The sequence below is a fragment of the Pan troglodytes genome, chromosome 6 (genome assembly GCF_028858775.2).
Source record: "Pan troglodytes isolate AG18354 chromosome 6, NHGRI_mPanTro3-v2.0_pri, whole genome shotgun sequence".
NCBI classification, from domain to species: Eukaryota; Metazoa; Chordata; class Mammalia; order Primates; family Hominidae; genus Pan; species Pan troglodytes.
The window spans coordinates 32317084-32383670 of record NC_072404.2 but is presented as its reverse complement, the minus strand read 5'-3'; the positions used below and the strand labels follow the sequence as shown (position 1 = coordinate 32383670).

At 42.5% G+C, this 66587-nt stretch overlaps 1 protein-coding gene and 2 long non-coding RNA genes across 3 annotated transcripts; 1 reads left to right on the top strand and 2 right to left on the bottom strand.

The window, feature by feature from the left end:
- Positions 1-11333: 11333 nt before the first annotated feature.
- Positions 11334-18170, bottom strand: LOC129144533 (uncharacterized). The gene is made up of 3 exons (XR_008548954.2): positions 17974-18170; positions 12677-12872; positions 11334-12555 (listed from the first exon to the last, which is right to left on the bottom strand). It is a non-coding gene; the product is annotated as an uncharacterized LOC129144533 (long non-coding RNA).
- A 3627-nt stretch (positions 18171-21797) lies between these two features.
- LOC129144532 (uncharacterized) lies at positions 21798-65400 on the bottom strand. Its single transcript, XR_010158820.1, has 5 exons — positions 52840-65400; positions 48975-49131; positions 39440-39510; positions 26892-27111; positions 21798-24333 (listed from the first exon to the last, which is right to left on the bottom strand). It is a non-coding gene; the product is annotated as an uncharacterized LOC129144532 (long non-coding RNA).
- LOC100613943 (uncharacterized protein KIAA0087) lies at positions 40485-42431 on the top strand (the record flags this gene model as incomplete). The annotated part of the gene is made up of 2 exons (XM_003318364.5): positions 40485-40711; positions 42081-42431. Coding segments are annotated over 2 exons (495 nt in total), but the record flags the coding sequence as incomplete, so codon positions are not given.
- Positions 65401-66587: the final 1187 nt, after the last annotated feature.

The following is a 66587-nucleotide window of genomic DNA, read 5'->3' as shown; positions in this document are numbered from 1 at the left end:
TAAGTGGAATCATGATAAAGTTCTTCCAATATTCCCAACACTTTTTGAAAAAATTTATGGCCTCCAGAATAAATCCAATTTATCTGCTGATGAAGCTCCTGGGCCAAACGGCTGCAAATGTTGACCCTCGGCTTGATTCCACTGGTAGCTAACTAGAGGGCTGGCTAACTAGAGGGCTGGCTTACTAGAGGGCTGGCTAACTAGAGGGCTGGCTTACTAGAGGGCTGGCTAACTAGAGGGCTGGCTAACTAGAGGGCTGGCTAACTAGAGGGCTGGCTTACTAGAGGGCTGGCTAACTAGAGGGCTGGCTAACTAGAGGGCTGGCTTACTAGAGGGCTGGCAGGCCAGGTGCAAGGTCTTGTCACAGGTGAGGAGCATTCTCACGTATATTGTCCCTATTATTTTCCTCTGCCTTTTGCAGAAGATCTGGGGGTTCTTTTCTCTTCTCTCCTCTCCTCTTCTCTTCTCTTCTCTTGTTGCTCATCTGGAAGATGAAAGCAGGCAGCCAGGCCCAGTTTTCCATTTGCCCTCAGATCCCTTGTGAGTCTTCCTCCATCAACATCAGAAACTTGAGCCCTGTCCAGCTTCTCCTTCCAGCTGACTTGCTCCACGTGCCACTGGTACCTCTGACCCAAACCCATCTCCAAATTCATCCAGATTCATTCTGGTCACTATAGTTATTCTGGAAACTTTCTTCCCTGCACCGCCCCCACACACCAGCAGATTTTGGCAGCACTTACCCACTCCATCCCTCCCTGAGTTCTCATTTATCTCACCAGCTCCTCCTAGACACATGACATCATTGAACATGTCTTGAACCTCTTAGTACCCTGTGAGGTAGGGAGAAAAGACTCCCTAGCTGATCAACACAGTAAGTTCTTCCTCCTTCAGGAAGCCTTCTTTGATCACCCCTCTCAGACTTTTGTCTGAACTCACAACATCTACTTTCTGGCTTCCGCTTTCTGTGATTCCCTTCTGCTTGTGGTATTTCTTGAATCACTGTCATGCATTGCTATTAGTGTTTTATATACCTATGCTTTTGTCTCCTCAACTGAATTTTTAGTTTCTTAAAGGAGTTTATCCTTCTAATATTCTTCATACTGCCTTGATTTGAATAAATTTGCCATTTGATTAAAACTCTGGCTGGATAGCAAAATAAATCTTATTGAATGCTCAAAGAGGGTTAGGTGAGCCATTTTGAAGTTCCTTGAATTCCAGTTAATCATTTTCCCTTTGCCAATCAGGGTGTTATTTCTAAATTAGTGAACAAACAAAGCAGCCCACACTGAGATGTCATCCTTCAGCTGGAACAAGAAAGGTTTTTCCAACGTGACTCTGCATGGCTTGAAAATAAAATTTTTAAAAGTTATAAAACAAGTTCTTTATGGGTAGCAGAATTATTTACTGATTAAGAAGATAGATAAATGTAATTGGCTACATTATGTCTCCACCCCCACCACCCCTGCTCAAAATTCATCTGTTGAAGTCCTAACCCCCAGTATGTCATGGTGTCTGCGTTTGGATATAAGGTCTTGAAAGAGGTAAGCAAGTTAAAATGGGATCTTTAGGGTGGGCCCTAATTCATTATGAATGGTGTTCTTATGAGAAGAGAAAATTTGGACACACACAGAGACACCAGACATGTCCACAGATCGAGGGGCCACCATGTGCAGCCATCTGCAAGTCCGGAAGAGAGCTTTTAGAGGAAACCAACCCTGCCAGCACTTGGATATTGGACTTCCAGCCTCCAGAACTCTGAGAAAATAAATTCCTGTTGTTTAAACCACCCACTTTGTGATATTTTGTTACGACAACCCTAGCAAGTAATACAACATAATTTGTACTAAGACAAACTTAGGATTCCTTCTCTGTCATTTAGTCACAGGCCACCTTGGGCAAGGTACTTAGTTTGTCTGTCAGTTTCCTCATCTGCAAAATGGCAGTAGTGATACCTCTGTGTGTTGGGAGGATTAAATGAGACCATGCAAAGCAAGAACACAGTGCCTGGCATAAAATAAACACCATTAGTTAGCCACCAATTGTAGAAAATCAGGAAGAAAAAAGCATGCATTGTTCTATCACCAAAGTGAGCCACTGTAAACATTTTGGTGATTCTCTAACCATCTTATTATTAAACATAACTACGGTCCTGCTGTATACACAATTTTAGATCCTGCTTTGTTTTATTCTACATTGTATCACAAGCATTCCCTGAATTACTAAAACTAAAGGATAATAACTGGCTGCCATTTCAGTATTAGAGAATTACAATGAGGCAATTTATCCAAGAACTTATAGATTATGAAAATAGGCTCACCCTAAGAGTAAAACTTTACAATCAAACATAATGGATCACATACATACATACATACATACATACATACATACATACAATATATATGGAATAGGTTGGAGCCAGGAGATGTGGAGTCGCTGAGAGATAAAATGGCTCTCAGCCAATGCAGCTATAATTTGACAGACTGGGCTCCTCTGTCTCAAGAGGGTACATGGTCACGAGGAGAGACGCCTGGAGAACAGAGAGCCAGTGCTGCTGGCTGCTCCCTGGGGCTGCTCTTCCTTCCCAGGAGAGGCCTTGGAGCTTCAAGGTGGACAGGGCTTTGGAGTTGAACTGTCCAGCATTTGAATCCAGCCTCTGCAGCTCATTTCACTGCAGAATCTTGGGGAATGATCCTTAACCTTATCGTGCCTTTCCTTATCTTTAAAATGGCTTGGAGGGGAGGTCACTACCTACCTCATTATGTTGTACTGAAGATTAAATGTGGGTTTGTCATGCAAGTTCCCAGTAAGTATTAGCTTCTCTTTCTTATTCTGGGGATAGGGAGTCTTGGACAATGGGTCTCAAATTCAAGATCATCCTAATAGGAGATGAGCATATCAAATTGCTTGGGCCTGATGCTGTTCAATGCTCAATTCCTCGCACTCCCTTTGCTGAGACTCCACACTTAAGAAGCAGCCTTCTGATTATGCTTCCCCAGGGGCCTGCCAAGCAGGAGAAGACTTTGGTGATGTGCACTGAGTTTTCCAGTTCCTCTGACGATTGTATTTCTCCTTGTGAATCTGCCACTTCCTGACTTGCTTGGGCAGTAACTGAACTGCTCTGTCTTATTTTTCTCATTTGCAGAGAAGGGATAATGTCATTTAGAAACCACAATGAGATGAGGAGGATAAGTAGGAGGAGTAATAATGTCAGTTAACAAATATGGAGTACTTACTATGGGTTGGACATGTACTAAATGCTTTGCAAATGTGATCTCATTAAATGAGATATAGATAATTGCTTGGTGCAGTACCTGGTACACAAGACCCAATGAATAGTAGCAGGTAAATGGATGTGTTCAATAGGAGGTTGCATCCCATATAGTTTATTTCTAGGGAAAGAATGTGCTGATTATGCCAGTCTAAGTATTCCAGAGCTTGAAACAGATTTCTGGATATAAAATGACACGTCGAATTCTGCTTCAAAGTATCCATCTCACAACCTTGGTTAATGTGTGTCCATTCCTGAGAAACAGATCCCCATCTCAGTATGCCCACAGCCAGGTTTCTGATCTTAAGAGAAAAAGATCAGGCCGAGGCAGGCGGATCACCTGAGGTCAGGAGTTCGAGACCAGCCTGACCAATATGAAGAAACCCCATATCTGCTAAAAATACAAAAATTAGCTGGGCATGGTGGCATGCACCTGTAATCCCAGCTACTTGGGAGGCTGAGACAGGAGAATCACTTGAACCTGGGAGGCAGAGGTTGCAGTGAGCTGAGATCATGTCATTGCACGGCAGCCTGAGCAACAAGAGGGAAACTCCATCTCAAAAAAAAAAAAAAAAGAAAGAAGAAAGAAAGAGAAAGAAAGAAAGGAAAGAAGGAGAGAAAGAAGGAAAGAATGAAAGAAAAAGCAAGAAAGAAAGAAAGAAAGAGAGAGAGAAAGGAAGGAAGGAAGGAAGAAAGAAGCCACACTTTGACCATGGAAGATCACCAAAGTAGGGGATGTATAAGGAGCTTTTGCTTTTTTTGCACTTCTGATTCTGGTGAACTTTATTTTTAACAGGTATGTTATAGATTGATGTTTAGCATAATTTATGTAGCCATTTCCCTATTCTAAGATACCTAGACTTAATCCTTTTCTTCCCGTTTTTATAAATCACACTACAAAGAAGACCTTGTATATAAAATTGGCTTTTTCCCTGCTTTGGGCTATGGAACTGTTTCCGAAGATGCTAAATGATGGTAGGTGATGTCGATTAAGTTCACCAGGCTCCCCTCAAAAGACTCCAAAAGATTGAGGTTGGTTTCCTTTTTTTTCTTGCACCTGATTCCCATGGCAGTTTGCCATAGGCTCTTCAAAGATGGAGGCATTCAGTCCCATTTGGAGGGAGTGGATGGGGTTGAGATGGGTAATGAGGTAATAGAGGCAGAAGAGTCAGGAATGTTCCCCTGGGGCATGCAGTGAGTCACTGCTGAAGCCATTTATGGAGAGCACGCCTCCAAACTCATCATCTTTGACTCTAATCGCCCAGGCTGGCATTGCATAGCAGCACTTGGGAGACGTTGCCTTCAACAGCCATGTCTTAAGGGGCTGCACATGGGGCAATCAAGACTATTGAGAATGTAAGTTAAGGTTATTGCTTCCCGCACGCACATTCCACTCGCAGGCTGATTAGTGCACTGAAGAGCTCTCATTGACATTTCGTGGTTTAACATAAAGATTTCTTGTGCATAGCTCAGGAAAGAGAGACAGATTTTCAAACAGCTGTCTAATATCTCTGTCAACATAGAAATTAAATAGATTTAGGAACTTCAGGAAAACATACGCACATTTAATGCCCAGTAATGATCAATTCAAATTTCCAGTTGCAGAGATAGGAATTGTTTTCAATGTGTTCTATGGGTTATTCCAAATAAACATCTGGCATCATTTTATTTCTTTTTAATCATTTGAATGGTGATATTATAGGTCTATCTATTTATTTGTCCAGCTATAAAGCTGATGATACTATGAAGATATTGAAATGAATCCAATGTCTCAATCAACTTTCAAATGAAAACATTCCATTGTTTTAAAGCAACCATTTTCGCTTTTAGCATGTATCAACTTTGGATTACAAACTTCCTCCAAACTTGTTAGCAGTATTTTTGTTTCTTCTTGTACTAGTGATAATGAAAGACAAAAACATCACCTTGCCTTCAGTGTCAGAGATGTGCTTCTGTTTGAAGGAGATCAACCCCTCAGAGTCCGTGTTGTAGAGAGAGGGTGCATGGGAGAACAACCTAACTCCTGACCCTGGTGTGACGTTCTGTCCATTGATTTGTTACTCTCAACCAAGCAGAACGACTCTTCTCATGTAGGTGCCATGCACAGTAGGAGGAGGAGAGGGTCTGGCTGATTAGGGTTCAAATCCTAGCTCTGCCCTTTTTTAATTTTGTGACATTGTTCAGTGTGATTCACTTCTCTGAGTCTCAGGTTCTTTCTCTTTCATACAAATTAGTAATAACACGTCATTCAATGAGATGATATATATGGGGCATCTCAACTGTACAGTAGGTCTCAGGTGATAGCGATTTCTACTGTGAGGTAGATTCCAAGCCACAGAGCCCCTCTCCCCACAGTAAGCCTCCTCTGAACTGAGCTTGGGAACATGGGTGGGAGTGGGCCAGGCTGCATACCTGGAGACACAATCCAGAGTAGCAATAATGAGAGCAAAGTCAAATTGACTTGGGTCTAGAGGGCCAACCCCTTCCTCTCTGAGGACCACCTCAAACACATGAGCAGTCCAGCCTCTATTCAGGAAGAATATGTGTGAATCATAGCCATCAGGCCCAGGCCTCTGCTGAGAGCAATAGAAATTAATCAAAATTATGGATCATTTTAATAAGAAGTCGTTTTGGAACCCCAAGGACAGTTATAGTTAGAGTTGATTTAGGCTGGCCTGAGGATTGTAAAGAAAGTATGCCTGTGGTCTTTAAGTCCTAGAGCTTCCTTTGGGTAATTATAAAGAAATACAGCAGCACATAGTTGCAGCTCTTCTTGATGCAGAGCACTAGGCTGTGTACCTGCAGACGCACATCTGGGTCAATCCCTGGATGCAGACACACATCTGGGCCAGTTGAAGCCAGCAACTACACTCAGTGAAAGCTTGGTATAATGTGGCTTTCCTACTATATTAGATATTCTGTCCCCACACAAGGGCAATAAATGCATTCCTCAGCACAGATGCTATTTCAAATGCCATTTTGCTTTATCCAAATCAAATTCCTCAAAGCACCAGTTTTATTTTCTGACAATACAGCATGTGGACAAACAGCATTGCATCCAAATCTCAGCTCTTCCACATCCTAGTCATGTGACCAGTTTCCTTATCTGAGAAATGAGGACAATTATGGCAGGTACCTCAGGAGGGAGAAGGAAAATGAGCCAATGACTGACATATTTAGTCTAGCTCCTGGCACATAGTAAGTGTCCAAGAAAATGATAGAATGAATAGTAGCTGCTCATGTATGGCATACACAGATTATAATAGAAAGTATAAAGGGTAATTAAATCTCAGCTAAGCTAGATTTGCTTTAGGCTGAGGCATAACAAAGTTGATAAGAAGCCTATTGAAAGAACCATGGAAACAATGCTGGCCCACACAGTTGAGACCCCAGAGAAGTGGGAGAAGCCTAAGGAGTGTCACTTGTTCTTCCACTCACTTCTCTTTTGGTTTGAGTTTCTAAAGAATCAGTATTGATGGTGGAAAAGGTGAATGATTGACTTGGTGAAGCTATAAGAATGCAGGGAATGCCAAGGAAAAGTTTTATTTTTCTTTTCTTTTTTTTTGAGATGGAGTCTTGCTCTGAGGCCCAGGCTGAAGTGCAATGGCATGATCTCGGCTCACTGCAACCTCTGACTCTCAGGTTCAAGCGATTCTCCTGCCTCAGCCTCCTGAGTAACTAGATATACAGGCACCTGCCACCACACCTGGCTAATTTTTGTATTTTTAGTAGAGATGGGGTTTCACCATGTTGGCCAGGCTGGTCTCGAACTCCTGACCTCAGGTGATCCACCCGCCTCAGCCTCCCAAAGTGCTGGGATTACAGGCATGAGCCACCGTGCCTGGACCATTTTTCTTTTTTTTAGTGATAAAAGTTATCACGCATATAAAAGGGTATATATTAAATTTTTGCTGGTTTAAAGGATAATAATCAAATGAGCACCCATGTACCTACCACCCACTCAATAAAATATTGCCCACAACTCAGCCCTCCTGAGGGCCACCCTCATGTATTCTTTTCCCCCACTGCCCTGAGGAAATGCCGTTGCGTATTTTGTGTTAATCACTACCCTGCTTTACCTAAAGTTTTCTGCCTGTCCCTAAAAGATATGTCTGTAGATGTGCTGCTGTCATGCTCTTTTTGCCCAACATTGTGAAATTCATCCACGTCGTTGTCTGTGGCCATATTCCTTGGTACAAATATAAAACAATTTATTCATGCAATCTACTGTTCATGGACACCTGTGTTGCTTCCAGTTCTTTGCTCCTACAAACATTCATACACATTCATGTATTGCATTTAGCTTGCAATAATTTTTCTAGGGTCCTTATGATGAACGGTTTTAGAATTTTACTGAATTCTTCACCTATTGAGATGATCATGAGGTTTTTCTCCTTTAATCTCTTAATGTGGCAAACTAAAGTAATAAATTTTTTAAATATTGAACCAACAGTGCATTTCTGGGATAAACCCTACTTGATCTCTTATTTGTTGGTAATTTTGGTTTACTTTTATTTTATTCAGTATTTTCGGATCTTGATCTGTTGTTGTCTAGGTTTGGTATCACGAAATGAGTTTGAAAGGATTTTCTTCCTTCTTTCTTTTCCTTCCTTCCCCCGACCCCTTTCTTCCTGCCGTCCTCTCTTCTCTTAGTGTTTACTACACCTACAGTTATATCCTTTGTTAGGCCATTTTTGCATTGCCATAAAGAAATATCTGAGACTGGGTAATTTATTTAAAAAAGGTTTAATTGGCTCACAGTTCTGCAGGCAGTACAGAGAGCATGGTGCTGGCATCTGCTCAGCTTCCGGTGAGGCCTCAGGAAACTTACAGTCATGACAGGCGAGAACTAGAGCAAGAGAGAGCAAGGGAAAATATGCCACACGATTTTAAACAGCCAGATCTCATGATAACTTCACTATTGTAAGGACAGTACCAAAAGGATGGTGCTAAACCACTCCTGAGAAATTCACCCTCATGATCCAGTCACCTCCCATTAGGCCTCACCTCCAACACTAAAGATCACAATTCAACTCGAGATTTAGAGAGAACGACATCCAAACTAAGTCATATCCTTTTTCTCATTCCCAAAATTGTTAATTTGAGTCTTCTCTCTCTTTTTCAAGATCAGTCTTGCCAAGGGTTTGCCCATGTTATTGATCTTTACGGAGAACCACTTTTTAGCTGGGTCAATCTTCTGTACAGTACTTCTGTTGTTCTGATTTTATTAATTTCTGCTCTTTACTATTTTCTTCCATTTTATTTGAGCTTATTGTGCTATTATTTTCCTAATTTCTTATATTGCCAATTTAAGCCTTTTCTTTTTAACATAAATGTTTAACTCTGTGAATGTACTACTTTCACTGCAAACCATAATATTTTTTAATTGAATCTTTTATTTTGAGGTGATTGCAAGTTCACATGCAGTTGTAAGAAATAATACAGAGAGATTCCCTGTACCCTTGACCCTGTTTCCCCAAATGATAGCATCTTACAAAATTATAGTATGGTATCTTGGCCGGGATATTGACATTGACACAGCCAAGATACAGAACATTTCCATCACCACAAGCATCCCTCACACCGACCTGTGACAGCCACTCTCTCTTCCTCCTACTTCCACCCTCTGCTTAACTCCTAGCAATATCTAATCTATTTCTAAAATTTTTTCCTTCCAAGAATGTTATATAAATGGAATCATACATTATATCACCTGTCAGATTGGCTTTTGTCACTTACCATAACTCTCTGAAGATTTGTCTAGGTTGTTGTATCAATCATTTTTTCCTTTTTATTGCTGAATACTATTCCATGGTGTGAATGTACCATAATTTGTTTAACCATTCACCCATTGAAGGGCATCTGGTTGTTTCCATATTGGGTATTGCCAATAGAGCTGCAATGAAGATTCATGTACAAGTTTGGTATTAATAGTTACATGCTTAGTTTTTTCAGAAGTTTCCAGAGTGGCTGTACCATTCTACATTCCCACCAGCAATGTGTGACTGATCCAGTTTCTCCACATCCTTGCCACCATACGGCTGTCATTATTTTTTATTTTAACCATTCTGTTAGGCTTGTAGTGATATCTCATTGTGGTTTTAATTTGCAGTTCCCTGGTGGCTAATGATGTTGAACATCTTTTCCTGTGTTTATTTGCCATCTGTACATATATATACATAAATTTTTTGGTGAAATGTCTCCTCATATCTTTTGCCCATGTTATAGTTGACTTGTTTGGTTTTTTATAGTCAAGCTTTGAGAGTTCTTTATATGTTCCAAATATTAGTTCTTCATCCACCAAGTTTTAATTAATATCATTTCCCCTCCATTTTTTTTTCATTTTAAGCATCTTCTCATTTCTATCAGGATTTCTTCTTTGACCATGTTCTTTAAATGTTCAAAACAAATGGCTTAATATCTTTTTATAATTTATTTATAACTTAATTTCACCATTTATCAGTCAGTGAATATGGCTTAACTCATATCAAATATTTGTAATTTGTCAATACTTACTTTTGGTTTATAATGTAGTCAATTTCCATAAATATTTTCTGTGTGTATTAAAATAACATCTATTCTATGGTTATTGGAGATAGTACTTATATATGTTCATTAAATTAACCTTGTGTTTCTGAAGTCTTTGATATTCTTACTGACTTTTTTCTCTGCTTGATTTATCAACCATTGAATGTCTCTCTTGATAGTGGTCTATTTTTCAGTTTCTTCTTGTATTCTGTCAATTCTTGTATTATATATTTTGAAGCTTTGTTACTAAGTATATACATACTTCTGGTGAATTAAATCTTTTCTAAAAATATGTACTCATGCTCATTACCTATAGTAATGCCTTTTGCCTAAGGTCTGCTTCATCTGCTATTATACCAGCCCTCTTTGGTTATTTGCTTGTGTGACGAAGTTGTTCCTAAAATTTGTTCTCTGCGTCTTCTGTGATAACAGAATCTCCCTCCAATTTTTAGCTGGAGACTTGACCTCCTGGAGTAAAGATTACATTTCTTAGCTTCCTTTGCAGCTAGATGTGGCCATACGACTAATGTCTGGTCAGTGAGATGAAAATAGATGGGTTAACAGCTTCTGAGGACCTTCCTTAAAATGCAGTGCAGGATATGCCATTTCTTCTTCTTCCTCCTTCCTTCCCTCATTATCCCGGACTGTCCAGGTGCTGCCATCTTGGACCTTGAGGTCAAGGGCTCCCAAGGTAGAGTCATAGAATAGAAAGAGTCTGGGTCCTTGATACAAGGCAGTATCATGGACACTGACCTACAACAGAGAAAAAGTACATTCTATCTTGTTTAAGCCTCTGTCGTTTGGAGTTTTCTGTCACTTGTAGTGAAATCTAGTCCCACTGAATACATCTGTTATATCCTTTTACTTTCTTTTACTATGAAGTTTCCATATCCTTATATTTTATGGATATTAATTATGAACATAATTCGGCTGAAGTTTTTTTTCCTGTTACTGCAGTGAATTCTCTTTTATTTTGAATCAGATCTGATGGCCTTAGTCTTTTAACTAGAAAACCTAGTCCATTTCCATTGAGTGTGATTATTAATATATTGGGATTCATTAAGTTACTCTATCTTATTTTATCATTTCTATTTGTTCCATTTCTATACTTTGTCTTTCCTCTTTTCGGATTTAGTTTTCCCCTTCCTTCCATTTTTTCCCCCTCTGCTAGTTTGAACAATCTTTTTTATTCTTTTATGGTTTAACTGATAAATTTTATTATGCCTATTTAATTAACATCTAAACAGTGTCACTGAGAACGCTGCAAATTCTGTGTGAAATTCTGAATTTGTCGATCCTGATAATGTTGGAGGATTCTTCCATGAAGGCATATTATAATATCCTCTTCCTTCATGGGGGAATGGCACAGGTTCTGGCCCATTGATAAAAACACTAAGCTTCACAGCTGGGCATTTATCCCAGAGTCAGCCCTGAGTTTCTCAACCTTGTCAAGGTAAAGAGCCTGTTGATCACTGTTCCCCTGGTGACCCCCATGTTTTGGAAGAAATGTAACATAGAATAAGAATTTTTATGCATGTGTTTATTTATGTCATGCCTGTGTCCATTGAGGCTTTTAGGACCACTTACAGGTATACAAACCTTACAGTAAGACAAAATAAAATAGTTGAATTTGAGGACAGAAATTGAGGAAAGGAAATTGCATTTATTAAGTAATTAATTACCACCCCTATTTTTATTAATCAAAGACATGGAACTGCCAGTTGGAACTTCTGATTAGCACAAGATAAGAAGCTTTGGCCCAGGGCATATGAAATTCCACCAGAACCCTGAGACATAGGCAGTTTCTTTGTCCTGCTTGCCTTATGCAGGTTCCATCCCACTTTTGGAAATGTGACGAGTCATCTCAGGGGCCTGTCCTTACTGTCACAAACTGTCAGGGGGCGGGGAACCTCCTGTAGGAATCCGTATTCTGATTTCCACTTGAAAGCTGGAAAAGATCATCCTTCTCTCACAGCCCCCACACTGCACAGGCCAATCTCCTCAGGCCTCCTTCTCCCTTCCTAGTGAACCCTTTCTTCTGCTCAGGTCTCAGCCTAGATATTATTATATTATTACCTCCTCTTGGAAGCCTTCCTTGACCAGCCTCCCAAACTTGAGTAGACAGTTGTACAGTGGGCTGCCATCCCACCCTGCCTGGGCTTGTCATTGTGTTGGAAGTCACCCATTTCCTTATCTCCACTTGATTCTTACCCCCCGTAAAGGTGGGCTCTGTGCCTGGATTTTTCATGGTTGTATCCCCAGTGTCCAGTGCAGTAACTGGCATAGAGGGGAGTGAACAATGTGATTACTAGGTGAATAGATAGATTGATAGGTGAATGAATTAACGAAGCTAAAGCCACTATAACTGAGGTACAGGGGATGCACTCAAGATACCTAGAGAAGGATTTTGTTATTTGCCACCAGAAAAGTTGTGACCAATACAGGCACTGATGTTCCAGGTGGATTCAGATGCCATCACAAAATTTTCTCCACTGATCAAAGACCCAGCCACAGAATGCACAAAACAGCTCTCAAGATCTCTGCATGCAATATCAGCACCCATGGGTCCTTGTGGCCATTTCTCAGTCCTGCCCATGAGCCACCATCATCTCTGCCTCATCTTCTGCGAGAGCCTCCCACCTGGTTGTCTCATGAGCTCCTCAACCCATTCTTCATACTGCAGCCAAAGCCATCTTTTCGGAATGTAAACCTGATGGTGCCACTCCTCTCTGATGAAATCATTCAGGGGCTTCCCATTTCTGTGAAAGACCAAAATCCTAATTTTTTTTTGACCTTTACTCACAATAAGAAATACAGTTTATATTGAAACTCAGTACACTTAATGTATATTCTATAAAAGTGTCACAAGACAATACTTACCCTTTATTAACAAATACTTGCATGGCAGTTACTGATTGCAGATACTGTTCTTGGTATGCTGCGAATAGCAACTCAAAACTTCTCCAAACTGAAGACAAAGCTTTGGTGGGTAGGTTGTAAGATGACCTCCAACGGTCCTTGCCTTCTGGCATTCATGGCCTCATCCTCGTGTAATACCTTTAGTGTGGGATCTCTTCTAAAAAACAGAATATGACAGAATTGATTGAATGTTACTTTGGAGATTAGAAAGTCTGTGGATTCTGTCTTGGGTTCTCTCTCTGTCTCTCATCACTTGCCCTAGTGGAAGCAAGCTGCCATGTTGTGGGCAACCCTGTGGAGACGCCATGTGGTGTGGTGGACCCTGAAGCCCTGAGTGCAACAGCCTGCAAGGAGCTGAGGCCCGCCAGCAACTATGTAAGTGAGCGTGGAGGTAAAACTTTTGGCAGTAGTTGAGCCTTATAAGGTGACTGCTGTCGTCGCCAACTGTAGCCCTTGAGAGTACTTCACGGAGACCTGGAGCCAGAGGCACTCAACTACGTCACTCCTGGTCCCCTGTCCCATGGAAAATGTGATATAATACATGTTTATTGTTTTCAGTAGCCAAGTTTGGGGTAATTTTTTATACAGCAATAGACTACACTCTAGTGTAGCAATAGACTACACTCGAGTGGCACCTCCAAGGTGCCAAGCTCTGTGCTAAGCACATTCATTCAGCTGAATCCTCATAGCCCTGCAAGGTGGGTAGCATTATGTCCACTGTACAGACAAAGGAAATGCACTATACCGGGAGTGACGCCAGTATGTAACTCACTCTCTCCTCTCCTCCAACGCTGTTTCCTTTGATCGTGGTTGCAGGAAAGTCAGGAACACTGACTCTATTTAAAGTTAAGATGACTGACCCACGCTTCTCTCCCATCAGAGCTTCTCCCTGCCCATCTGCTAGTTGCTCTCAGGTACTAGACAGCCATCAACAATTCCTGCTGGGCGTCCTCAATAGCAAATATTGCCACCATCCTCAGTGTGCAGGTCAAGCCACAGCTGGTCAGTCTCCATGCACCAAGGGTCAGCTTTCCACACTCTTAAGCCCATCACCTAGAGAGAAAGCCCTGGGCCCAAAATCCTCCGTGGAGCACATCATCCCCAGGTTGGCATCGGGGTCATAATGCCTGTGAGGTCAGGGACCTCAACAACGAATGCTTCTGGTCTTCCTCAAATCCAGTCCAAACACAGGTTTAATTTTTCAGTGTTTGAAAGCCTGCATCCTTAACTAAAGCAGAAAATAGCCAAGCAAAAGGCCCACTAAGAGGTTTGGGTTTTTTGGTTTTTGTTTTTAGTTGTTTTTTTTTTTTTTTTTTTTGGCAAAAAGATTTCTTTATCAGAGATTATTTAGAAGAAAATACAGGATAATTAAGTCACACTGGGTTGCAAGTCACAAAGCAGAATATATTTCATTTCCAATAGGTTTTTTAATGTCATAATTAGTATTTATTTATTTATTTATTTTACTTTAAGTTCCAGGATACATGTGCAGAACGTGCAGGTTTGTTACATAGGTATACACGTGCCATGGTAGTTTGCTGTACCTATTGATCCATCCTCTAGTTTTCCTCCCCTCACCCCCAACTCCCCAGCAGGCCCTGGTGTGTGATGTTCCCCTTCTTGTGTTCATGTGTTCTCATTGCTCAACTCCCACTTATGAATGAGAAAATGCAGTGTTTGGTTTTCTGTTCCTGTGTTAGTTTGCTGAGGATGATAGCTTCCAGCTTCATCCATGTCCCTGCAAAGGACATGATCTCATTCCTTTTTATGGCTGTGTAGTATTCCATGGTGTATACTTACCACATTTTCTTTATCCAGTCTATCTTCAATGGGCATTTGGGTTGGTTTCATGACTTTGCTGTTGCAAACAGTGCTGCAATAAACACAAGTGTCCATGTGCCTTTATAGTAGAAAGATTTATATTCCTTTGGGTATATACCCAGTAATGGGATTGCTGGGCTAAATGGTATTTCTGGTTCTAGATCCTTGAGGAATCACCATACTGTCTTCCACAATGCTTGAACTAATTTACATTCCTACCAACAGGAACTAATTTACATTACTACCAAAGCATTCCTATTTCTCCAAAGCCTCACCAGCATCTATTGTTTCTTGACTTTTTAATAATTGCCATTCTGACTGACGTGAAATGGTATCTCATTGTGGTTTTGATTTGCATTTCTCTAATGGTCAGTGATGTTGAGCTTTTTTTCATGTTTTTTGGCTGCATAAATGTCTTCTTTTGAGAAGTGTCTGTCCATATCCTTTGCCCACTTTTTGATGGTTTTTTTTTTCTTGTAAATTTGTTTAACTTCCTTGCATACTCTGGATGTTAGACCTTTTTCAGATGAGTAGATTGCAAAAAATTCCTCCCTAACTCATTTTATGAAGCCAGCATCATCCTGTTACCAAAACTGGGAAGAGACAAAACAAAAAAAAGAAAACTTCAGGCCAGTATCACTGAAGAACATCGAGGTGAACATCCTCAATAAAATACTGGCAAACTGAATCCAGCAGCACATCAAAAAACTTATCCACTGCAATCAAGTTGGCTTCATCCCTTGGATGCAAGGTTGGTTCAACATATGCAAATCAATAAATGTAATCCATTACATAAAGAGTTTTAAAATGTGTTTCCTTGGCTTCCTATTAAATTCTTTTTCAGGTACATCTTATCATTGACATTTTGGCTTTTAAAATTAGCTATATGGGTCCAATATATGTCCCACTAACATTTGAGCTGAATTGGACTCAGAGCTGGGTAATGGAGAAGCACTGAGTCTGTGAAATCTTTCATCCTCAGTTTCTTGGACAGCTCCTCAGAACTTTAGGGCTGGTCTCCAACAGTTCCCTAATGCATACAGATTTTTTTTCTAAATAGGGAAATACAATTTTCTTTTACTAAATGCTAAAAGGGTACAATCCCTATGATTTTGCTCATGTTTGAAGTCTGTGTGGTGACACCTTGCAAGATTAATAATCTTCTGAAATAATTAGCAAATTAGCTATTTCCTTTTGTCTTTCTATTGAGGTTTAAAAAAGGTTCAACCTGATGAAATTTCTTATTCCAGTGTAGGAAGGTGTGTGCTTGCCAATAGCACCCTCTTACTGCACCAGTGCTTCTTAGGTTTTGGTGTGCTTTCTCTTCAGCTGGGGAACAGACTGAAACACACTTCTATAGATCCAGGAGGTTTAGAGAAGGGTTCAGGTATCTATTTTTTAATCAAATCCCCAGAAGATTATAATGTACCCCATTTAAGAACCAGGACATCTTCTTCTCAAATTACCCATGCCTTCCTCCTCGGTGAGGTAAGGAGGGGCAGGAGGACCAGGGGCTGGCACACCAGGTGGGCTCTCCAGGGCTAGGCGGGTGGGTGATGATCATCCATGCCTACAGGGGGCGCTATACTAGAGGAGGGGGCAGAACAGCAAGTTGAGTCTGCAGCTCAAGTTCATCAAACTGAAAAGAAACTGCCCAACATATTGTCAACACCAAAGAGCCCATGACTGGAAAGCCAGGAACCCAACAGGAAGCTGAAAAGCAAATGCAGAGGAAGGGCCAGGGCCATTGGGAAGATCAATATTGTCTTTACTTGCAGATGGAGGTTGGAGCACGGGCGGGGAAGTTGCACCTTAAGCACCAGCATTGTCTAACAATTGGAACAGATGCAATGAATCTGCAGTTTTGCCAGTGATATTCCAGGAACGTTTGACTGAGAGAGAGGTCTTTGGCATATTAGATAAAGGTCTAATATCCACACCTGGCTGTGGAAACATAACCACTAGATGTGCCATTAGGCTGGCCAGCTCCTAAAGAGATAAGTGCCGTGTGGTGGCAAGACCTCAGAGCCAGAAAACAGAAGACCGAAGTTGGAATCCTGACTCTGCCATCACCACTGTGTGACTTGGACAGATCAAAGTCATCTGGAAAAAGTAGTCTTCTCGAGATGCCATTTCCTCAAGTATAGATGGGAATAGTGCCTACTTCACAGGTTTGTTGTGAGAATGAGGAAAATGACTAACACTACGTTGGCATTTGGTCACTTTCGTTAAGCTTGAGAATAGAGTTTTTGTGCTTTTATTTTTTTTATCTTTGAGATCCATACAGCAGAGTGCTTTACACATGGTGAGTACTCAAAAAATATCTGTCGAATGAACAGATTCCTAAAAATAATAAAAACAATGTAGTCCAAGTGATGTGATCCATTGATAGATAAACCAGAGGCTTACTCTGTCTGAAACTTAGCCATGCTTAGCCCTGGTGAGATTTTCAAAGCAAATGGAAAAGTAAGGGTGATGAGGGCATAAAGACTATTTAATGAACAAATGAATGAATAAATAAATACATGAATGAATAATTGGGACTAAACTAGTGCATGGCTATTTGAGCACAAGATACTAAATATCCACATGAAAAATGGTGCCAAGTATTTGATATGTGCTATTAAAAATTCAAGTATTTTAGTTATGTTCAAATGCATATCTGGATATCTGGGTTAGGTAAGCCAAATAACTGATAATTGACTGCATTTTTCGCTTTTAATTGAGTCTGTTGGAGGGTCATGCAGACTGAGCCACTCTTGAAAGCACAACGGAAGGGAAATGCAAGGGGAAGCCACGCCCTTAGGTGGCCCTGGACTCATGAGCCCAGGTTGCCAACAGAACTTCAAAGTCACAGTAGCCATTGCAGATTCACAGAGAAGGAATTACTTTTTGATTCCATCATAATAAAATAGGGTTCGAAGTTTTCCAAGACCTTTATCTCATAGTTTTTCATTAATGAGAATTGCATTATCTCTTAGGTTAAGTATATAATCTTCTCCGAGCTATAAAGTCCAGCTGGCAGCCAGTTATGTTTGAATCTGTTCAATGAAATTTCCTAATAAAATAACTGATCAATAAATATTTGTATTGTATATGCTCTGCACTAACACGTGGTGACATAAATGCCTAGTGAGAGGTGCGTGTATGTTTATGTACATTAAACTGACAGGTTTATAAACTATCAGTTTTCAATATTTTCTGAACCTTTGAAGGAAAATCCCTTGTTCAGCTTAGGTTTCTGTTATTCAAATTTACATCCAGATTTTAGTTGCCAAATGTAAGTTAGTTACCTACCACTAAGCATTTTACAGGCAGATTTTATGGAGTTGCACTAAACTGAGCATTGCAAATCTATGGTTTGCCAATTTCCTGCTTTTTTATAATATAGTAACTGCAGAATAGTAAAATAAAAGAGGCAAGAATTTCTCACTCACCTCAATCCGTGGACTGAATGCAGCAATTCAATAAGTGCAAGAGTTCTACAAGCGTCTCGACTCAGTCTTAACATTTCTCCCCACACTATGCTACTTTTGTGCAATGTTTTTCTCTAACCCCAGGAAGGGAGGATTAAGTAAATAATGAATAAGCATGTCTCATTGAAGCGATTTTGACATTTCATCTAAGTTTACATGTTAATTAAGATAAGATTGTTCTAGTCCCCCAAAAGGATTTTCTGTTTTCCTTTGAGCAACTAGACTGAAATATAGTATAAAAGTGTATGAACACTCTCTTAAATGCACAGATTTAACCCTGCTGTTTTGCTCCTAATCATTATTAATTGCCTCCAGTGGTGGACATTAATTTCCCTATTGCAGCAACATGCATCTTGAGCTTGGGCATATCCTAATACATCAAATGGGACAGGTGATATAATTCAGCTGGTCACAGCTGGAAAGGAGACAGCCACCCACATGCAGGCAGTCTGTCAACCTTAGTTACACTGCAGACACCACCACAGCCTCTGAAACAACATTGTACATTTATCTCTGGGGATAACTTTACAAGAAGTATGGCTGCTTGGTTCATCCTATTTAATCTGTTATTGTCTTAGTAGCTACAAGAACGAAACAGTGGAAACTCAAAATTCTGAATTTGTTTGAAGCCATTGAAGAGGCAAAAAGTGGAGACATATGGTTGGGCTCATGGTGCAGATAAACTGATAAGTACTGGGTTCAGAGTGGATTGTATTTTAATATAGATGTCACTGAAAGATTTAGAGTGAGCTGCTGATAATGTTAGCTGGGATGTGACTTCAGGGTCCTGCCTTGTTCTGTGGGTGTTTAGGTAGATCCTTGACAAGTTGCCCAGAGTGCCTCATGTTTACATATGGCTCTGGCTCTTGGGAACAAAGTTATTAGCTTTGTTTTCCTTGGAAATTAGTGCAATGCTGCTTAGTAGTGATACAGAAAACAGAGGTAGGATGGTGTTAGCATCCTTGATTGCATGGTTGAGAAAAGTGAGACGTTGATGGGGTTGTGTCAGGTTAGGAGTCAACCTCAAAGCTATGACTTGAACTCAATTCCTTCATCTTGGCCTCTGGGCCTGGCTCTACCTTGCAGAGGTACTTCCACTTCCTCTACAGGACTGGTTCTAGGTTAGGAAAATTCATATCAAAACCACAGTGAGATATCACCTCACACCCATTAGGATGACTATGACCCAAAAACCAAAAAATTGCTAGTGTCAGCAAGGATGTGGGGAAATTGGAGCCCTTGAGCACTGTTGGTGGGAATGTAAAATGGTGTAGCTATTATGGAAAACAGTGGGTGGTTACTCAGAAATTAAAAATTAAAATTACTTTAAATTCATTTACCAAATGATTCTATAGATTCTATGATTCTATTACCATATGATTCAGCAATTTCACTTCATGAGTATGCATCCAAAAGAATTGAAACCAGGGTCTCAAGGAGATATTTGTACACACACATGTTCATACCAGCACTCTTCACTGTAACCAAAAGGTGGAAGCCCAACCCAAATCCATCGATGGATGAATGAATAAACAAAATGTGGTATCTCCATTTAATATGGTTTCGCTGTGTCCCCACTCAAATCTCATCTTGAATTGTAGCTACCATAATTCTCAAGTGTCATGGGAGGGACCTGGTGGGAGGTAATTGAATCATGGGAGCAGGTCTTTCCCATACTGGTCTCATAATAGTAAATAAGTCTCACAAAATCTGATGGTTTTATAAAGGGGAGATCCCCTGCACACGCTCTCTTGCCTGCTGCCATGTAAGACGTGACTTTGCTCCTCATTTGCCTTCTGCCACGATGGTGAGGCCTCTGGAACTGTGAGTCCATTTAACCTCTTTCCTTTATAAATTACCCAGTCTTGGGTATGTCTTTATTAGCAGCATGAGAATGGACTAATATGCCATTCAATGGAATATATTCAGCCTTAAAAAGGAAAGAAATTCTGAGACATGCTTCAACATGAATGAAACTTGAGGACATTATGCTAAGTGAAATAAGCTAGACAAGAAAGACAAATACAGTATGATTCCACTTATATGAGGTATCTAGAGTAATCGAACTCATTAAAAACAGAAAGCAGAGTGGTGGTTGCCAGAAACGAGGGGAATGGGAATAGGGAGTTGTTTAATGGGTACTATTCAGAGTTTTAGTTTTGCAAGATGATATGTTTTGGAGATTGGTTGCACCAGAATGTGAATATACAATGCTACTGAACTGTATACTCAAAAATGGTCAAGATAGTACATTTTATGTTATGTTTATTTTATCACAATTAAAACATTCAAGCAAACATCAAAAACCCTCATTCTAGGGGGTGGCTGTGCTCATCTCCCCTGAGTGTGTCTGTGGCCTCCCTTGGCTGCTGGTCACCCTGACAAACAGAGTAATGTCACCACCTCCCCTACTTTGCCCAGTGAGTGAGATTACCATCCTCTCTGTCAATCTAAAAGCACTCTGTGCCTGATAATGCTGGTCTGTGCTTTTCCCAGGACTCAGAGATCCAGTATCCTCAGGTCAGGTCATTGTCCACCCAGGTGACCCCACTCACAGCTCATGGTATCTCACTTGTGGCTTCTACAGGGCCTTCTCCCCACACCGTGGGCCTACTTCGGCTCTACACACAGAGGAGCACAGCTGAAAGGGCAGCGCAGTCCACAGACCACAACACAGGGGCCACCTCCTGCAGAGGACCTTCCAGATGCCAGCAGAAGCCTGGCTAAGAAGCACATATCAAAATATGTACCCATCAGTATAGAAAGATACTTGGAATATAAATGGTAAAACCGTATTATAAAACCACATGTGTAATATATAATTTTAATTAAAAAAATAGATTGATAAATAGAAAAGTCTAATGGATTATCTCACACAATGTTCAGTGAATGGTAGAATTATGGGTGATATTTTCTTAATTTTTTCTTCATGCACCTATATTTGTACTTTTTTTGCTCTAATTATATATATTAAAATTCTGTTTAGAAGTTAGTTTGTCATAGTAACAACATTTTAAAAAATAGCCTAAAGTGGCTGGGCGCGGTGGCTTACGCCTGTAATCCCAGCACTTTGGGAGGCTGAGTTGGGCGGATCTTTTGAGGCCAGGAGTTCGAGGTCAGCCTGGCCAACATGGTGAAACCTTGTCTCTACTAAAAATACAAAAAATTAGCTGGGCATGGTGGTGCGTGCCTTAATCCCAGCTACTAGGGAAGCTGAGGCAGGAGAATTGCTTGAACCCGGGAGGCAGAGGTTGCAGTGAGCTGAGATCACGCCACTGCACTCCAGGCGGTGTGACAGAGCCAGACTCTGTCTCAAAAATTAAAAAAAAAAAAAAAAGCCTGAAGCCCATAGGTGTCTTGCCAGAGAACACAGAAAGAGGCAGTTGGAAAAACCAGGGGTGCCAGGTCAGTTGCTCTTGCAGACAGGTACTCAAGTGCTCCACTTCTGCTTCAACTTCATGGACACAGACAACAAACCAGGCAGGGATTGCTGGACCTTCTACACCAAAGCATTCTTGGGATTTTCCTTACCACCCGCCACCCCCCCCCCCGCCCACCACTTCCACTCTCCAAATTCTGCCCATCCATTAGAAGATAGCTCAAATAAAACCTCCCCCTAGTGAGGTGCAATCCCTCACGGCATTTTCTTTCATGTCCCTTTTTGCAGTTATTACATCCTGCCTCGTACTATAGTTACATGTGGACTTGCCTTCTCTTTCTTATTAGATTATAAGCTTATTGAGGGCAGACTCCACATCTGATGCATTTGTATGTCCCCAGCACAGTGTCTGCCTCACAGCGAGCTCCGGTTGGATAGCTGCTGAATGAGTGAGTCAGTGAGTGAGTGAGTGAATGAATGAATAAATGACACGATTGCTGAACTCTCCATGAGCAAAGCAACAAAGCAAGTCAGACAGGGCAGATTTTTTTCATCATTTCTGGGTTGGTTTGTATTTTATCCAAAACATCAATTCTTACGTTCAGAACTTCTTTTTCATCATCCCAGTTTTTATTCCTTGAGCTTAGTAAGAATTATAATAAGAACAAGTATAATGTTTGTAACTGTCATCTATCTCAGTTCATATTTTAAATAATATGGATCTATTTTCACCTCAGGAAAGGCAGATTTATATTACTTACATTTACTTTAACATGGAGCTCAGACATTTTATACCAAGAGTGAAGCAAACTGCCACACAGTATCAGATTTTAATAAGACAAATCCCACACTTGCGGTGACCCTGCTTCCTTCCTTGCTTTTCTCTCCCCTGCTTTTCCAGAGGAGACTCTTGCAGGATCCAGGCCCTGGCGTTGTTCTCTTCCAAGTCCTCCACTGCAGCTGCATATCTCTCTCTCATTCTGCTTTTTCTCGGAAGAATCTTAGCTCCCCTGCAAAGCTGGCATCACATGTCTTTGAGCTTGAACTCAAAGGGCTGGCTTAGCTTCAGCACTAGGCCCTCCCTGCAAGGTTTGCTGTCCCTTACCTGCCTGCCAGTTCTGTTCGGCCTGTTTTCCACTACAGAGGAGGTGAGATTCACAGCCAGGCGGGCAATGAAGGGCTTCAGATGGCAGATAGACCACGTCCTGCCAGCGTTGCCTCAAACCTGGAGCTCCTCTGGGGTTGCTGTCAGGGACTCAGGCGTGACATTTTTGTTATCTAGGCAGAAAGTGTGTTTGGGTTAAACTGCCAGGGCCATCATGTCACTGAGTTCTCTGCCGAGCCCCAGACAGGCATTCCCTATCAGTGATAGCTACAGCAGGCTGGGATCAGCTGCCTTGGCCCCCTGGGCAGCCTGCTTTCTGCTAGCCGTAGTGTTTACAGGGCATCTCGGGCAGCTGCCAGGGCTGGAATCAACATTCTCCCTGAGCTTGCAAGGAACAAAGACTGCTACTAAAGATGCACTTGAAGGGAAAAGCATGACAAAATGTCCTGTGACTTCAGAGATGCCTTTTGCAGCATCGTACAGTCATGCTGTTCATTAAAAGAGTTAAACTTGGAAACTAGACTTTGATGCAATATGTTGTTTCCATTCTTGGAAATACGTTCACGAGGAGCTAATAAATAATCCATGAATGCTAATCTTTTTAAGTCATTTCAAAGGCATGAAGTCAGCCTAGATAATTGTAAATGCAACGGCTCAACCTCTACTCCATTAAAATGTAAAGGTGAGAACTGATTACAGACACTCAACTGCTTTTGATAGAAGTCTTAAATTCAAATGCCACATCATTTGTTTTTAGCAAATGGAGTAATTACAATAATATTTTCTTCATTTCTAAGGTCAGATCTCTTAAATCCTATATGCTTGTGCCCGATTTAACTACAACCGGAATCATTTTCCTTGCGTTCATTAATTAAATGTGTATGTTGCTTAAAGGTAACATCCACTCTTATTTTCTCTGAAGGAGAAATAAATAAATATTCCAAGTTGTCTAGCAACGAGGTTAGAGGGGCGAGTTGTAACATTATTTCATTTCAGATATTATTAATAAAACTGAAATTAACCTTATTTCCCACTCTAGTAACTGTTCTTGCTGAGAAAAGGTAGTTTTGTTTAAAGCAAAGGTGTTTTCCTACTGCTGTAGCTTGTCAAGTATACTGTGATTTAAATTTTAAAAAATTAAGAAATAATTCACTTGACGATAAAGTCAACGCCTTTTAATATTCTTGCAGCATCACTGCCCAAAGTAGATTTTGTAAATATTTACCTCTTGTGGGAATTGTGGTATATTGACCAATATATATTTTTCCAGGATTTTGGTAAATATCTGAGAAGTTTCTTATAGGAGAAAACTATATACAAGGTTTTATTGTTTCAAGTGCACCTGGATTCTAACTAAGACCCAAAAAAGGAACTGATCACTTCTTACTATAAATTAAAAGGTTTCCTTTGCCCCCTACCTCCCGGCTGTCAGGTAATTAAGCTCCGGATGTTGGTCACCGTGCAGAAGTAAAGTGAGGATGCCGGAAGCAGTCAATCCATTTGTTTAGGACAGGCAAGTCTGGTTATAGCTGGACCCAGAACCCTCCAGATGCAGCAGTCTTCTGCGCTGTCAAAATATTTAACTTTCCTGCAAACATGCGGCTGTCAGTCTACTTGCAGGAATCTACCAAAACCAAAGGATTAAGTGTGATTCAACAAAGCAATGAACACTGGCCAGATATGAGCCATGGGCTCAACTTGTCCAGTCCCTGGGCAGGGTTCTAACCAGAGGTGCCAATCTAGGGAGTGCCTTCCAAAATATCTATCTGCAGAGGTTCTGATTCCCGGGTCCGACAGCACCCCGATGTCTGTCATCTGCTGATTCTGGTATGCCATCCTAGGGAAGAAGCACTCATGCTTTATTTTTCATCTGCTTATGTTTTAGAAAGAAAGCATAGGGGTGAGGGTAGGCTGGAGGATCAACCTGGAAACATTTAATACAGGCTAACAGAAGCTGGGGGAAGCAGCACTCTTCTGACACCCAGAGTGGGACTGCAGTGTCATGTGGGTCTGTGTTTCAGTCTTGCTCATCTTGGCTGGGTAGCCTTGGAGCCACAATTTATCTTCCCCAAGACTCAGCTTTTCTATCTGTAAAACAGGATAGTAATACTACCTCCTTCATCAAACTATTATGAGAATTAAGGGAGCTAATGTGCATAAAACAAAGGCAATTAACATAATGTTTAGCACATAGTAAGTGCGGTGACTATTTGTAGTTTTGTAGAATGTCTGCAAATGATCTACAGGGCTCAGAAGGCTTTAAAGATGTTCTCATCTAACTCCCTCTTGTGTATCAATTACATTCCATGGGAAACTTGAATTGGTTGGCTCAGAGCAGGGATTCTGGGAGACATGTTTAGAGCACAGGGAGAGGCTAGTTTGAAAGGAGGGTTTGAAGATAACCTTGATGAAGGATTTTGAATGTCATTGTGATCAGCAAGGGAGGCAATTAAGACAAACCTTCCTTAGTGGATGTTACATGCTCCAAGCGTCAGTTTAGGACCCAAACAGATGGCCAGGCATAGACCCTGTGGATAGGAGGGAAGATGGCAGAGGTGGGAGTAGTTCTGTCGTTTTGTGGGAGGGGTGTGAAATATGTGGTCTTGGCCTGGTGAGGACGAAGAGAATAGAAGAGCTGGGAAGGAAGAGAACAGCTGAAATCTAAAGAATGCATGGATGGAGTGGAAGATGAGACAAAGGTGGGGCTGGGGGTCACTTCTCTGTTTTGAGTCTGAGCAGAATTATTTCTGTGTTTGTGTGCGCCCTGGTGGTGAAAATTTCTGCAAGGAGCTCTAGGGTCATGCTGTCTTGTTAGCTTAATAATGGTTTGATTGCACCCATCTGTGTTCCCTGGGGCAGGGTCTTTATCACCTGCATGTAGACTTACATCGCTGTGAATTCTGTACACATAGGAGGGTAATAAAAAGCAACCGAGGCTTATTTAACACTCACTGTGTGTGTGCCAGGCATTGAGGTAACTTTTTAGCTTTCATTACAACCTTAAGAGGGAGATATTATTGTTATCCCCATTTCACAGGTGAGGGAACTAAGGCACTGAGAGGTCAAGTGGTTTTTGAAAGCTTTCCACTGAGTCAAGGGGGAAGTAGCATTTGAACCCAGGCAGCAGTGTGGCTGCAGGGTCCTGGCCCTTGATTCCTGGGAAGAAATGAACACAATTTACCCAGTCTATGAGACTAAACAGGGATCTTACTGGGATTCAAACCAAGTTAGACTCCAAAGCCCAGGCTCTTTCCTTTGTGGCACACCTGACCCATTAGCAATTCAAAAACCACATTCAACCAATAAGGCAAAGGGGAAATGGGGTAAAAGTTGTCTAACGGCTCAGAGAAGCAACTTGGCAGTACTATAGGGAAGTAACATTTAGCAGATTTTCTCTTCATAGAATATAAAACTTGTATGAAAAGAGGCACTTTCAAAAATATTTTGAGATTTTTTTGCACACTAAGCTCACACTACATAGGAAAAGGACCGTCAGCATAAATATGAAGTTATTCTATTGTTAGAGGGTTGGTAGGTGGGAATGAGAGTGTTTTGAAGTATCAGTTGTATAAAGGGGATTTTTTCACATTTTCCCATACGTCCCTTCTGTATCGTTTGAGTCTTTTTAAATGATATTGTATTTGAGGATTATTTTTCTAATTTAAAAATAATTTTGAAAAATAGAGAAATAGAAACTTCAGGTACTTAGGCAGAAATAAGAAAGTCCTAGTGACCCAGTGATATAAACACATATTTACAGTTAGTGTTCTGAAAACAAGTAAATAATTCCAATGTAACTAAACTTTACACCTGTGTGTGTGTGTATGTGTGTGTGCATGGATGTCTGGATGCACATGTGTGTGCATGCCTGTGTGTGCGTGGGCGTGTGTGTGCACAGCCACACGTAGACATCTCACAGGAAGGCAGGCCGAGGTTGGATGCAGCAGGCTACTTAATTATCCCTCATTTCATTGAAGGAGGAATCTCACAGAAGCATCATAGATTCCAGGAGGCAAATCTACAAAACTTGGTAGTTACAGAAGAAATGATCCAGTATCAAGATGAGGCATTGCACCTTCAACGAGTGAGAGGAAAAAGCCAAGAAAAAGCCAGCCAACAGTTAAGCACCTGCTGCCTGTTACTGCTTCTACTCAGTGCACCTCTCAGTTCCACACATTCAGTAATGGGGCCAGCCTCACAGGCCAAGGGATGGCGAAGATGTATTCTCACATCCGTTTGTAAGAAGGGAGCTAAGCAGAGTGACACAAATCTAGTTTGCCTGGAACAATCCCAGTTGACCCCTTCAGAAGTCAGTCCTCTCCTGTCCTTTCCATCCCTCCTCTGCACTCCCTTTACCGAGGATAAGACAACACCCCTCTGGTCCCAGAAACTTACCTCTCTCCATTGCCCTGTGCAAGGTAGATGAAGTCTTACATGTAGCTCAAGCTTCAGATGAAGTCCTGGATGACGCGGAGAGGAGAAACTGAGGTCACCAGGGACCTCATAACAATGTTGAAGAAGTTAAACTCCTAGAGTGGAATAAAGCTGGGTATATGGAGAAGACATTCAACGCTCCTTTGACACCAAAACACCATGCAAATAAGCAGTCATGAGCCTGGAGTCCGAGAAAAGAAAGGAAAACACACACACGTGTACATAACTCACACACACAGAGGAACACATGCTTTTAGAATGATCAGGTGCTTAAAGAAAATAAAAGGAGAATGGACATTACCCTGTTCTTTTCTGAGAGGCAGTCACTGGAGTGGGTAAGAACCCCAGCTCCGGATTCAGACGTGCCTGAGTTTGCAACCCAGCTCAGCCACTAACTACGTAAACCTGTTTTATTAACTGTACAATGGGAATAATAAAAGCACCAGGCTCAAAGCATTGTTGTGAAGTTTTAAAGATTAATGTGATGATGCAGATAAAGTAACCACAGTAATTATTCAATAAATGTTAGCTAGTGCTGCTATTATTGTGGATACATTATGACAACATCATGATAAAGGTACATTGTGACCTTAAAAGAATATTTTACTGGAGCATTGTACATGCTGCATAAATGTTAATTGTTATTATTATTACAATTTTTAGTTCAGCCAGTGTAGCAATTTATCACTACAATGGCAAGAAATTGCTACTCTGCTTCTTGACAGTGGGTTTGCCACCTTCTGCTGTCTTCCTGGTTTTCACTCCACGTGGGAGTGAGGCGGCCGCTGAATGCCAGGGCTATGTCAAGTCTGGGATTCTTAGTGGACTTCTCCACAAACACGGTGCCTATTCGGGGAAAAAGTCTCTAGAATTCTCCTGGCCCAGCCTTGAACATCTTCCAGTAGGAACTGAGGAGAGCTTCCGATGCAAAATGAGAGGAAAAGAAGGCAGTGGGGTAATTTACCACTGAGAAGATTTCCCCTTTAGACATTTTTACAGCATCAAACTTGGTGGGGGAGGGGGTTTCTCCTGGCACAATTCTGTTTGTTTCCTAGTTTTGTGGCACGAACAGCAGCATTTCATATTGAAACATGAAGCCTCTAAAATTAGGATGGCGGCCAGAAATTTGTAATGGGTGCTTCACACCGTTCACGCTCCTGCTTCACCCTCCTGGCTCCACTCAGCCGAGGGCAGCTCCACCCTGCAAGAAACTCGCAGCTCAATTTGGAGCAAGTTTTGCTTGCTGAGGGGAGGCTGCTGTCAATGGCACCGAATGCCAGGCAAGGAAGCAGACCTGATTCCTTTCTAGCCTTCATCACCAGCTGCTTCTCCCTCGGCCTCCTCAGCCCCCAGCTGCCTGGGTTCGAATCCCAGCTCTCTGCTCATCAGGTGTGTAACCCTGGGTGATGACTCCACCTCTGTGAGCTTCCACGGCTGCAGCTGTCAGGTGAGAATAACAATGGGACTTGCATCAGACAGTCATTGGGATTAAATGAGATAAGGAATGGGAAGGCACTGAGTGTACATAGTAACCACTCCTAGGTGTCATCTCCTTCCTCCTTCCTCCTTCCTCCTCCTCCTCCCTCTTCCTCCTCATTTTTCTTCTTCTTCTTCTTTTTTTTGACAGAGCCTGGCTCTGTTGCCCAGGCTGGAGTGTAGTGGCATGATCTCAGCTCACTGCAACCTCCACCTCCCGGTTCAAGCGATTCTCCTGCCTCAGCCTCCCAAGTAGCCGGAATTACAGGCAGATGCCACCACGCCCGGCTAACTTTTAGTATTTTTTGTACAGACAGAGTTTTACCATGTTGGCTAGGCTGGTCTCGAACTCCTGTCATCCCAGGACTTTGGGAGGTCTGCCCACCTCAGCCTCCCAAAGTGCTGGGATTACAGGCATGAGCTGCCACTCCCAGCCTCTCTTCTTATTATTAAGCAGATTGGCATTTCCTGAGCACCTGCTTTGTGCCACACCCAGTGCCAGGTGCTTCACTCATGTGGTCTTGATGAATCTTCACAACCTTGAAGGGCAGGCGTTGTCATCTGCACGTATGTGCAAGGGAGCTGAGTTCCGGAGCTAAAGCCGCTTGTCTCCAGACAATCCCAGAGGGTACAACTGGGATTCCACTTTAGGCTCTCTGATTTCAAAATCTTCCTCTCCCTACCACACCCCCAACGTGGAGGCCTCACAAATAATGCCTTTCCATGGGGCTCAGGGTCTTCAGACTGTGGTCTTGGCTTGGCTGTGGGTCTTTTCCCAAGAGCACGCAGCACAGCCGAGTCTGCTCCAGGCTTCGTGGTTCCTGCTCAAGCCATTTGTGGGGCAGGATGTGAGGTGAGGGGCGCTCATGTTGCCAGCCTGGCTTATCTGCTTTGGGGCCTTCCTGGCTCAGCCTACAGGTTCGTGACTTGGCACAATTACAGTGACCACAATGAAGCCACTGGCTTTGCCCAGAAGCTACTCAGGCCAGGAGCCTGAGAGGAAACAGGATGGGAGCTGGTTTATATTTCAAGGGCTGGAGATGACGGGACCAGCCCCACCCCAGCTTCCCACCTGATTTTATCTTGTAAAAACAGCCCTTTCATTATTCTGTTGGACCTCCCATTATTTCAAGAACCAAAAACTGAAAGAAAATGATTTTTTTCTCTCTCATACCTGGCCTGCTCTCTATTGCAAATGGCAGTTCTAGGGACAGCTGTCCACCTGCTGTTTTTCACCTGTAGGGGTCAGCTGCTGGCTGGGCTACCTGGCAGCCATTCCCCCTTCTTGGTTCCCGTGTCTGGATTTTCCTCTAGAGCACCCTTTCCCCTCTCTTAACTCTTGGGCTTTGGGTGGGCACCCACCCCGGGGCTCAGGGGTGCAGCACGTGACTCAGCTCGAGCCCATCTGAGCATAGCGTTGCACTGACCACAGGACTGGTATCAGTTTATTGAGATGGAAGTCCCCTGAGATGATATCCACTCTACTGAGACAAAGAGAACTCTTTTCTAGGACTTCTCACAACTCATTTTGAATTGCTTACCATCAAGGGAAGAAATAAAGAAGTTTTTCGCTGTATTTACATCCTTTCTGGCATACCCCTGAGTATCCCTGGAGGTAGGTGTCCCCTATTTGAGAAGCATGGGCCTACAGGTAAATTCCAAACCCCTATCCACTCCATGGAAAGCTCTTTACAATTTGACATAGCCAATCTATTCAGCCCCATCTCTGGCCACAGAGTTTCTTGCCATTTCTGGAACAAGCCATGCTCTGCCATTCCCCTCGACTTTTGCACAAGCTGTTCCCCTTGCCTGGAATATCTTTCCCCTTCTATACCTAGAAAATTCTACCCATGCATCCAACTAGAACCACCTCAACTGTCTCCTCCTTAGAAGGAGGAGAATAACTTTCCAGAATTTTAGCTGCTCTCTCATTGGTTAGAACACTCATCTTGACCTTGGCTTGTCTGATTCTCTCTTCCTCACTGGACTATAAGCATGTCCTAAGCACATCTGCATCCCCAGAAGCTAACACGGAGCCTGACTAGAGGTTTATTGGATATGTGGATGAGTGGATGAAGGGACCATTGAGCTTCGACCAGCTCATGCAACTGCCACAGCATCCTGCCCCATCAGTAATAGTAAACAACATTTATCCTGGTTCCTACACAGGCATAGTTCTATTTATTAATTGCCAAATTCATAACAATTAATTTCATTGCTCATGCCTGTTAAACTCTCGAATGTTCAATAAGGACAGGTGGGCAGCTGTTCTTCCTCTGTAGTCTACCTGCTTTCTGACATCAGCCAGTGAAGGAGTCAATCCCAGTGGTGTGGCAGAATTGGGCTGGATGCTCATCCACCCCATTTCCTGTCTTTCTTGGGCACACAGCTAGACTATATTTCCCAGACTCCCTGGCTGTCAGGTGTGGCCATGTGACAGAATTCCAACCAATGGAATATGGACAAAAGTGACAAACCATTTCCAAGTCTGGGCCATGAGAACTACCCATGTGAAAACTTCTGTGCTTTCCCCAACCCCAAGCTGGAAGCCAAGGGTTCCGAGGCTCCTAAGAGGAATGGAGATTCAAAATGGAGAGAGCCTGGGTCCCTGAGTCACCATGTGGAGAGCCACTGTCAAATATCCATGCTGGACTGAGTTGTAAATGAGAAATATTTTCTATCCTTAAACTCAGTGGTGTGTGGTGCTGGCTTATATTAGCTTGTGAGAGCCAGCTGTTAAATTCTGAGGAATTTTGCAAGTCCATTGTTAAACACAGTCATTATCAAAGTTAAATTGTATAAACTTATAATTAAATGGGTTACATTTTAAGATATAATGAATATTCAAAACTCATCCCATCCTAATCATTTTATATAGTTAACTATTACATATGGCTCTTGAGGTTATTTTCATGGAAATACTATGGAATGGGAGTGTCGCAAACATTTCTTCCCAACTCTGTATTCAATAATGTCATGTTGGTAGCTTGAAATCAGCCACAGTGTCAGTATTTACACCATGGAAATTGGCAGACATTATAAACCAGGCTTTTCCCCTCCATCCCCTGAAAAAAGGCCAAACATTTACCAGTACACCATTCTAAGGTTTACCTGGTATGGAGCAAATACTCCCCTAACATACTGACTTTCTGCTTTAGTAAAAGAGAGTATAACAGATGAAATGCACCTTGGCTAAATGCAACTCGACATAAAGGAAAAGCAGCCGGAGTGCCCACAGCAGCAGCCCAGAGCCCTGGCAGATGAAGAATCATGCTGGTGCTCAACATGCCCAGGCTGAATGTGATATTGCGTGCCTGAGATCCTTGCTAATTTTCAGAGCATGAGATTATTATGACAGAGGCACAGCAGTTGTCATTGCCTGCTTTCACATGTATTGGGTGACAAGTGTAAGTAAGAGAGAATGGAAATATAGATGCTGAGTTTTAAGCCCAGCTCTTGCCTCAGAAAACTAAAACGGAGACACGCTAAGTTCCTGCCCTAAATTCTTTTGGGGAAAGGAATTTTTCCATATTTTCACTCTCAGGAAAAGCATGCATTTTGGAACAAGTCTCTAGAGTGGACCTATGCATAGCTGAGAAGCTGAGAAGGTGGGAAGCCCGTGGCCAAGGCAGGTCCCGGCTGCAGGTGTGAGGACAGCAGGCTTTGGGCCAGAGCCTGATCAACGGTGCTTGGAATTAACCAGGCCTGCACATGGCAAAATGATCCAAATAATTATCCTTTGTGGAAGCCATAATATTTCACTTAGAGGAAGGCCGTCAGATCCTTGGGCAGCTCGGCCCTCCTCCGCAGGATATAAACTGCTGAAGTAGACCCCAGAGTGCAGGGCCATTTACGAAGACACACGCAATTCACAGGACGTTTCAGTGCAGACACTGAATGAACTAATTCTGCTAATAGAGTATTTGATTTAATGGCACATTAAAGGGGAAAGGGGAATGCTGAACACATCCTTCTGCGCAGCAGCTGATGGGTTACTGTAGATATCATAAGCAAAGGAGCCAAATTCTCTCCTGCCTTCAGAACAAGCGACAGTCGCCAGAGCAGAGGCAGGTCATTTTGCAAGTCAATTTTAGTTCAGCAGCTTAGAGCAGAAATCATCGAGTTCATACAGCTCTTCTGCATAAAGTTTATAGAGACTGGTTGTTAAGACTCTGACCTACAAGTCTCTTTTCCTTTTTGTTTAAAAAAAAAAATGTTGCCAGATCATGCCAAAGTGGAATAAAATAGAAATCAGGTCACTTGATGGATCAGCACATTACTTTTCTGAGTCATTTGTTTTCCGTCTTTTGCCCTTTGGTTCCTTCTACCATTTTTGACGGTTTCCAATGTCCCAGTCTCTGTGCTAAGCTCTTCACAAGAATGTATATGTATTTACATGTATTTCATTGTTTTACCAGGAAGAAGGTGCTATTCCCAGCCTATTTTACAGACAAAGAATCTGAGGTATGGAGGGGCAGGAATGAGATTTAAACTCAGGTTTTTCTGCCTCCAGAAGCTGGCTTCTTAATTAACTCTACAAAGAATGATCCTTTCAGCCAGAAGACGGAAGGTAAGACAGATTGTGCCAAGTCCTAGAGAATCTACAAGAAGCCTACTCTAGCCATTGTGTACAATGCAAACCAGAGGAAATAGTAGCCAGATGGGGTGAGAGGTGAGCTGAGCTCATCAAACACCACCACCTCCCAAAAAAGCCCAAGCCATGGGATACTGAGGCAGGAGGATTGCTTGAGCCCAGGAGTTCAAGGCTGCAGTGAGCTGTGGTCACACCACTGCACTCCAACCTGGGCGACAAAGCAAGATCCTGTCCCCCCAAAAAATGTTTTTTAAATCCCAAGCCAGAAGCGATTTGTTTAGAGAATCAAACAAATATGTGCGTGTGCGTGTGTATACCCAATAACATATATTCAGAGCAAACCTTTTAATTTTTCGATTTCAAATTCAGTTCGGTTTTTTAAAAAGTGCTTGCCTTAAAACAACCCAATTGGAATTTTATAGAATTTTTTTTTCAATAAAATTTTACCATCTATCTTTTCTCCCCCAAAAGCCAAACCCTAGTTGTAAACAGTGGCAAATATGAGTGATTTTCATTTGTTCAGTTTGTAACTGTCCGTAGCCCCCTCCTATCTATTGTTTCACTCAGCTGCCAGGATGTTTTCTCTGAAACTGAAATCTGATCTTGGCAATCCCTTCAAAGAGTTTTCTCATAAAATAGGGGCTCACTTTTCCAGCATGACCCCCTAAACCCTCCACCATCCAGTCCAGCTCACCTCTCTCCCCATCTGCCCACTTTTCCCTCTAGCTTGCATTGCACACAATGGCTACAAGAGGCTCCTTGTAGATTCTCCAGGACTTTGTGCAATGCGCCTTCCCCATTCTTTGACTAGATAATTCAGAATCCCTGCTTCTTTTTTGAAATCAGTGCAGTGTCTGCCCCTCCAGTGAGTCATCGTGGATTCATTCTCCTTGCCCTATCTGGGTTGGAGGCTGCCTCTATCAGAAGCCTGAGCTTACTTCTATCACAGCCATGTTCCATTTTGTCACCCTGGACCATGAGGACAGGGACAATGTTCTGTGCACCATGGTATCCTCAGTGCCTGGCACAGCGACTCAGTGTTGACTGCGTGATAGAATCACCCAGAAAGTCTGACTTAGTCAGAGGCAGGGTAGGGTTGAGAACCTCTGGCCTAATCCAGGCTTGCTGACCAACTGATTGAATGAATGAAAGAATGAACACACTGAGGCACACAGCCTCGAGACCCTGGCCAGCCTCCACCACTCACTCTGCCCTGAAGTACTTAGAATTTGTTTAACAAGGCTTCTTGGTCATGCACTGGGTCAGGAGGCTGCAAATCCAGACCCAGAATGTTCACGAACTCCTTGTTGACTTTATGACTGAGAGTGAACTTCCACTTGGCCCAATACACAAAACCGGAATGATGATTCCTACCACAAGGAGAAACTTGAAAAATGCTTTCTGCAATTGGATGGCAGATGCTGTGAAATTACCAGTTCTGACTCAAAATGATCTCCCTTTTCTCCCTGATCAGCTCAGAATCAAGATGTCTGCCAGCCAAGAATACCAGAAGCCTTGGTGGCAGGAAGGAGTGCTACCACTGCCTGAGAACCACTGGTAACACCTTCCTGTGCTAAGGGCCCATCGTCCTAACACAGGCTGTGCCTCAGGCAGAAGCTTCCTCTTCCTTCCTGTATGCCCCATCTCTGAGATCACAGTAGGAGAAACCTCACCATCACAGCCAAGACCAGAATGCCAGTCATGGATCCATCCAACCTCATCCTTCCATTGCTGAGAACTGTAAGCATGGAGAGAGAGACCGCTGGCTAAGCCTGCACTCCTTTGTCCTCATTCTGAGGGGAAAAAAAGCCAGAAGTCCTAGAGAGTTTAGCTTGCAGAGCCCAATCTCACACACTATAAAATAGTTGGAGATCTCTTACATTTGAAAAATCACAGCTGCATGCTCTGCCTTCCAGCACCAGGCAGGAGAAATGAGACAAACAAGCTTTGAAAATAAATCTGACTCTCTCGCGGCTCCAGATAGCCGACAAGTGTTCGTCCATCTGCCGCAAGCGTTCACACTGTGAATTCATTGATTTGATAATACTCTCGCATAATTGATTGAGGAGAGACTGGCTTCTTGACTTGCCGCCATGTTTTCTGTCTGATGTCTTCCCAGCATTGCTCTCTGCTTTACGCATGGCGAGGAAGGAGAAACCAATGATTTTTTCCAGCACTTTTCAATGGGATACATGCATGCTATTGGTTATCCCGAAACGGTGTATTTTTCAAGTTCTTGAATGGCAGCAACTGTTAGGTGTGTGCTTCTTTCCCCCAAAATATTTCTCCCAATCTTCACAATGCCGTCTTCATCCTCTCCACCCCACTGCCCCATTGTATTTATAGGAAGTGAAAAAAAACCAGAGGTCCATTGGAGCCTAGCAGTCACCATCGCCTGACACAGAGCAATGGTAACTGCAGAATTGTCATATGAGATATTAGCCCAGGGAATAACACTGATCCTTCTCCTATCAGCAACTGCAACAACCCATCCGCCTCTCTGCAATTGTGACATTCAGATGTCACCACCATTTCATTAAATGGAATCAAAACAGCTGTGAGGATTGCCGTTTTATTTTATAGCACAAAGTCATCATAACTTACGTCACAAAGCAGCTTGCAGCTAGCAAGCACGGCTGAAATGGAAAAGCTGATTGCAAAAGGATGAACACGAAAGAGGGACAAACTGCCAAACAAACTGCTGGTGGAGCTGGGTGATAGCTGGGAGCCCCTGGCTCGCTGAAAATAACCCAGGAGCACAAGGTCACGCAGTCACCTGCAATTGCCTATTAATCAAAGATGTATCATAGGACAAGTTGAGTTTAGCATCCCATGAACATGCACCTAGGTGCTAAGATTCAGTTCAGCCTAAGAGAGATCACTATCTGGCCACTTCTAGGTGCAGAAGCTAAGGCAGTGTAACTTCCAGTTCCCTTTCTCCTATCTGCAATACAGCACCCAGCCCTGACTCAGTGAAAAAAACCCTCAAAACATGATTTTTAAAACTCGGGAGGCAGAGCTGGGCGCGGTGGCTCACGCCTGTAATCCCAGAACTTTGGGAGGCCGAGGCGGGCACATCACGAGGTCAGGAGATCGAGACCATCCTAACACGGTGAAACCCCGTCTCTACTAAAAATACAAAAAAATTAGCCGGGCGTGGTGGCAGGCACCTGTAGTCCCAGCTACTCGGGAGGCTGAGGCAGGAGAATGGCATGAACCCGGGAGGCAGAGCGTGCAGTGAGCCAAGATCGCGCCACTGCATTCCAGCCTGGGCGACAGAGCGAGACTCCGCCTCAAAAAAAAAAAAAAAAAAAAAAAAAACTTGGGAGGCATGCCAGCTTCCTCAACTGGACAGCATGATCAGAACCATGTGGCTAAAAGGTTAAGTCACTGACTTTCAAGTGAGGCAGAAGCTGGGTCTGCATTCTGCCTGTGCTGACGATTGTCTGTGTCACTGGGAGAACCAGTAAATCTCTACTTCCCAGTTTACTCATCTGTAAAGTGGGCTTCATAGGGTAGCAGGCCTTACCAGTGCCCTGCCCTGCCCTTCAGCCTTACCGCTGCCAACTGCATTCTTTGCCATAAGGCTTTTTCTGGGGGTCAGAGCCCATGGTGCCTGCTCACCTGGCAGGCTAGGTCCACTGGAGAATTAATGCTGCTAGGAGCAGCTCTCAACTAATGAGGATGGGAACGAATGTATAAATGTGCATGATCTATACATACCTCAGCTCCCTTGCTCCTTGCCCCTTAATTCTAAGACATAGGTTTTCTGCCAATTCCTAGATTTCCCACAGCAGGCTCAAGCTTTGGTTGGCCACAGTGGTAACGTGCTTAACAACAAACCCTGTGTTAGCTGCCTCCTCTCTTTGTCTCATTTCTCCACTCACCTTCTGGGAGTTCCTGAAATCTTCTCACCCCACATAATATTTATGTAATGTGGCTGATCAGTGCTACACTCTGACAAAGTGAGCCACTTGCTGTCCCCCAGGGTCACAACCCCACTCCTCCAAGGACAGCACAGAAAACTTCTTTATCACAAACTCCATTTTTTTCTTGACTTCTAGTATATAACTGGGACTATTTCTAGGAAAAAAAGAATCTGTGAATAAATTTTTCTCTCTTATCCTTGTAGGGTCTTATAAGGATTCAGGCATTCAAAAAAATGAGCAACTACACACCAAGGGCTTAGATTTCCTTGGTAATGATACTACTTCAAAATTAGCAGTTATTAATGGGAATGTTGAAGTCTGGAGCTTGTTAGCACATTTAGTTGGAAGAAAGGTGTTAATGAAAATAGTGTTTGCATTTATTTCTCATCAAGGCTAAATGAAACTGGGTAGAGGAGTCAGATCAAGTTCATCTTCTGGTGGAAAAACAATTCAGAGCACATACTTTCTTTAATCGAGAGACAGTCACGTAGGGATAGCAGCCAATATTGTCATTACTCCCCATCATTTTAACACCGGCTTTTGGGTCAGGGCACCTATGCAAAGGAGTATCTGTGGCCTGGCATCTTGGAGCCATTTACAGCTACACGATGCAGTCGTGGCACTTGGCAGAGGCTGCCATTTTCTAGACGGCAGTACCAGCATCAACTCCCTTGTGTGAAGCCGATTCTTCTCTGAGGGTCTATAATCTTTGGGAAGTCTGGTGATTCTGAAGTATGTCTCAGGGTGACACTTGTTTCCCTTTTCCCCTCTTTTTAATCAGTTCAAAGTCAGACCCGTTTCAATGCTGATGGGCCAGCACCATCCTTGGGGAGTACTCATGATCCCTTTTCTGTTCATTTAAGGGATTTAGGAATGCTTGGTAGACAGCCTCTTATTGGAACCAATGAGTCCTGTGTGAAGTTTAAGGGATGCTGACAAACCTGCTCTGGGCTGTCAGAGGATTTCTTCCTCTAGTGTCCTGGACAGTCTCATAACTTGTCCATGGAAAGGGCTGCTTCAGAAAATTGCATTCTTTATGGTGGCAATTCAGTTTCACATCTGAGTCCTTGACAGTAAAAGCTATTTAAATTTAAAAGCATATTTTGATATAAAGTCTATGGAAACCCCCCTCTCTCCCGGTTTGTTTGGATACTCTTACCAAACAGAGACCTTGGGGCTGGCTGCTTCATGCCTATTTCGTTTTCCCATTCAATCCATTTTCACTGAAAAGGAGACATAAGCAGTGAAGCCAATATAGTTTTATTGGATCCAATGCACTGCCACTAAAACAAATATATGTACACTCTGGCCAATACACTTTTATTAAAACAAATAGAATTTAATTCAAACCAGCATTCAATACGTTTTCTCAAAGCAATGAAATTAAGCTGTACCAGTACTTCTACTCAATATGTTTTCCCAATCAAATCCATTTGAACAAAGTGAAATATATTTATCATAGATAGCACATTTTTATTAAAAACAAATTCACTGAAACCAAGTTTCCCTTTGAACTGATAGATAGAAATTCTAACTAATTGCACAATTAGATCATAGAAACGGATGTATTTTTACTTTAGCAAAAAGCATTTCTGTTCAGGTCCACTTTAAAACATACTAATGAATAATAAAAGTTGCTCCAACAATGTCTTTAATGGAATATTCTGTCCAAGGTATGTCCTTTGAGGTTGAAGCACAGTCTAAAAAATTTTTTTTAATGTAGGGAAAAGAATAGTGCTGGAATAGAATTACAATAACTTCAGATATTTAATGACTAAATATTTATCCTACCTATGTGTACTTAAAAGTGATGTTGTTGGATGTGTACAAATGAATTAAAGACATGCTTGGGGGTGTTTTTTAGTTGCATTTGCTACTATACCACATTAGCCAGAAAAAACTTTCCTTGTCATTGATGAAAAACACTCTCTCTTCTTACCTGTCTGAGGTTAACTTGGGATTGCCATGCATAGAGAGAACTTAATGGTATGGGAGGTCATTTATTTGTGTGGCTCTTTGGAGGGAATTTCAGTTTTGGTGCCTAGATTACAAACCATATTCAAGTCTTCTGAAGAACCATGGAAAAGGAGAACAACTTACAAATGACACACACCTTTTGGGAGGCAACAAACTCCCTACAAGCAAGAGTATCCAAATAACGTCCCACCTCTCTGCAGGGCCACTAATGCTCCCGGCACAGGGCAGACCTCCAAGTAGAGAAGCATCTCTGGAGAAATTAGAGCCTCCCCACAAGGAATATGAGGGCTCCGATCAGTGGCCACGAGGAACCCCTCCCTGCTGCCTCCACAGTGGCCCCACACTCTGTCTTCTCTCCTCCCATCTTACCCCAAGGCTGCAGGACTTTGGGATAGAAATCTTCTCCCCTAAGCAGCCCAGAGAATGCTCCTTAACCCAAGACGGTGGGTTCTCAGTACTACTTCCTCCTTCCTGCCTGGAAAGTGCAAAAGTATAGATATGCCCACAATTCACTGGGCAAATAATGTACTGACCTCCGGGGGATCCTGGCCTTGAATGGACTAGATCTGCCTTCTCTGAAACACAACTGGTCATGGAGGGTACCCTGCGAACAGATGTTCATCACAGAATTATTTAAAAAGATGAAATGTTAGAAACCCAAATATCTAGCATCCAGGGGATTGGTTAAACATATTGTAATAATATCTTCCTGATGTATTCTACAATATTAATATCAATACAGTATCATAAGCATTCAGTGTCATTGTAGAGGTATGTAATTGAATGGGAAATATTCATAGTACATTATCAAATAAAAACGTTTAAAAGATATAGTATAGTAATTTCTTATCTTTGCAAAATAGATATGCATATCTATGCATAAACAAAAACATGGGAAGATGACACTAAAATGTTAATAGTGGTGAGTGATAGATGATAGATTTCTCTCTCTCTCTCTCCCCCTCTCTCTTTGAAGCTGTATTTTACAAATTTCCTGCAATTCACATGTATTACTTTTGATATAAGCAAAAATTATTTTAAAAGTGGTTATTTTTTAAAATATGGCATTAAGTCCAATTTAAAAGGTAGTGAGCAAATGTTGGGTAGGCTTCTGTAGTCTTAATTCTGGTATCCTTTCAGAGAGGGTCAGTACTCCACGTCTCATTCTTTGTTCTTTTGCAAAACTTTATTTGAAGGCTTTCATCAACTGGTCATTCGACATGCACTTAAACAGGAACCCAGGTAATAAATTCTGCCTTGAGTTTGTTCCAGGAAGCAGTGCGGCTTGACACAAAGGATGTGCATGCTTTATGTTGTCAGATGATATAAACTGTGTTGCCCCAGATTCTGCCTTTTGCCTTAGCTCAGAGCCACCTGGCTGTTTTAATCATCTCATCTCAGATGCCTGGCAACATCTAATTCCTCAGCTCCTTTTCAGTAATTTCAGTTCTATTTTCTTACTCTATCATTCTGGTGTTTTCATTGCATTTTCTTATAAAAGAGATCCGGATTTATTTTGGAAATAGATTTGAATGACGAAAACATCCCATAGAAGCAAATCCCAAACAAATATAAATATTTGACCATGATTATGCAAAGAAAGCTCCTGCTTCCTCCTCTGTGTCACGGAGACCCTCGGGAGGAACTCCAGGGAGAATGGAAGCTTGGGAGTCATCCCAACCCTTGCTCAGGTGCGAAATCCCCTGCCCTCCGCCTGGCACTGATAGGGACGGATCAGTTTCTCTGCCTGGAGAGGCAGCCTCCTGTGACCTGGATACATTGGAGCCTGAACACGGGAACAGAAGGTATCCTCCCTCCTTCCTTAGTGGTCTCCGGGTGCCCTTCCGGGGAGTATTGGCTCTTCTGGGCTTCTTCATGCACATGATTCCTAGTCATGGCTTCAGCCCCTTTAGTTCACTGGGTCCTTATTCCGTGTTTTCCTGTGCCCAGCTGTGAGGCTAGAAAACGGAGATGAGAAGGAAGAAGGGGACAGGGATGGTGTGGTGGTTGGTAGAAGAGAAAGAAAGATACAGACAGACAGACAGAGAAACAAAACAGACCCTCAGACACTGAACGTGTTTAATTAAACCGACTTTATCCAGTTGCAGTTGAAACCAGGGTGGAAATAATTGATATTCCTTGTATTGTTTTAGGTGAAAATGGTAGAAATAAATGGAACTGTCAAGGTTGTAAACCTTCCCATCTTCATTATAAATAAAGAATTAAGAAATGAACAGTAGTAAACAGATAGGGGTTCCAAGATGTCTTTTTCTTCCCCCAAGGCAATGTCCCCATGGAACTTAGCATCAAGACACCCTGTTTTCTGTCCTGACGGTTACTCCATTTTCTCCTCCCTTGAAAAGGGTTGCCCAGAGCACCCCCAACCCACTCCAAGGCCAGGCCTCTCCCAGCCTGAACTTCTTCATAGACCTGTTATCGTCCCTCACTCACCTTCAAAGCCTCCCACTCACCAGTTCTTCCTAGTCCTGGGAAAATTCCTTCTCCAGAAGCTGCCTGTGCATTCACCAATCTAGCCCCCTTAATGACCCTTTGAGGCAAACACTTTATCCCCATTTCACAGAGGTGGAAACTACTCAACCCAGGTCACACAGCTCCAGCTCAGTGATAGAGCTAAGGTTCAGGCCACTCAGCTGACTCCAGTACTGTGTGCCACCCTGCTCCTCACTGCTTTCCTCTGAAATCTCAGGGATTGTCTGGCTCAATGTGTACCTGGGGAAGATGAGAAAACTGAGGCCTAGAGAGGTGAAATGGCTTGCCCAAGACCCCTCCAAATATCCCACCTATCCTTGGCCCCTTTCCACTCCACCATGCAGCATAGCTCATTATATTCAAATACTTTAGCTAATATGTTCAGATGCTAAAAACCTGCCCCTAAACTTACTGCAACCATTTTCCAAGAGAAAGCAGCTTAGTTTCAACCTCTTTCCACATCCTTTTTAAAAATCAGAAGTCTCTAATACAGCTGTGATTTTTTCATCTCCTGTCATTCCCTCTCTCTGCCCTCAGATGGGGTGCCAATGTGTGACAACATGGCTCTAAAATGGGCCAGCAGGAGGGGGAAAAGGGTTGGAAAAGACAGAAAGAGAACAAGCTCTCTCTCTTGCTCACTCTCACTCTCTCTTTCTCTTCCTTTCCACCCCGTGGTCCTCCGAGGGTCTCTGGGAATCCAATCTCAGTCTGTTGGGCTTACAAAGTGACCAAAGTCAAATGCTGGTCTGTGAGAGAAAGAGGAGACAGACACATCGGGGGACCGAGAAGTACTCTGAAGCACCCCGCTCACCATGGTATGGGGAAGAATTTGGCCGCATCCCTGCCAACTGCTGCTTCTCTTGGACTGGGAAAGGGTCAGTTGCTTGTTTCTATCAGATTCATGGACACCACCAAGAAAAGAGGCCAGTTTGAGGCATTTAATATTTGTTGAAACACAGAGGTTTAACTGATCATTGAGGTACACAGGGTGATAGGAAGAGTATGAACTTGAGAATCTGATGGATTTTGTTTAAAGTTAGGACTAGGCTACTGACTACCCACCCTGCTAATTGTCTTGGGGAAGTTATTTAACCTCTCTGAACCTCAGCTTCTCATCCACAAAATAGGACACTAGCACACAGTGGGCTATCTATATATATTTATTGAATTGAAATGGGAGTATTCAAAATTATTTGGGTTGCTGGCTTAAAATAAGCAGAATAATTCAATTCCTGTTCATCTGGAATCTAATTGTCCATTTTGGAGTTTCAAATGTAACAAAGATCCTAATGACCTAATATTATTGGGGTAATCCTAAAATTTATTAGGTGATCTGCAAGTTCCATGATGATTGTATACTGGAGGAAATGCACAAGCACACAGACCTTCCTAAGAGTAAAAGACTGATGTGAATTTGCAGCACTACTTAATTATAAGTAATTGTTGCATGAACACACACACAAACACACACCCACAGAACTCACACTATAAGATAGGAGGGGCAAATAATGACATTTGACAAAAATGAGCTCTTGCAGAGCTCAACGAGTCTAAGTTTCCTCCCTAATATCTTAACAGGCTACGGTATACACAGGTTTTTAAGTAATGTACTTGTTATCCAAACACTAGCAGACATTTAACTGGAATCCAGGAGCATTTTGTCAAGAAGGAAAAGAACTAACCAAAGAAAAAGAAAAGTAGAGAGTTTCCCAGCTGTTTTACCACATCACAACTTCAAAAAAACCAAGCCTGTCCTTGCCTTGTCCCTGATGGCTCTGCCAGCAGAGTGAATGAATTGGAGCAGATTTAGGTTTTAAAATGCCTCCTAATATCATTTGGGCAAATTAGCTTACATGGCTGGACATTGTGCTCCCAGCCACAGAGAATGTTCTTTTCCTGTTGGAAGCTCTGACAGCCACTGCCACGGTGAAATATCAGGAGCCTCCTAACATTTTTCTTGATTTCTTTAAGAGTGAACATTAGACATATTAAAAACAACAACCCAATCATTAAGCCCTGTGAGGTTTTCCTAGGAGCCAGCTCTATCGCTTTAATCAGATTATGGACAACTCATTCTCATCCCAGCCATTTATCTTCTTTGTTTACACACACACCAAGTGGCATTCTTCTTAGCATCAAAAAATAGTAATCAAAATTGAGAACAACAAAAGACCTTTCATTATTTACAGTGTTAAGTAACATCTATTTGCCTTCATTAGTTTCTAAACAACGAAGTACACTGGTTCTGATTAAAGCTGGCATGTGTTAATTATATCCGAGGTCTGGGATTGTTTTGTCTACAATAAAGGATTGCTGAAAGCTGAAATTTGAGGCGCCCAGGCCCCAGAAGTCACCTGCCTCTATGTGTTTCCTCAGTGAGAGTTTCCAGCCTGAGAATGGCAGAAGCGGATGTGAGCTTGTCACAGAAAGTTTTTTTTTCCTTTGTTTTGTTTTGTTTGGTTTTTAAGCCCTCGGTTTTATTGCCCATTTTATGGGCTGGAGTTAAATGGCAGTACAATGCAGTTTGCTCTCTTACTGCTCAGCACTAACAGCCATGATGAGCCATAATTAGAAGTAAAACCACCACATAAATAACATGGTAGAAAAATTGCCACAGTGAGAAGCCAGACTTTGGCGACGGGAAACTTCAGCGGGTCCTGAGTATCCATCATACTTAAGGGGCACCGCGTATTTTAGCCCATATTTGTCTTACTAAAGCCAAAATGGGAGCCATTTAGACTTTCGAACAAGCTTTTAAAAATACAGAACGTAGGCTTAAACAGACTGTCTGCTGCTAAGTGTGATGAAGAAACCTGTCACCTGGAGGCCACGACAGCTGGATGGGCTGGGAGGGAGAGCCCTGGGAGCCCAGGGGTGAGGAAGGGAAGATAAACAGGAGAGGAAGAGGAGGCCTGGACTCTCCACAACAGCAAGGTGTAGACATTTCACTGCAAAGCCTAAGAGTCTGCACACCGTTGAGCACAGCAGCTTAGACTTCCGCCGGGGAACGTGTGAGGCTGGGACGCCTTGCAGATTTTGCTTTCATGACCTGTACTCAGCGATGAAGTGGGAGCAGGTAGACTAGTTTTTTTTTTTCTTTAATGGAGTCTCATTCTGTCGCCCAGGCTGGAGTGCAGTGGCGTGATCTCGGTTCACTGCAACCTCTGCCACCCATGTTCAAGCGATTCTCCTGCCTCAGCCCCCTGAGTAGCTGGGATTACAGGTGCCTGCCACTGCGTCTGGCTAATTTTTGTATTTTTAGTAGAGATGGGGTTTCACCATCTTGGCCAGGCTGGTCTTGAACTCCTGACCTTGTGGTCCACCCGCCTCGGCCTCCCAAAATGCTGGGATTACATGCATGAGCCACGCGCCCAGCCTAGACTAGCATTTTTGAGTACCCACTATCTCCTTGGCATTTTACTTCAATTTTAATTCTCATAACAGCCTTAGGACGCCAATGAAAAGGAAGAGAAAATAAATTGTGTTCTGTGCCTGAAAATGGCCTTAAAGAAACAAGGACCAACAGCTGGAGCAGAGTGGGGCTGCCCATACACAAAGAGACAACAAGTAGGAATTAAGATAAGGCATATCACGTGGATGCCATAGAACTATCACAGCAATTTCTTTTTTCCCCAAGTCAGCCTCTCTTGTACAGGGGATTAGAAAACAAACCCAAGAGAATAAACTTGAAATGGAAGGAACGTGCTTTGTAGTCGAGTGTTTTTCAAAGCCTGCATCATTTTAAAAACTGATTTAAGTATATTCATTTGCTTTCTAAAATAAGTCATATGTATGTTTCTACTGATCAGCCAGAATAGTTAAGGTCTGATCTTCATATGGAATGAAAGGGGACATTCTTTGGATATTCTGGAAGTCCACACGTGTTCTTTACAGAGTTTGGTTTGCTTTCTCCGTTTCTTCCTTCCTTTGCAAAATCAAACAAACAGGAATAAAAACCAAACCAAAACAAAATTAATGAAAACCCCTGTGTTGAGGACTTTGTTTTGTTTTAAATGTGTCTGGTATTAAGCAGTATGTTTAGTGAAATGACTTTAAACTTAAGTAGGAAATACAGCTCCATTTCACACGTGGATTTTGTCTGCATTTACATCTCTGCAGGCCTCACAAGCCGTGACACCAGACATTTTTTTAATTAAGATATGAAGTGCTCATTTTTTTTTTTGTGGACCTGCTGTATCCTAACAAATTTACTACACGTCTCAGAAAACACATAGCTTTGCCAAAGTTGGTGAGTAGCCCAGCATGGTTTATCTCCAGCCCACAGCTCTTTCCCTGAATTCAATACTGCAGGCACAATTTAATGCAAACCCAATTTATGACTTAATGCTCTAGGGACCGTAGTGGGAGATTGTTACATTATTCTTTTCTAATCCTATTTGTGTTTTAATTTGCTAAATCTGTAATGAGGTGCATGCCTTGAATATTCAAGATCTTTCACATTGCTTTTGACTTTGTTTAATATAATAGATTTTACAGTTTGCATTAAATACCCAGGTGCTTCGGTCAGTATTATCTCTTTATTTTCTCAACTAGAGTGAATAAAATTACATGATGAAAGTAACTGTGTGCATGTTTCCTTGTTTATTGTAATGGTTTATTTCCTATTATAATTCTTGATTCAAATTATGTCTAGTTCTCCAAAAGTCAATTCTCCATGGACTCTTACTTCCCCTTTCCAAACAATTGTTAGCTTCCAAAGAGAATGGAGTCTTGGCTGACAACTGATTAGTTAAATAATAATAAAACAAGTTTTCTAGTCTCATTTATGATACTTTAATTGCACAGAAATGGAGAAAGTGAGGAAGATAGGAAGGAAGGGAGGGAGTAATGGAGGGAGGGAGGGGAAGGGAAGGGAAGGTGCTGTGTCACTATATGCTGCTATTTGATTTCTGGTGTTGGGCTGAAATGTAGCATCCCTAATCAGAGCTGCTACATCACCCAACTCCACAGTGTGTCATTTGGTGTCCATAACTGTGTTATAGCCAATTATAGCTAAATTCTCTGTTCTGTATGCATAATCAAAGGGCGTCTGGAATGCATTTTGCTATTTTCTGAATGCTATTATTGCAGACATGTTTATTACATTCAGAAGATGGCTTTCTGAAATTACATTGGAATTGTATGACCCACCTGCCATTTACAAACAAAAGGACCTAAACATTTCTTAACAAGAAGAAAGTTCATTTAGCTCTTTCTTGGTAACTTTTCTCATGTTATTTTTTTTTCGTAGCTATATCTTTAAGACTCATTGCCCAAGCCCCTACGTATTTATAAAAATATCTAAGCTCTCCAGTTAATGTTTAATAACCCAGCAGGTCAAAAAGGGGTTGCAAACCCCTTTTTGACTCCTGTGGTGAGTGCTGGCTACAATTTTCATTGTGAATTTTTTTTTCAAACTACGAAAAAAGGGATTGTAAAATGGATCCCAAATTATAACAATTTGATAGCCCTGAAATAGTTCATTTAGGTTGCCTTTCAAAAGAAAGAATTTTCAGGTTATGTCTTTAAATTTTTTGCGGGGGTGCATTTTAAGAGGAAAGTGAGTGGTGTTAGAAAGACACATGATACCTATTTGAAAACATAGCATCTCATCATTAATTATTAAGGGAGAAGTGAAAGTGTTTCTAAACCAAATGCTTTCTTTTTCCCTTCTACTGGAGTTTACTTCTCTCATATTTTCCCCCCAAGCTTACTTTATTACTGGTATTTGCCTTGCAGAGCCAGGGGATATTACTACCTTTTTATTTGCTATTTTTACAGGACCCAACAAAGTGCTTTTAAAATATATAACCACTTAATTCAAGTCAAGCTTCTTCAATACTCCTTTCATTCAAGCCCTTTCTAATTTGTTTTCCTCCAGCCAGGAGCCTGCAGAAGACACTGTGATTTATGTTTTCATTTATTTATTTTATTTGGGCTTTTCATTTAAGAAAAGAAATTCTGCACAACCCCCACCACCCTCCATTCTCCCTCATCTCACTCCACCCCTGCCCCCACTTCTGTATTTGGACGATTAAGACTCTCAAGCCAGACTTCAGAGTTTTAAAGTCATGTCTTGAGAGCTTTGACCACAGACTGGATGAGGCTTGGTCTGGGCTTCTTACACCACTCCGAGTGGTATCAACCCAGTGCTTTAGATTCAGATCGTCTTGAGGGCAGCGCCTTTATCTTTGTCTTCCTTTATCACTTCACACCCTGCTCAGTAAAGAGCATCCAGTATACAGCCTCGGAGGAATTCAGCCTTTTCCCAAAGATGAAAGATGCTATGCAGTGGAGTTTAAATTCCCACAAAGAGATGATTAAAGGTGTGTGTTTGTCAACAGACAGGATCTGTTTTCCTGTACACATTAAGGTATTGTTTTTGTTTGGGAGCTGGGGGAAAGGAGGTGGAGGAAATCTCTGCATGACATGTAAGAGCTTGGGTTTGGGAGTCCAGCAGCCATGGGTAGAGTCTTGGTTCTGCTACCTCATTAGTGACTTTGAGTGAGTTACTCCTGCTCCTTACATGGATTCATCCATCCACTCATTCTGTCAGCAAATAGTTATTAGGCACCAACTGTATATCAGGCGCCGAGTGGGTAGCAGGTATGGACATAGACATGATTCCTGTCCATACTGACCTGGTGGGGTAAACAGTCAGACAAGCATTTACAAAAAAGCATGACAGGCATGAGAACAGGGGAAGCCGGGGAAGCCACGGAAGCCCTCTCCCAAAAAAGTGATATATAAGTGACATGAGATCAGTTTCCTCAAGTATAGAATAGGGGTTAATATAATGCCTGCCTCATAGAGTCCATATGAGAATAAGGAAGATAATGCACAACTAGGGCTTTGCATCGCTACCCTCATAAAGTAAAAAACTCAGGAAAAAAATCAGTAAAGCAATTATTGTCATTATTGCTAAGTACCATCCCGGGATTCCTAAAGAAATTAATATTAGAGAATCATGACATTTTACCTGCAAGAATATGCAAGCTTTACCCTGTAGCTCTAATTCTTTTTTTATAGAGAGAACTAAACAATAATACTGTCTGCAGAACATTAAATTTGAAGATAAACAAGCTAAAGTGAATAGGCACTCTCAAGTAAAAATTGCTAGCAATGGAGTCTTGGAGTAACTACTACTCTAAGGCAGAAATGGATCAAACAACTCAATTCTATCCACTTCAAGAGGACTCATTTTCTCACTAAGTCCTGGACATCCCCAGCAGAGGAATCCTTCCCCAAAGCACTCTTACCAGTGTATTAAAGGTAGTAAAACTTACTCTCATTTAAACATAGCCAAGAAGCATTTTTAAATGAATATTTATATATTTGGAATCATATTTGCTCATTGTAACTTCAGAAATGCATTCCCTCAGAAACAAACCTTGGCTCCACCTATAATCAAACAAGGGAGACCGAGGTTCATTCCAGGAAATGCAATGCCTTGGTGGATAAAGAGTGGATAATGGAATTCTCCAACATAACTCCTGAAAATAATGAGATAATCAAATGTTAATGCTCATAATCTTTGAATAACTTGCATAAATATCACAAATATTGGGGGGAAAGTACCTTAGGTGAGCTGTGGCAGAATTCCTCTTAGGGGAGAGAACTGCCTTCATCTTAGCAAATACTTAGACCATTTTGATGGCGTTTAGATGTAGTCCAAGACAGAGGTAAATTGCTCTGCATGATAACGTTGGAGGAATTTTGAGGTTCTGGGATCAGCCTGAAAAACAGATAAAGGAGAGGAGAGTTTTGACAGACAGACGAGCCGCTAGTCAGTGGTTGGGAGACATTTAGGAAGAAAGCTGACAGAGAGGTTTACATAAGCATGGGCATGTTAGAGGAACTATTATAAAAAATGATGTCCAACATTCAATTCTTGTAAAGTTGGATTTGTAAATTATTACAAATTTGTAAAGCTGGATTACTATGTACCATCTCCTACACACACATGGAATTGTTATTATAGGACTGTATACATTGCATTGAGTAGTGATTGGAGGCCCTCAAGGAAACTGGCAGTATCTTGGTGGCCACGGGGCAGAGAAACGAGAACAACCTTGGGGTCCAAGAGAAATAAGAGGTCAGCCAGAACAAGAGGTTGGAGGAAGGGACCATGAAAACATGAGCCCCTGAAAAGTCACAGAAATCATGGGCAAGGTAATGAGAGATTCATACAGCCTATGGACAAAAGAATTTGAGCCAGTCTTACCCAACCTGAGCTATATATCTATATGTAAAATATATTAAGATCTAATCCTCTTTCATTGGAATTTTTTTTTTTTTTTTTTTTTTTTTTTTTTTTTTTGAGACAAGGTCTCATTGTGTTACCCAGGCTGGAGTGCCGTGGCACGATCTTGACTCACTGCAGCCTCGACCTCCCAGGCTCAAGCCATTCTCTCACTGCAGTCTCCCAAATATCTAGAATCACAGGTGCGAACCACCATGCCCAGCTAATTTTAATTTTTTTTTTTATGCAGAGATAAGGTCTCGATGTGTTTGCCAATTCCAGGAATTTCCAATAATTCCAGGTCTCAAACTCCTGGGCTCAAGGGACCCGCCCACCCCGGCCTCCCAAATTGCTGGGATTACAGGTGTGAGCCACTACACCTAGCTGGAAATTCTTACTAAATCAAAGTAATCTGAAAATTTAAGCAGCTATTCTGGCTCAGCCCTCACTTTGGATTTTGGAGTAATTGACAAGCTGAAAAGGCAAACTGGAGCTACTTTTTCATTTTCAAAGATGCCAGCAACAGCTTATTTGCATTCTAATAGTACTGTCCCTTTAAGGAGGAGAACCCTGTCATCAATGAATGGTTGCTGATCTAATGACTAATTGATGGCAAAGAGTCTCTAATGACCAAATAGCTCATTAGGGTTGACTGAGCCAGCAGGGGTCTTTGAAAATGTTTTTTATTCCACTCTGAGGCTTTGTGAGTTTTCCTGCACACATCAGACCACTGCCCAGTTTATGAAACCTACAAATGTGAAACCACAACAAGAATGGGGTGGACCTACACTAACATAATTTGGAAGTACAAAGGCAAATATGGAACCCACATGACAGAGACATGTCACACTGCCAAAATTATATTATGGGAAGCTCCAGAGAGACATGCTGGGAACCAAATGCGTTCCCAATAGGTAACAACTTATGCCAAGAATTGAGTTGTCACCATTATAGCATGGAAATAGCTTCAGAGTGGGTAAATTCACCATTCATTCATTATTTAATAAATCAGTGTTTATTAAATACCTATTATGCATATGGCAGTATACATAAAAACTTATGTACATTATATCAATTTATACAATTGCTATGGTCATTCACATATGAGAAATGTTAGGTTCTGGGAAGTTAGGAATATTGAAAGAGTTATATAACATATGCTTTATATAGAACTGAAATCCAAGTCTCTCCCCAAAATTCCTGCCTTTCTTCTTTTCACCATGTTGTTCCCTATTAGAGTTCAACAATTCAAGCACTTTATTTTTTGGATAACATTTGTCCCTAAAGACATAAGGAAAGGCCCTTACTGTCAGCATTCATCTGAAAACAAATAGCCAATTCTGGATTTTATGGAAAAGATAACGTGAATAATTGAAATATCCAGATAAGCCCCAAGTGATGGTGATGAATTCTCACTCAGTTCTTCTTTCTAACACAGAGTCCACCCACTTCTGGGCTACTACCAGAACAGGACATCCAGTGGATGAGTTTCCTTCCTGGCATCAACACCTCCCCCCCCAACTGATGAAGCTGGACCTGGAAATGGAGCAAGAGACAAGAAGCAAACACCCTGGAAGATTGGCCCTGCGTGCAGAAGTATCTCATTAAACTTAAGACACTGATTGTAATATTTTTCTTCAGCACAAGAAACCCCACCTTACATTTAACTGAAGTTTTGTGTTGTTTTTGTTTGTTTGTTTGTTTTGGTAAGACAGGGTTATACTCTGTCGCCCAGGCTGGAGTACAGTGGGCAGGATCATGGCTCACTGCAGCCTCGACCTCCCATGCTCAAGTGATTCTCCCAGCTCAGCCTCCTGAATAGCTGGGACTACAGATGTTTGCCGCCACACCTAATATTTTTCTTTTCTTTCCTTTTTTGGAGAGAGATGGGGGTCTCCCAATGTTTCCCAGGCTGGTCTCAAACTCCTGGGCTAAAGCCATCTTCCCACCTAAAATTTTAACTGAAAACAATCATCCGGGAAGCAACCAGGGTATCCAGAGCACAGCGAAGGGATTGATTTCAAGCAAGAGGTATGTCTATAAACGTGGCCAAGATATTTATTCTCCAACTTCCACCTGCCATAGCCGAGGGCTACTCGCAGAGGCATTAATCCCCTGGTACTTTAGGCGTGGGCGCGGGCCTGCTGGTGGAGACACTTGCTGTAGGATGCTCGAGATTAGTGCCAAGAGGCTATGAACAGGGCTTTGAAAGCATCTGTTCCATCTGCTTTTTCTCTAGGAGAATGACTAGAACAGTCCCCAAGCCCACATCTGCCCATGAACATATAGAAGAGGGACATATTTCCAGCTTAGTAGTGTATAGTTGATACACGCTACCCAGTACCATGAGAGTATATAATGCTAGCATAAACATCCTGCAATATGTCAAGATATGGAGAGGCAGCTGTTTGTCCCTCTTTTGAAGGATTCAGGCAATCTTGGTTGACCTCTATTATAGAACTGGCATATATTAGCTGAAATAATACTTTAACAGTTTTTTAGTACCCAACTATATGTTCTGTTATAAGGAATAGCAAATGTTTAATCATAAATATTTTAATGGCTTCAGGGATTCATGGTATTCAATGACCGTGTTAAATGATAATAATCACATCTGGTTTATTACTATAGTAATTCAGCAGCTTCTCTTCAGCAGTTATTTTTTATTATATGTGCTGTGCTACTGTCATGGTCATTTATAGCAGTAATATTTTAAAGTGGCTCATTTGTTTGTTTAAGGACAGTTTCACAATATATTTCTGTATTAATATACATTTTGTACTATTATTTCCAAGCTGCCACTGGAAAATTGATCCTAGCCTGTTACGACTGGAGAGGCGGGAAGACATGTGAACTGTCCAAACAGAAATAGAGTGGGGGACCAGATGGGGCTGTCCCAGCACCCACTGGGGTTATGACAACTGCTGCTGGGCTTTATTCATAAGTGAGGAAGTGCATAGGAAAGAGTTAACAAATAATAGATGTAAAGAGAACACAGATTTGGAGAGGCATTTCAAGTGAAATACCATCCCGGAGGCAAAGGCTATGGGGAGGACCCAAAGACACGTGGTTAGCAGGGCCCAGGTAGTCGGCAGGCCTTGGCAGGCATCTCAGTTTCAGTAATGGAATGATAGTGAGGAAGCAAGAATGAAAAAATGAGAACTTGCAAGAGTGAAGCAAGGGCAGGCCAAGGTCACTCACTGGGTGGCTTAGACGCTGACATCAATTTCAAGTCTGCTCCAAGCGGGCAGCGGGAGTGAATCGCCGAGACGTGGACTGGCAGCGTCCCCTCCTCGGCCTTTCATTCCAACAGTTCAAAGCAGCAGGTGTTACCCAGGGCTGGTGTGTGATGCCTGTTGCGCTTCTGCCTCTTCTGGCACATCACAAGGTGTTGCTTGGGGAGGGGTAAATATTAGCCTGAAATCCTATATTGCTCCTTAGTGAGGAGGGGTCCTTGATAACCCAGGGGAGTTAATTTTCTGTGACATTCTGCTGAACCAGGTTGCGGAAACGCAGAGGAGCCCAAAGAAAACTGCCGGGCTACTGCTCAGCTTCCCCTTGGCTGAATCCTGATTGGTTGGGTGACAGAGGGCAAATGGCTTTTACGGCTATGAATGATGTATGACCGTAAAATGGTTTGTAACCAGAAGTGCCAACTGACATGCCTGCTGATTTAACGGACATCCTGGGTTATGTTTGCAGAGACGCTTAAATAAACACGTGCTAGGTTTGAGGCCGTTTACCAAGCAATCATTTCTCTCGCTCTTTCTTTCCATTTTATTTTACTTCATCATAAAAATGAAGATAGTAAAGTGATGATTCCCTTTTTTATAATAATGAAGATTTACTCATTGCAGTGGCAGTTCCTCTTTCTTTCTTCCTTCCTTACTGCCGTGTCTGGCTCTTTTTTGCTCTTTCCACCTACAGGGGTAGATGTGATGGACTTGGGGAAGCCCAGGCAGGGTTGGCCAGCACAGCCACTAGAATGAGCTGCCCTTTAAGAGTGGAAGAGATGTTGTTCAGTTGCGTTTGTGTTTAGCGAATTAGGAAAATAAAGCCCTGAGATCACGGTTAGACCAATGAATGAAACGGGAGGATTTCTGTTCAGCTACAAATCAGCAAAGGCATCAGAGACAAGGAAGACAACCCTTCTTATGATGGTCCTGTCACTGGGAAATATCCCATGAGTTCTTTGGCTCTGTAACCTTGGGCTTCTCTGATCAATGCGCTACACCCACAGCACTGATGATTAATGCAAAGTTAGATTTGGGTTTGGGAGCCTAATCTAGATGATTTTCATATGGCTACTGAATGGTCATTAGAAGGATGTAAATTACTGAATGTAGAAGTTTTCTCAAATAAATTGATCAGAAATCCATAGGACATCATAGAGTAATTCCTGGCTATCTCTGCAGAAAACATGATATAAGATCCATTTGACTTTATTTTCCAAGCTGAGTCAGGAATGGCAAACTAATCCCCAGTTTTTTCCCACTGGATCTCAACTGGGCCTCATAATCTCTTTCACTACCCATTGCTGCAAGCTGGCACTCAAGGTAATTTGCCACTCCTGTGCCCGAACTTTCCGCTCTTTATTTTCTAAGCAAAGAAACTTACTGAACTTTTTTCCTTTTTCTATTGCTTGAATGGTATTTTAAAAACTAAATTATTTGTTTTTGTGAACCCATCTAATTCTGGTGCCTTTTTCAATGGTAAATCTTTAATCAATGTTCTTCTATAGTAATTGGCCCACTCAAGTTTTCATTTCTTCTGGGATCAATTTTGTTAGTGTCTGCTAGGAAATCATTTATTTTAGATGCTCAAATTTATTGTCAAAGAGCTGTATGCAATGTTCTCTTAGATTTTATTTTGATCTCTCCCGTATCCATATCTCCCTTTCTCATTGCTAATCTTGTATATTTTTGTTCTCTCCGTTTTCTTAGTCTAACTTCAAAAGGATCCTCTATTTTACTTGTCTTGACAACCATCTTTTGGATTTATTCACTCTTTCTACAATTTTTTATTTCCTATATCATTTGTTTCAGCTTTTGTCTTTATTAATTTTACTTTATAATTTCCTGTGTTTTGTGTCATTGTTGTCATCATTTTTCTGATTTCTTAAGGTTATTACTTAGATTATTTTTTACCTTTTTGTCCGTTATAATAACAGAAGCAAGGGTCAGCACACTATTATGCGTGGGCCAAATCAGACCCACAACCTGTTTTTGTACAACTTGGGGACTAAGAGTTGTTTTTACATTTTAAAGTGTTGTAAACAAAACAAAAAGGAATCTTCAACAGAGACAATAGGGTCCACAAAGCTCTTGCCCTTTACAGAAAAAGTTTGCTGACCCTTGATACAGGCATTTCAGGCTATACTTCTTCTTCTGAGTACAGCTTTCACTCTGCCCCAGATTCACACAAACTATTCTACTTTCCCTTGCTTCCTAGATACTTTATAATTTACCTTTCAATTTTCTCTTTTATCAAAGCGTTGTTCAAGAGTAAATTTCATAACATCTAAGTATATTTTTATCCACCATTTGATTATTTATGTCTAATTTTATCAGCTTATGATAAGAGATCGTGGCCCAAGTCCATTCCATTTCTTCTATCTGACTGGCTCTTCCTGTCTGGTCCTGTAGGCACTTGGGTTTACTTTGTAGAGTTTATTTTAATATAGTATTTTTTAGCCTTTCTAAACCCATGTTCCTCCTTCCCCTGAACACTTCTGATAAGATAAAGTCCTCTTGCCCTCCTTTAATAATAATTGACATTTGATCTAAATTAAATAATTGGGACAAAAATAAATCAAAGCAATGAGACAAAATATTGGGGGTTTTTTAATAGTGCACACTCTTGAGATATTTACTCCAACCCTATGGTTAACTGTCACCACTCCACAGAAAATTGCTCTAGTCTGACATGTCACATTTTGGGCCTGGCAGGACTCCATAGTCCCCTTACTCACTGTGGTGTCTTCATTATAATCCAGATGACAGAGCTCCTTTGTGGAATGTGAGTGATATACACAGATGTATTTGAATCTGGGCATTGGTAAACTCACAAGCTCAATAAAATAGAGATGTCCAAGAATTCAGGCCAGGAAGGAAGAAGTAACACTGAGATTTCTGATACCATCATCACACACAAGGGAACAGATAAAAGAAATGATTTAATTACTATGTTTCACGGAAAGAAGCTTTCAGACTTCATAAACTATGTAGAATTTTTTAAGCCCATAATAAACATCACAGGCAGTAGCCCAGAAAGATTGGCTGGACCCCCCGTATCTGAAGGAGCATTTGCCTTCGAAAATTTACCCATCCAGACTCTGGCGTCAGCTCTACAGACACATCACTTTATCTATGATTGCAAGCTGGTTATACCTGGGGACACTGGTTTAGGCAAGTAAGTCTCAGAGAGACTTATAGTAAATCACATGCCAATTTATTTACTATGAGAAATGGAACTAATGCATGGATGGAACAGTACATTGCAATAAAGTCATTTGTCCTATAAAGTCATAAGCACATTGAACCTCTCTTATTCCTTCTATGTATTTTAACAGTTATGTCAAAAGTACCACTAAGTTCATCAGCAAATGAATGAATGAATAAAATCTGGTATATCCATACAATGGAATATTATTTGGCAATGAAAAGGAATAAGGTACTGATAAGTAATACAACATAGATAAATCCTGAAAACACGCTAAGCAAATGAAGCTTGTCACAAAATATTGCCTATTGCATGATTCCATTTATATGAACTGTCCAGAACAGGCAAATCCATAGAGACAGAAAGTAGATGAGTGATTGCCTAAGACTGGGGAGAGGGTCTAGGAGTTGGGGGAGTGGGAGGTAATCATTAAAGATATGGGTTTTTTTTTGGAGGTTATGGACATGTTCTAAAATTGATTATGGTGATGGCTGCACAACACTGTGACTATATAAAGAACTAGCTAATTGCATACTTTTTTTTTTTTTTGAGATGGAGTCTCTCCCTGTTGCCCAGGCTGGAGTGCAATGGTGCGATCTTGGCTCACTGCAACCTCCGCCTCCCCAGTTCAAGGGATTCTCCTGCCTCAGCCTCCCAAGTAGCTGGGACTACAGGTGCCTGCCACCACGCCCAGCTAATTTTTTGTATTTTTAGTAGAGACAGGATTTCACCATGTTAGCCAGGATGGTCTCGATCTCCTGACCTCATGATCCACCCGCCTCGGCCTCCCAAAGTGCTGGGATTACAGGTGTGAGCCACTGCGCCCGGCCAATTGTATACTTTAAATGGTTGATTTCTATGGTATTGAATTATATCTGAATAAAGCTGCCACCAAAAAAAAAAAAAAAAAAGGATCACTGAGATAATTTGGGGTTATAGCTCTTCCAGACTGATACCTTCACATCTTTGTATTTTCATACATGAGCATTTCATTCAAGGGCATGTTCTTCTCACAGTAGATGACAGAAGTGTAAATGAAACCCAAGCACATTTAAGTGCAAGCAAAACCCAAGCATATTTAAAACTTCTACCTGTATCACAACCACTAACCTCCTATCAACCACGCAAGTTGCATGACTAAACCTAATGTCAGTGGTGAGAGGATGTATGTGCCGCCAGCTCCTCCAGGAGTCATGTGGGAAGGCTGTGGATGTACGATTGGATTACATCATGAATCGATGAAGGAGGTGGAAAATTTGGAGAAGAATCAAATCCACCACATGTACCATTTTCTTTCTGGGGGTGGGAGGTGGGTGTGTGGCCCTAACACAATGGAGTGCTGGTACTCTGGGTCTCCTTACCCTGTACACTGGGAACTCAGGTCCATCTCATCCACTGGACATAGTTTTCCTTGTTTTATTTTCTATCAACAAAAATCTTGAGATCTTTTAAACTGCTGTGAAAAAAAATGAACCATGATTTTTTTTTTTTTTTTTTGAGATGGAGTCTCGCTCTGTTGCCCAGGCTGGAATACAGTGGCACGATCTCGGCTCACTGCAAGCTCCACCTCCCGGGTTCATGCCATTCTCCTGCCTCAGCCTTCCCAGTAGCTGGGTCTACAGGTGCCAGCCACCACGCCCGGCTAATTTTTTGTATTTTTAGTACAGACAGGGCTAACACCGTGTTAGCCAAGATGGTCTCAATCTCCTGACCTCGTGATCTGCCAGCCTCGGCCTCCTTAAGTGCTGGGATTACAGGCGTGAGCCACGGAGCCCCGCCAATGAACCATGATTTTTATGTTTCACAACTTACAGAGTTGGCTTCATCTATTTGATAATTCTCTTAAAATATTTCCAACATTTTTAATTTTGTTACTCTAGGAAGCTGGGAGATGTACTAGCCTCCCATTCTCCTCCCTGCATTTCCTCCATCTCAGAGCTTCCCTTGCTTTCCTTCTGTCTTCCAGACACAGATATCTGCTTCCTCTCCTGGCTCCAACATAGTTCCCATGTCTGATTTGAAGTGATGGGCCTATGATGTAAGTGGATGTCTCCCTGCACTAGAACTTGGCCTCCTTTTGCATGTATAGGATGCAGGTCTAGGTTCCTAGGAAGATAAGGTTTAATATTTGTCAAATAAATGAGTTAACATATCCAAAATTACATAGATATTTGGCAGCAGGCAAGAGAAGGTAAGAGGTGTTGCAAAGAAAAAAGAGCTTATACTTTCCCCAAGTAATATACTGTGTAAAGCACAACAATCAAAGTCAAACTTCAATGCCAGTAATCATTTTCCAAATAGGAAGGGTTTCTGTTGGCCATGTTTTATTACTAATACATTACAGCACTGACTCAGAAATGTACACCCTCTTATTCATTTCAAAGTACGTAAACTCTGATAAGCTGTTTCTATCTGCTGCCAGAGGGTGAGTGCTGAGGGCTGAGAGAGACCACCACCAGCAGAATCTACCTCATCAGACCTCGGCTCTGACTCAGAGCTTCATCCTGCCTTGACACAGGTGACAGGTGATTTTCACAAGAGCAGCACGGCCATGGGTGCCAGCTGTGATGACACCCTTTTCCTTTCCATTCAGTAATATCAGTTCACACAGAGCCTCCCTCTGTACCTACACGCCTTGTGGGGGATACCTCACTTCACCATTAACAACGAAGAATAAATACTATTAGGATCCCAATTTTTTTTCTTTTTCTTTTTAGGACCCCAATTTTATCAACGAAGAACTTGTGATGTGGGAGGGTTCATGGCAGAGCTGGGATGGGAACTCAGGTCATCCAATCCAGTCTGTTTATAGTTACCACCTTCCAAAGAAACATCAAAATACAAGTGGGTGAGAGAGAGACAAATTCACTCTATGGGAAAAAAACATATTATTCACAACATGAAGTAGTAACAAAAAAAATTGTATGCAACCTCGCGGCATACAGGGCCACGCTGTCGCCATGCTGAGCTTAAGAGCAATTGCTCCAGCCCTCCGTTGATGCCGTGTTTAGTCCAAGGGAGGCCTGGGAAACAGAGGGCATAGAGGAAGGCTTTGGGGCCAGCCCAACCTAAGTTCAAATCCCATCTCCTCCACTAACAGTAACCTTGAGCAAGACACTTTCTCAGTCAAGTTTCCCATCTGAGAAATGTAGAGATTATGACGCTTTCCTCATGAGCTGTCACAAGAATTAAACTAAATAATACACATAAGCAGCCCAGAACATGAGTGTTCTATAACTGTTTCTCTTCCCTCTCTAAGGCAACAGGAAAGAAAAAACACAGAATGGCTATAAAGTATCAAAAATAAACAAGCCAGTTGCTCTAATTTAGCTACCATTGGTGTGAGTATCACGGGCCAAGGGTCTACATCCAAGAAAGGAGAAACATATTTGCTCTGCACCCCACAGTCTCTTGAGCTTTCCTGTTAACCACAAATGGTAAATTAGTTCTATTCCAGGAGAACCAAATTCTACTCACTTTCTAAATGCACGTAATTGCCAAGCATAGGAGATTAATACCCTAGAAACTAACCTCAGAGACAGTTTGTTTAAAAACAAACAAACTAACTAAAAACCCAAAGCCGTTGAGTTCCAGAAACAACCACTCTGAAGTCAGCAGAAATTTCTGCATTTAACCCACCTGCACCCCGGCCCTCCCCCAGTTAAGGCAAAGTCTCTGATTGAGCTTTTAAGAAGAAGTTGGAGGGATCCGTTGCTGGAGATAGATGGGAAGATTTTATCAATCAGACAAGAGATCCGTGGGGGTATTTCTAATGAGAGGCCAGTTAAGCGGCTATAATTAAAGGTGATCGAAGTGCCTGCAGTAGCCAGTCCTCGGGCCACTTGCCTGTTCTCTTACTGGCCTACACAGTGCCCGCCCCAGATGCACACAGCTGTTTTCACACATGGCATTGATTCCACCCAGGCCACAGTGGCAAGAAGAGGCAGAAAAGCACAGCTTTCTCCCAAGTGTGGAGGAGCAAAGACCGGCACGTCCTCCAGAACCACTGCCGCTGCTCCCAGCTTTGTGGGGTGGGGAGGGGTCAGGATCCAACCTGGAGTGAAGATTCCTCATTTGCTTACCCCTCTGTGCCTGAGGCTTGCAGAAGCCAAAGCTCCTACAGGGAAGCTGCCCAGGGGAAAAGCCACAAGCACTGTACCCTCCCTCAGCTCCCATTCAGGCCCTGCTTCCAGCCCCTCTGAGCCTACAAGAAGTGCGATGGCATTGCAGGAGTGTCACCCACACTGGTTCACAGGCAGCACCTGCTGTGGAAGAGGGACAGGCTGAGGGCTTCTGACAGCAGCCAGTGCCCTACAGATCTTCAGGTTTATAACACGCTTCACAGAGACACTGGCACCCAGGACAGCCCAGCCCTGTGGAGCCGTGTTAAATGATCCCCATTGCACAGATGAGGAAGACTGATGATGAATTGGCTAAAGGCAGGAATTTAGAGGCAGACCTGCCTTGGACCCTACCACCCACTAGCTGAGGGGCCCCAGGTGAGTTTGCCTGGCCCCACTCTGCCTCAGTTCCATCACCTGTAGAACAGAGATGACACTACCCACATCTGTGAGCTTTAGCAAGGATTAAATGAGATAATAGATGAAAAGTACTTAGTACAGTGCGTAGAACCCAGTGAACTCTCAAAAAATAATAGCCATAACCATTTTAGAAGGTTTCAGAAGTGAAGGAACACACCCAACGTTGTGCAGAGAATGGGATTCACACCCATGCCTGTCTATTTCAAAACCCAGGCTCAAAGTATTATGCCACGTTGGTATATTCATAAGAACACACATAATGCATATAATGTAAGTTATGAAAGAAAATAATGAAGTAAAATTCAATGGGGTCTTCCATAGCCTCTTCTGAGTGGCTTACACAGAGCACACAATCAATAGGTATGTATTAAATGAAAAGTGGATGAATATTTATGTTTAACTCTCCCTTTCTACTTTTCCTAACTAATGCCTGCATCTTACAGCAGTTCCACTTTCTAAATGAAGCAAAGGGCAGTGGATTACCTCTTCCCCAGAATGTTGAGTTTGTGCTGGGACACCTCCATCCCATCCTCTCTCCTGTTCTTTCCTGCGCTAGTCATGGTTCACAACCTGAGATCAAGTCCAGGGTACTCTTTTGTTTTCAGATGATGTCACTGTTTGTATCTTTTCAGCTTTTTAGGATTTTTGTCTTATATCTCCTTCTCAGGCAGATTCAACTTTCTGTCACTTCTTCATTTGCTCCACCCATTTTTACTGAGTGCCAGCTGTGGTCCTGGCATTGGGGATCCAACAGGGAACCACAGATAAGATCCAGTTGCAGGGAGATAAACAGAAGAACAAAAAGTAAAATCTGGGCTGGGCGCGGCGGCTCACGCCTGTAATCCCAGCTCTGTGGGAGGCCAAGGCGGGTGGACCACGAGGTCAGGAGATCGAGACCATCCTGGCTAACAAGGTGAAACCCTATCTCTACTAAAAATACAAAAAATTAGCTGGGTGTGGTGGCACGCGCCTGCAGTCCCAGCTACTTGGGAGGCTGAGGCAGGAGAATCGCTTGAACCCGGGAGGCAGAGGTTGCAGTGAGCCGAGATCGCGCCACTGCACTCTAGCCTGGGTGACAAAGCAAGACTCCGTCTCAAAAAACAAAAAAAAGTAAAATCTGTCGAGGCATGATAGCTCACACCCATAATCCCAGCACTTTGGGAGGTCAAGACGGGTGGATCACTTGAGCCCAGGAGTTCAAGACCAGCCTGGGCAACATGGGGAAACCCCGTCTCTACCAAAAAAATACAAAAATTATCTGGGCTTGGTGGCACACGCTTGTAGTCCCAGCTACAAGCTGAGGTGGGAGGATCACTTGAGCCCAGGAGGTTGAGGCTGCAGTGAGCTGAGATGGCACCAATGCACTACAACCTGGGCGACAGAGTGACACCCTATCTCAAAAAATAAAAAATTTTAAAAAGAGGTTAATCTATAATATGTCAGAGGGTGGTAAGTCCTGTGGAAAAGCTCCTACAGGGGAGAGGAATTGGAAGTGCTGGGTGGCCACCAGAGCCATCTCACACGGGGCTGACACGAAGGCCTCATGCATGAGGCAATGTGTGAGCAAAGACCTGAAGACAGTGCCGGAGCCACCTAAAGTGGCAGTTGTGCAGAGAACACAAGCAGTCCAGACACCTGGGGGAAGAGTGCTCCAAACAGAGGAACACTAAGAAGGTCAGTGTGCCTGGAGCAGAGTGAGCAACGGGAGGGGATGCATCGAGCTCGGAGAGGTAACAAGATCAGGAGTCGGGGGCTTTGATACCCATAGGGGGATCTTGACTTGTTCTGCCTTAGGTGGGCAGTCCTTGGGGAGTCTTGAGCAAAGTCGTGACATGATCTGGCCTACTTTAACAGGCAACCTGGTGCTGGTGTTGAGAACAGACTGTGGAGGGGGAAGGGCAGATGCAAGGACACCAGGCAGGAGGCACCGGGACTATCCCAGGAACATCGACGGGCTGGTGGTGTGAGCTGGGGAGAGGTTGCGGGGTGCTGGGTATCCTTTGGAGGTGTTTGGAAATGAGACTCTCCGTGGAGACAACTGGGCTCAATTCCACACGGTTCCATCCAGGTCATCGTTGCACCTTATTCTCAGGGATTTACTTAAGTGCAGAAGCCAGAGTTTGGGGAAATATAAAATGCGTCTGGGCTTTCACTCATAAATTGAATTCATCCCTCTTGTAGGTCATCTTCTAAAAGGAAAACCCACGCAGATACTGGTTTCAGTTTCACTCAAAACTTCCCCAAAGCAGTGAACATCCTTTCTCTATAGACAAATCCTCTTCACTTCTCCCCTCCTTTTCCTCCTGTCCCCACAGAGTTTTTGTAGATTTCCTGGGGATGCCCTGACGCTGTGGGAACCACAAATCTTGAGTCCTTTGACCAGCACCCTCGGTGCCTTGAGACAGCCAGAAACCCAGGTGGCTGACCTCGCAGAAACTCCCCTGCTGGGCCTGGGACTCCAGCCAGGAGCAGGCTGTGCGGCCTGCAGCTAAGCCAGGGCAGATTGCTGGAGTTTGGTCAAGAGAACAGATGTGCATTATGGGCCAATCTGACCGCAGAGAAACATTTCCTGGTACCTTTTAAAGGCGCACAATTGCCTGGTTAAGCCAAGGCAATTTGACACACATTACCTTGTTCATAAACAGAGGGAGAGAATGAGAGAGAGAGCCCTTCCTCCCGGAGGGTGTGCAAAGGTAGGAAGCAAAGCCAAGCAACTCAGAAATGCTGCAGCACAGCTTCGGGAAACAAATGTCGGTGGGAAGGGCCCAACAGCATATTAATGGCCTAGACGTTACCACACCCAGGCCAGATGCAAGAAGCTATTGATCGTCTGTTCACTCTTCATTTCAAGGCAGGAGTTGAGCTATCTTTATGCAGGAGGAGAAACACTCCATTTAAAGGAACCCTCCCATACAGACTCCCTCGTCACTCCCTCATCAAACACCTACCCAGCATCTGCTCTCCTTTTTCTCTTTCTTTAAAGTTTTAATTTTAGTTGACAAATAATAATTGTACATATTTATAGGATATAAGGTGATCTTTCAATACGTATGTACTTAATAGTGCCTGCTACTTTCTAGTAATTTCCTAAGGAATCCCAAGGAAATGACAAGCATCTTTATTCTTAAGACACTTAAACTAGAGTTGGGGAGACCAGATGTCTGATAAGTGAAATTCCCAAGGCAGCAGAGCAGGAATCCTGAGAGAGAGAGAAAGGGCTTCATAAATAAGGCCAGTCCTGTATCTTCCCACTCTGCCTGAAATGCTCTCCATCTCCTCCCACCACTATCCCATCCACCTTACCTAGCGACTTCCATCTTCTCCAGCAACACTGAGCTCCCGAGTCAGTTGCTGGATGAAACCTCCCTGAAATCTGACCTCCCCCCGCACACACTCTTTCCTGCTCCCTGGGCACTTAACACATAAATTCTTCTCCACACGTCTGCTTTTGCCACCAAACTATCACAATGCTTGGCATATAATGTGCGCTCATTAATATCAGTGCCCATGAAATGAAACTCTGGGCTTTAGTTTATCTGAAGGAGCTCAAGGGGAAAGTCATTTCTATAAGGGAATAGGACAGAATATGAGCAACGTGGAGCTGAATGAAGCAAAAGCAACTCTTTCTTATCACGTGAGACATTAGCCAAGTGCTTTTCATGATATATGGAATGGAAAAAAAACCAAGATTACTCAAAATGTAAGGTTTTATAAACGTTGATTTTCAGGGGCCATGGGAGAGGTAAGATCCAGGGAAGACGGAAGGCAGGGGCAGGTGTGCGAAGCTTGAAGCATTTAAAGGAATTCAGTTCCAAGACATGAAGGGGGAGGAGAGAAACACTGTGTACCAGGTATGAATATCTAGAACATTCTCTGGGCAAAACTCAGGGAGTTCATTATCTGGGGTGAGGTGATTTCAAGAAAGGCATTGTCACCCTGAAATCAAGGGGGCACCTAGAAGCCATTAGATAGAAGGACAGGGAACTCTGAGAAATAACTTTTCCAGGAATGAGGCTTTAGAAAAAAGAGGAAGTGAGGGAAGTGAAGGAAGATTCAAACAGCCTGCTGCACAGGGTTAACCTGGGCCGAGCTAGAAGATATGCAATGGCCCTGGACAGCGGTGGGGATGCCTTGTCCTCTACAAAACTTATACTCAGCAGAAAGGGGGTTTGAATTCTAAATCTCAACTAGTGGCTTTGAGAAGGAAAAAGTGATAGTGAGTTCCCACAATAGCACCTGAAGAGACCATTCACTCACTCATTCATTCATTCATAAAACACATTTTTTTTTAGTAGCAAATATGTGCAAGATATTCTATTGAGTGCTGTGAGGGCTGAAACATGACTCTGTTGGTATCCAGACCCTCAGACCTTATAGCTAAACACAGTTTATCAAGAATGCTTTATTAACTAGGCTACAAGTTAAGAAAATCAATGTCCTAAGCCATATGCTATGAAAGTCCAGAGGAAGGTGAGGTTGTTTCCACGAAGAGAAGTCAGGAATGACCCCAGTGACACTACTGGGGGAAGTATCATTGGGACTGGGTTTTGATGGATAGTAGAAGTATTTTAAAAAGCTTGGGCCAGGCATGGTGGCTCACACCTGTAATCCCAGCACTTTGAGAGGCGAGGAGGGTGGATCATGAGGTCAAGAGATTGAGACCATCCTGGCCAACATGGAGAAACCCCGTCTCTACTAAAAATACAAAAATTAGCCAGGTATGGTGGCAGGCGCCTGTAGTCCCAGCTACTCGGGAGGCTGAGGCAGGAGAATCACTTGAACCCGGGAGGCAGAGGTTGCAGTGAGCCAAGATTGCACCACTGCACTCCAGCCTGGGTAACAGAGCAAGACTCTGTCTCAAAAAAAAAAAAAAAAAAAGAAAGCTTGGACAGGACCCCATGCACATAGTAAATAGAGTAAATTATATGGGGGTTGTTAGTAATATTATAATTCAAGCTAATATACTTGTAATTACCCAAGCTATATGATGCCTTTCCTCATAATGGTCCTTCTGCTGGAATGCCCTTCCCCTCCCCAACTTCAGATCATCACATCTCTACAAACATTCCCCTGACCCCTGCATCTTGCCCTCAGTCACGCCATCCCTGTGGTGGGTACCCCGAGCTCACCTCTGTAGTACACTTGCCACTACATCAGGGGCCATGTGTGGCCTCCGGTATTGACTGTGAGCACACAGAGGGCCCTGCCTGGGTTACAGTCACCTTCACAGACTCAGTATCAGGGCAGAGCAGATGCTGGATGGAGGAAAATGAGATTGCCAGGTGTCAAGAGAAGAGATAAGGCCCAAGAATAGGTCTTTAAAAACTGTCTATATTTTGAAGATAGTACAAAGAAAAACAATCCCAGGGAGAAGCGCTGCTTGCCTACGCAGTGGACACAGAGGGTGACCTTGAATATCTCTGGGGCTTCTCTTACTCCTTGTTCCATCAGAGAGAAATAGCTCCTCTGTTGTCACAGGGATACTTGGTCAGGAACAGATCTTCAACAGCACAGGTCCCTGCTCCCCACCACACACAACACCTCCCCCAACATATTCATAACAGTTAGACAGGGCAGTGTTTTTATTTCCACTGTCTGTGCATCTGGGCCTATTTCCTACCTCCCAAAATGGCAGGGGTGAAGGCAGATATTGATCCATAGGGGACCTCACCCAGAACTACATGCAAATTGCCAATGAGAACCCCCCAGCGTCCAGACAGGAGCCCAGGTGAAGGGGGATTCTTTGTGGAACTTACAAAGGAATCAAATCTATTGTTTCATGATCTAAGATAACACAAGGACACACAATTTGGTATTTGCCTCTGTGTTCTCTAAAATATGGGTCATGCAAGAGGCCTTTCAATTTGAAAACCAGAACAAAAAATCAACCCCTGCCAACTTAACAAATTCCCAAAGGGGGACAGAGCTTAGTTTTGCAGTTAATTCCGTCCTCCTTCAGTACCTTCA